This window comes from Ixodes scapularis, unplaced genomic scaffold (genome assembly GCF_016920785.2).
Source record: "Ixodes scapularis isolate PalLabHiFi unplaced genomic scaffold, ASM1692078v2 PGA_scaffold5__190_contigs__length_132052651, whole genome shotgun sequence".
Classification (NCBI taxonomy): Eukaryota; Metazoa; Arthropoda; class Arachnida; order Ixodida; family Ixodidae; genus Ixodes; species Ixodes scapularis.
This window is the reverse complement of record NW_024609880.1, coordinates 85298103-85370191: the sequence shown is the minus strand read 5'-3', so window position 1 is coordinate 85370191 and position 72089 is coordinate 85298103.

The window sequence follows — 72089 nt, the reverse complement described above, 5'->3', positions numbered from 1 at the left end:
ACCCACTGATCTCTATGAAAATTCATGGATCGCTCTTCCCCGCTCCGCGGATGCGGCCTCCGGGCAGCCTTTGTAGGGGTACCGGAACTCGACCTTTTCGAGCATTGCAGAGGCTGGGCGGCAGCGTGCTGAACACACGTTTTCTGCTCGTTCGCCGTCATTCGCCGAAGAAGAATTTTAAAACCTTGTGAAAACGGTCATAGTTGCCTTCGGGAACACGCGGAAAGTTTTTACAGCGAAGCTGTTGATGGCTAGGGTTCCATTGATTTTTCGTGTGCAGTGACTGAAAACTCCACGCTCGCACCGCCGCACGCGCCACACGCGCCGCATGCGCAAGCCCTTGCCGCATAAAAGATTCGAAGTAAAGAACCAAAATAAAGCGTTGACGAACGCCCGTGCAAGATGCCATCTGTTTTAGGCTTTTGCTTTAGAGCAGTTTCTGCTGCAGACGCCGGCACGTGCGGCGCGTGAAACACCGTTTCCTGCATTCTCCTGATGCTTGGGTAACATAGCAATAGGTCTATTCAGTAAATTAATTATCAATACGCACCATTTTCAAGATAAGTGAACTCTGAGGTACATAATAAGGGGTTCTGAAAGATTTGCCTCTGTGCGACCGGCGTCGGCCATGTCTACGCTCGCACCGCCTTCTCATTGTTGTCGTTCAATGCGCATGCGTGCTTAGTTTCCTTTCCTTCCGCTCTCCCGGGATGGCGGTCCCGTTGCGCTTGTCTGCTAACCGCCGGGAGGCGGTCTTGTCGCGCGTGTCTAGTTTCCTCCGGCTTCTCGGAGCGAGTATGTGTCGCGTTCTAAACAGCTTCGCTGGTAATCTGCCTTCACAGAGTGGAATGGCTTATGATTTTTTTTTCGAAAAGCGCGGCACAGCAGGAAAATGCAAAAGTCGTTGATCGCAAGTCTCGCGGTGTCATGAAAGCGTATGTGAGCACTGGAAGGCCTTTCTGATGCATCTCTGTCTTCGCACGCTTGGGTACAAATCAAGAATCGACGCTGTGTGGATGAGTTTGATGGGGTGTCGTGCGTCAAGGTGTATGCCTCGGAGCAGCGTTATACTTTACTATGACGACTGCACTTGTAACTTGCGGCACCTGTGGGCCAGAAACGAGTTTTATTCCGTGCTCACGCACCAGAGTGGTGACAGCGCAGCCTTAGAAACATTTCTAGCAATCAATTCTTCAGAAGGAAACGGAAATATATCTTTCTCAATCTCCCCATTTCCCGAACGCTGCCAACGCCACTGGTTCCACTGTTAAAAAAAAAAAAAAGGCGATGTGGTTTGTAACCCACGCTTAACTGCGGTGCTCTATCTGTGTATCAATGTGAGGTAAGCAATTCGGATCCATTCGAGTGGGTTTCGAACATTCTTAATATAATACATAATAGCAAGCACTGATCAGTGCAGCTTTTCGGAACAGGTGGACGATCCAGAACTCCGCGACTGATATGTACGTGGCAAGGACCTCTACGCGCGACGCACCGTCAAAACTTCCCCAAAAGGTTAACAAGTCCACACGGCGTCGATTTTTGAATTGTATCCAAGCGTGCGAAGGTAGGGACACAGAACTTAAGCGTGCCAAGGCACCTGCTTCGATGACGCCGCGAGACTTGCGTTCGACGGGGTAGTGCGTTTTTCCCTGCGGTGCTACGATTTCGTAAAAATACCCAGGTGTTCTCAAGGGCAACTATATACTACCGTTTTCAGAAGTTGAAAAAAAAAATGTTATTCGGCGAATAACGGCGAACAAGCAGATAACGTGTCTTCAGCACGCAACTGCCCAGCATCTGCACCGCTCAAAAAAGGTCGACTTCCGGTACCTCAAAAGTAGCCAGTACGGAACTTTCGGCGGCCGCATTCGCGATACGGCGACCAAGCGGATATGCGCGATACAACAAATTATCATAGAGATCAGTGGCCGAACCGGATTTTCCTTCTTTTCCATGCCTATTCTACTCCTGCGGGGAGCGCAGAGCGGACAACTCGAACGGTCATGCTGTAACGTTTTGGCGCCACCAAGTCGCGAACCTCACAACTACGCCAGACTCCCTGTAGCCCTGGCCGTGAAGGTAAACATGACGTAACGAACGCGCTGGAGGCGACGGATCTTCCGAGACGTATCGATCTCTCCGGTGTCTGCTCTTCGAGCTCTCGCTAGTATTGGCCGTTTGTAACGGAAAATATTGCCATCCGTTCAAAATACAAACGTGCAATTGTAATTAGCAGATTTCGTCAATCATATATAGCTCATTTCTGAACGTGAGAAGTATATTTCAGTTTTTATTTTAGTATCCCTTTAACGCTAGTGCTCACGACCGAGTGAATTCAGACCAGTTGTGATACATTATAGTAAAAAAAAGCACACTGGCAAATTGGCGCCATCTAGGAGGCCGCCTTAGAACTGCATTTCACTAGAGCGAAGATTTTACAGTATTTACGAGATTAAATGTACATACTTTCTATGAGAGCTGGTCGTTCATAAGATTCTCATACTTTTTTCACGCCTTAGTAAACAAATGATGCTCGAAAAAAAGAAAATTCATGAAAATTGCAAGTGTAATTCCCGGGCTAGCCGAAAGATAGCGATACTGCTAACTTCCTATAGTTTCAATCAATAAGCTCTTTTGTGTTAAGAGATTACAAGGGGTTCTAGCGCACTCGGTCGTAATCAGTCGCAAGTGGGTGAACGAGTCTTTTGTCGACATCAAACAAGCTCATAGAATGTACATGATACCGCGCACTTCCTGACTCAGTCAATAACGGCTTTAGAGCATTGGGTTTTTCTAAGTTTCTTTTTACTCTTTTTTTTTTGCAGCCGTTTTTAGAAGGGACACTGTGTAATCTATTTTCTCAATCGGTACTACAAATTTCTACGAAATATATATTTTTTGTTTTATTTTAGGTTCCAACCAGATATCTACAAAGAGATAGACATCTTTTTTTTTGTTTGTTTTTGTTCTAAACTGGTAGGGGAATATTCCTACAATAGTCAGAAAATGCAAAAAAATATATAAATATATATTTATATTTAGAAGATATTAAAACAATTGTTTTGCAAGGAACGTTGCCAAACAATAATTTAATTTGAGATTTTGTTTGTGCTCGTAAGCCCCGCTTTGTGGTCACCAGTATTATATTTGTTTATGCTTTCAATCTAAAATATATGTTTTTTTTTCAGGTTCTCATATAAAAAATTTTCACTGTGAGAGTTGATACTATTTCACTTCACTGAAAATGTTGATATTATTTCTAATCACTTTTTTCTTTAACGTTTGTACGAGTAGTGTTGTCAAGATGCACCAAGTGCGCGAAAGTGCATACGACAATGTACATAAATGTGCAGGAAAGAGTGAATATTTATTCCTTAGGGTTTAAATCTCATTTTGTGAGTCATAGAAACCTGGGAATTCCAGGCGCTCTCTGAGTGTTAAACGACTCAAAATAATCCAACACCTCCAAACCGAGACAAGAGTGGTCATCGTTCTGCATTACGTACGGACAGTACCTCTCTTCGGAGTACGGCAAAAGAGAAACTATGTTACTCTTCTTCGCGAAACGCGTTGTCCTGCACATCTCTAAAAGCACGCGTGACACGCCGTTCCAGCTCGTAAATCATTGTAACTATTTTCAAATCACAAATATGAACATATGATCTCTATCTGAGATAACAGAAAGAACGCAGAGTGCTTATAGTCGTCTTTCAATTTCTGAGCAAGGTACCCTGCGTCGTGAAACTCGGGCATCTGTTTTGAATTACTTTCTGCTGCTTTTGTGGACACGAACAAAAAGACAATGACATATAAGTCAGGGACGTGCACGTAGGCAGCGACTCGCAAGAATCGCTGCTCGCATTTACTTGGTGGATTTTTATTGTTTGCTTTTGTAATTCTTGCCGCGTAAGTTCACGTTTATCCACTTTTATATTTTTTAAGTAGGTATAGTTTGTACCATAATATAGTGTGCTCCACCGTTAAAATACTTAAGTTATTCAAGATTTCTTAGGAAACCATAGAAACAATATGTCTGTTTAGTCACAGAATATTGCTCAGTAATTTAATATGTTTATTGCTGCAACGTTCGAATGTATCTTCCGTATTTCCCGGGCTTTAGTTATCACTTGGGTCTGCACGTAACATTCAAGGCACCCCTTGGAAAATGCTTGCTTTATTAAAACACAAAAAAGTTTGCATCTTGCATAAATCACAATTATCATAATCTGTACTTTACATAATTTGTCACGCCTCGTCATATTTAACGATATTAAAAGACACAATTTCAAATAGTCCACACGTGTAGGTCGTCCGTAGCCTTTTAGTGGATTATCTTTTAAACATTTGTGGTCCTCGGTTTAGAGTCCAGAACATACGGCGTTTAAAAATTGTAATGAAGCGACAATTAACACAATTGACTAAATTTAGGTTGTTAAGTGACTAAAAATGCAGCGGCACATCAAGAAAGAAAAAAATGCGCCTACACAAGATACCCAAAAAAATAGGAACGCTAAACTGTCCAACCTCATCATGCAGCCACATGGTAAACCCTCCAACAGCGGAACCTTACTGCATAATGGAAAGTTTTAGGAAACCGCTTTTTTTGCACATCCGAGACGGTACGATGGGCCCTCCTGTACGCACTGCGCATGTCAGAGGAGTCTTCTGCGGTAGCACATGCGCAGTTTGTACCGGAGGGTCAATCGTACTGTATCGGGTGTGCAAAAACGATTCACTAAAAGTCCCTAATGTCATGACCACATTACCAACCTGTCACAAACCACAAAAAGTGCTTTTAATAAATTTGGTAAATTTGAAAGACACTCGATATAGCCCGATGAAGCGATAACTATACTCCGTTTTACTTCGCGTCCGACTGCCCACGAAGTTACCATCCGATGGAACGAGTCAAGCAGCGACAAAAATTATTTCTTCATGGCGTTCGTCTTTTTGGTACACTCTAAAAAATGTTTGTGCGTCTACTTTCACGCTCAACACTCGGAGAGCCAATCACCGCAACTTACGGAGGCAGCTCAGCGAATGATAATGCCGAAACATATGTTTAGACCAAAAAACGCAGTCTGAGCTGTGACATTAAGCAACGCATAACGTCACGCTTGCATTGCTTAATGTCACTACTCAGACTGCGTTTTTAGTTTGAACGTGTGTTTCAGCATCGTCATTCGCTGAGCTGCCTCCGTAAGTTGCGGTGGTTGGCTCTCCGAGTGTTGTGCAGGAAAGCAGACTCACGGGCTTTTTTTAAAGTGTAGGGTGTGCTATTACGTGCTAAACCAATCACGCATAAAATAGAGTGCATTATCGCGGCGCACTTACTGTCCGCGATTTGTTTAGTCCGTGATAAAAAAGCGCACAAATTGACAAGCGCCGTGACGATGCACTATTGGTGTGCATGATTGTGCAGCTGTAGCGTCGGCTATGGCAAGCGGTGAGGTGATAATAAATATATGTTAACCTTTTTTTTTTTGTTTCTTTTACATTGGACATATGGTGGAATCGTTGATCTCCACTAGGGGACTGGGTGGCGCATCGATCAAAGAGGTATGAAGCCACCCGAAATAAGCGGCTTGTACCAGAAGTGAGTGCTTGACAAGCTTTTCGACTCTTCGGGTGGTGGTTCAAACAACGTCCAGGGCGCTGTATATTTTTCTAGTCATCTCAAGAGAGACTGCTTGTTTGCACAGTAACAGTGCATGCAGATCCGAGAAGTCTCCTGGGAAGCCTTTCGATGTAAACATTTGGATATCCTAGCAGCTTATCAAGTGTGGATATGTACCACGTTCAGATGAGTTATTCTCGGCATTTAATTCAGGACGTGATGATCGGAACCCCCTCAAAGACATAACGAAACATGTACCAAAGCATGTACTGAACGCACTAGGAGTCCCAGCAGACACCCGACTTTCGGGACGCTCATCGAAATTCCGGTGGCTTCACTTGCGCCGCTTTCGGAAAGCAGCTATTCTCCGTCCATCTCCCTATACTAGAGATCAGTGGATGGCATTACTGCAGTGCTAACCCCTGCACTAGGAAAGCCAGAACCACATAACTATAATAGTAAGAATGCGCTTTTTTTAAAATCCCAAAGACTCTACCAATAATTATCACATACGTTCTATTCTTTGCCAGCTTTTGACTCTCTATAAAATGAAATAAAATGGGCATGAATTGCACCCAATATAAGGATGATTTACGAAGTAAGCATATGACTATGTGCAATACTATAGTAAGCAAACACGCATTTTTTAGAGCGCTATAGGTTGTCGGAGACCAAAGAAACCGTTTTGTGTGCCAAAGTCCTCATTGACACAAAGCACACACAGCTATACATAGTGTAAAAGCAATATCGATTCATGAACATGAACATTACTAACGCACACAGCTGAATATGAAACACGTAGTGAGCTCTTAATCTGGTCCCGGAGGATCAGGCCATGGGGACACGGTAATTCCTTGGTGGCGACAGATCGTTAATGCGCTTGAGTACTCGCTTGCGCAAATCCCCCCCCCCCCCCCTTACCCCAGTGAAGCATATGATTAGAAGATGCAAAGGAATTAAAATCTAGAAAATATAAAGTAAGCGAACGCAGTTTTGTTTTTTATTTGTGAGAACAGAGTAGCATGGTCTAGACCCTGGAAACCACTTCGTGTGTATAAGTTCGCGTTGACACAAAGCACACACAGCTATACAACGTTAACGAATGATATCGATCCATGGAAATGAAGTTTGCTAACGCACACAGCTGAATATGAAGCATAGGGGTAGAGGAAAAGAAGGGAATGAAATAAAATCTTGAAGACATGAATACATTGCCTCAGCAGGGGAATTCTCGAGTGCCAAAAGCTGTATCCCACCAAGGGTGAATTTCATTTATTCAACATGTGAGTGCTAACCGGCGAACTTTGCGCAACGTCAGAAGCAAAGTGCGCCTCGGTCACGTCGATGAATGTTGTTGCATGCATGTTCCTGGCATGCGACGAATGTATGGCGTTCTGTAGGTCCTTGCTCATATATGAGCTTTTGCAGGTCCTTGGCCACATATGAGGCTTTTGATGTTAGTTTCAGTGCGAAAGTACGTTTCGCTCACTACAGCGGAACGTGAACCTGGTCATTATAGCGGGTGAAAGACGGATCATCCATCACACTTTTGTGCGTGGCAGAGGAAGGTCCTCGCGCTAGAACCTGTTCTACGTGAAATAGACTCGTCATGACCGAAGACTCTCCAAGAACACCTGATGACGTCTACGAAACACTTAACGAACCTCGCATTTCCTTCAGTGTTCAATTTACGTTTGAGTTGAGACCTAGATTTTTTTGTCATAGACTTGACATCTCACTTCTCAATATTGGCGGAAACGCGTTACTAGTAACGGAATTACCGGTGATGCGTTGCTTTTCTCGATGACGTAGTGACCTACTTCTTCCGTTTTTTAATAAGAGTAAAGGATGACGTACCTATGTTACTTATTTGGAGTAGAGGGTTACGTAGTTACGTTACTCGCCACATCTTCTTCCTAATACTTGAAGAAGGTTACACATCAATTTTTTCCGTGTTTCTAGTCACCACGTTTTATTAATTCTTACGTTTTACGCGTTTTGCTTTGCGTTTTCTCTTGCGGGAATTTAGTTGGAACCGTAAAAAGCATAAAATATATTATGTTAAGCTTGAGCACGAACGAAATGGTTTTTGGAAGTGGACATGGTTAAAGACCCAGGCTAGCGGTTTTACTGCACTGGCTAAATTGCTGATCTACAGCGTGTGACTCATCGCAACTTTGAAGTGGCTGACCACCTATACGCTGTATAAATGTCCACACAACCTCCCCAATTAATTAATTGCAAATGGCGCTGATCCATTCCCGCTAAGTCGAAGCAGTTAAACATTTTTGTTCACGAACAAAAGTAACAAAAAATCACATCTGTTACTTATCGGTAATGGTATCGATTTGGCGTTCCTTTTATTTTAGGGTTACGCAGGTCGGCAATGCGTTTTTGTTTTATTCGCACGTAACGATTAACTTATTTCGTTATTTTTTTACTGTAATGCTGACAACACTGCTTTTTTCTAATCAATTACCCCTGCTCTTTATGATACACGTCAGTGGGATGGAAAAAAGATTAGAGCAGTGCCAGCTACGTTTGGACCTGACTTACGTGGAGGAAGGATATAAAGTAAATCAAGTATTGCCAGGGTTAATATATGCGGACGACATTGTACTCGAATCAGAAAGTCGTGAGATAATACAGAAACTGATTAGGATTTGCAGCAGGTAAGGAAACAGTTTAGGCCTAAACTGCAGTAGGAACATGTCGGGTATAATACTTTTCAAGGACGAGAAGTGGGAACCCCTGGAGATACAGGACACGGTGATGGAACACGTTGAAAAGTATAAATATCTGGGAGTATGGTTAAGTCAGGGAAAAAAGTATCTAAAACAGCATGAACAGATTGTAATAATGAAGGAGAAACGAGATTCAGCTATTATGAAACACAGGGCACTCTGGAACTATAATAAATATGACGTCGTTAGGGGTGTATAAAAGGGAGTCATGGTGCCAGGGCTGACATTTGAGAGTGCGGTATTGTGTTTGAGGTCAGAAATGTAGGCAGATTTAAAGATGCAGCAAAAAAGTGTGTGTAGGTTGGCATTGGGAGCCCATGGAAATACACAAAATGAGGGAGTACAGGGGGATATGGGTTGGACATTTTTCAAGAATAGAGAAGCGATCAGTAAAGTAAAATTAAAAAAAAAAAAAAACTAGCTGAAATCGAGGATGCTCGGTGGCCAGCGAAAGCGTCAAGTATCTATATATGAAAAGTCCAAACACTAAGTGGACAAACCGACCCCACAAGCTGAGATCTAAATATATTGAACGAGATGGGACCGATAAGAGCATATCAGTGGAAAAGGGAGTAAAGAAAACAGAGATAAAATTGTGGCCGGAAAGAATGCTAAGGAAATCAGCTTTAAGAATACACAGTGCACAAAAACAAGAAATAAAGAAGGAACAGTTGTTTGACAATTCTTTCAAGAGCTCATTACTCTTTGAAGGTACAACGGAGATGCTAAGAACGAAAATATACAGGGCTAAATTGAAGGAAATTGTATGCGACATATACAACCGCGAAAGGGAAACTATAGTGCATGTAATTTTAAGGTGCACGGTTTTTTTTTTTTTTTGTTTTTTTTTTTTTTGGGGGGGGGGGGGGGGGGGTTACAGCGGATTTGGAGGGGGCACTGGGATTTGGAGATGTGGATGGACGAATGAATAGGGAAAGAATTGCGTTAACTAAGAGAAGATTGTAAGATTGGTAGAAAGGATGTAGAATGGGTAGAAATACAGATAAAAATAAGCATTTAAAACGCTTTAAAAGGGGGGGGGGGGGCGAAGGGTTGTGTTAGAATACAAATCATACGAATTTGAAAAAAAGATGGGATGGTGAAATGTTAGGCTAGGTGGCGCAACCTGCCGCCCGTTACAAATGGTATCACCATCCATCTATCCATTCATTACGGGCGTGAAAAGACTATATGGCGGATATTTGGTATATAATCAGTTTCTTAGTGAAAACAAAGCTCGTAATAAATTACATCGCTGGAAAAAAGCGTAAAAACTGATGGACATTGGAAGAATGCGGGTTGTAATATTTAAGGGCATTTTGAGTTCTCTTGAGACGGTGTTGCTAACTTATCGAGTGTTGTACGGTTGGGGCATGTCAAGCACTTACCCTATCGTTCTAAGGAACTTGTTTGAATAACAAATGTTTCTTAGATGATCAGTCCACTAAGCCTTTGTTGCGTTCTATGTGGCTCGCTTGCTAGGCGTAAATACCTGATGGATTTCTTTTTTTTTCCTCCTATGTTATACTTTTGGCGTTGGATCTCCGAGCTGGACATTGATTCGTGCCAACTCCTATCGCGGTTAGTATCTAGTTGATTAAAATAAAGATTCACATTAATAGGGACAACTGCGCATATGTACCTGTACCACTAAAGTTAGGTTGGATTCACAATCCAATGATTCAACTATTTTCTCTATTCTTAGTGACTGCATCCGGTACGCCCTGAGCGTGACATCTCTTTCCTAATTTGAAATTTTTACTACAAACAATGTATATTTTAAATAGTACAAGAATCTGAAGTTTTGAGCTAACGGATCAGAAAGTTTTATTACCTCTGCGACCGAAACACTAACACCGATTGCTATATCTGTACGGGATTGAATAATAAAGACAGAGAAATGAGGCCACCTTTTTGGGGAACAAAAGAAGCGTGCAGTTTGCAGACCCAATCCGGCGATTAGTGTGCGTTTAATTTGTTATAGTCCTCCTAACTCGGCCCATCTATATTTCCGTAACTTTCCCCCTTTTCCAAATCCAATATATTGCAGTCTAGAAACAAGTGCCATTTGCCGATTCCCGGACAATACAAGAACAACAAAAGACGGTGATGAGGCCCGATGCCACCACAAGATAACCGTCGAGCCCACGTTCGAGTCCGTGGCGGCGGTCTGTTGACGACAGTTTCAATTTCCGGTCGTCGAGGGCGAGGAGTCGTTGCCCTCCTCAGCGTTAGTGGAAGCAGTGGACTCGCAATATGGATTTCCTGTGTCAACGTTATGTCGGCTTCCAAAGCGGTCTAAGCACACAGGTATGAGATGGAGAGCTATTGCTGAGAGCGCACCGCATTGATCTTGGTCTTTGTCGTTGTTCTCGGCAGACTGAAGACAGGTGGAGTGCTACTCTTTGTTTGTTTTTGTGTGTTTTATTACTGATATATTTAATTGAAAAAGTAAATAATTGTGCTCTTAAGAAACAATCCTGCCTTCGAATCTTTCTGTGGTACTTTTAATTTGTATAGTATCCGCGTTTCGGTTGCCTTGACCTCAAATACCAAGACCGCGACAATCGTGGCATTAGTTTCAACTACCTCAGGTTTCACCTGAGGTAGGTGACGTAGGTTGTAGGGGGTGCTAGTACTAAAGTATAATTAGGTTATTCAATTACAATTCAATATACTAGATAGTATATCTTAGATTCTGTAATCTCGTCTAATTTATTTTTGTATGGGTACGACTACTACCACGGACAGAAAAGCAATGCAATTTACGTTTCGACTAAAAAAATGATCAAACGACAAACAACCTTATATTTTGCAGTCTAGAATTTTTCGCGCGACACAAGGAACCGTGTATTTGCAAGATAAAAATGTAAAACGTGTAATTTCTCTTCTGCTTCAAGAGATCTGTGTATTCTACGGAACCTGCTTTAAGTGAACGCGACCGGTCTTGTACCAATGCCGCCAACATTATTTTTGTTTGTCAAGTGATTTTGATAATTTCCCGCCTGGTATTTTATACAAAAGCGGAAAATGAACCGTCCCGTACACGAATACGGACGGTTCATCGGACTGAATGATTACAAAGGTTTTCAAGTCTAGATTTTAATCCCAAGCGTCATGACCGGTGTTCGACTGGTTTTTCTTTCGAGAAGGCACCACATAAAAAAAGTTTCGGTTGCACGCCAAAAGATTGCCAAGTGGTCGGGACAAAACCGCAGTGCTTCGGTTGGGCGTGCCAGGTCTCCTTTGTTGGTTTGGTATTGTAAACTTCAAAACTTCTATTTACCAAATTCAACAATGAAGAATCAAATCAAGGAAGAAATTGAGGCACTAGGTGCCGAACGCATATTTACCTTTAGGATATGACAATATTTCGAGAATACTAAAATGACAGAAGAAGGACTATGCAGATAATAAAACAAGGTTGGGGAGAGTGGAGGGTAAAAAGAGGAAGGTGGTTGAAAATAGATTTCTGAAGTTCTGAAAACGAAGATAAACCAAAAGCTTTGATGAAAATAAGGTGTATGGACGTCGTTCTAAACATTGAGGCCGTGATCGATGGTTTGGACCAATGTATTACTCGTTCACGCTCCTTCTCCTATATATACAATATAAACAAGTCACGTACAAGGACTGGAGAGGTTCCGCAAAACGACATTGTATCGTGATAAAATTTTGAAGCAAAAACATTTGAAAGAATGTCGCAAGTTTGGGAAATCCTTGAGATCTTGAACAGGCTGAGTAAGAACTTGGAAGCTTCTCACGCTTCGCCAAGCGGCAAGCTTGCAGAGCGACCTTTTTATGATTTCTGTAAAGTCTTGGCCTTCGTCCTCTGCCAACATTGATAATGCGCCTCACAGCCCCAGGCGGATAAAAGTTTCTATACACCGTCTCATCCTACGATGGACTAGGCCCCAAAGGCCGGCGGGCGAAGCGCTGCATCAGAAAAGCTTGCATCCGCATTGCGAAAGAATGCGCGAGAGAAATTTCGATACGCAGAGTACAAAGGGCACCCATCTAACGCATATAGTTCTCTGTTATGATCGCGTACAATTTTATATTGGTTGAGCAAAGGTACATGGTATTTAATTTCATCAACGTTCTTGCCATATTTCGTACACCAGTTAACTATTTGGAAAAGTTGGGTGGCGCGCAGGCAACACTGACAAAAGTCGTTTCGCCTGAGCCATAACAATCCAATCGAATCTAACTTTCTTGTACATAAAACGTACCCTGACCCGCATCTTCCTTCCGCACGCAATCCTTACATGCGCCACCGTGTCGAACACTCTATTTGACTCATCTTTGATCCCGGGTTCTCTTCGCCCCATCGCGCTTCCAGACGGTGTTTAATTTCTTCAGTAGTCTTCAGTAGTAGCAAGCAGACGGAGCCGCCGTGAGGGCTGGATAAGCAGACAGAAAACTCGCCTCCGCCTGAAGCGTCTTGGTGCACTAATACGTACGGCGGATCAATATGCCCCGTGGTTTCGAACAGGCTCGTGATTGGTCCTGGTGGCCTGTAGCAGTGGGCTTCAGTCCATCATGGGATGAGATGGAGTACTGTCTGTCAGGGGGCGCCCGGTGACCCTCAAGCAATCGTTGAGTTTCACTTGTACTTGTCCTGTGTTTCGGCTAGCTTTTCTATCTGAGCTCTTTCAGTGACCGTGTGCTTGGAATAATGCGGCACTGTGAGTTTTTTGAGAAACGAGAACCGTGTTTTTTTGGTTCGGGTAAATAAACGAAGCATTGCAGAAAGCTCAAACTTTGTGAGAATGTGACGCTAGCGGTCCGGATAAAACGCGAAAATTTTAAAACATGGCGTCCCCTAAATCAAAACATAATTGAGAAACAGAAAATTTCTAAATGAGTTTCACGATAGCGTGGAACCCCACCCAAACATTTATAGACGGGCTATCATGAAGCTCACATCTTTTTCTTCCCCCAAAAAAGTTTTTTTTTTTATCGGATTGACTCATTTCTGTTTTTTTTTAAGGGTAACAAAACTAACGTTTGATGTAGGACATTTTAGTAACCTTGGGAAAATTCGCCCGAGCTTAGGCACCTCCTTGTGGGTTGCAGTTGCGTTTGATTCTCAGACTGCTATCTTTTATATAACAAAGCTACCGCGCTTTTAAGGGAATTTGGCCATAAAATTGTACGACCCGAACCTTCGCGCTGGAAATGCTCAACCGATATGTCAACCAGACATTTACGTTATATTCTTTTTCACTACCCTGAAAAGAACCAGAGAGATTTACTGCTTGGTCCTGCCTGTCTTATTGCACACTACACTGGAATAGCTTATCGTCTAATAAATATACAAGATATCGGACACATTATGAATGAATGGATAGTCGTCAGATAAAACAGTTATTTCAATATTTTACAATTTCTCGACATCTTTATTAGGTTCACACTTACTCGTATCACTATATTTAGGGTATTACTAAAAACAGTGATGGTAAATCTTCGTCGTACAAACAGCTACGCCTTTTTACTCTTCACACTAGCAGTAAGACTGCATGATATTTGTTTCTTTTTTATTCTGTTTCGTGTTCATAAAGGAGATTTCAACTTTCCATATTACAGCAATATCGTGACTGAATGTGCTAACTGTCGAGATTTAAATATTCACTCTCTGCGTGTCTGTGTGTGTGTGTGTCTTTTTTCTGTTTTCAGCACCTAGGTTGACGACGATGACAGCCAGCGGAAAACACATGAAGGAGAGATGCGGGGAGCAACAACCTGTTCAAGCGTGAAGCAATAACTGGAGCCATCTTTCGGTCAAGAAAAGAAACAGAGGAAGACTTTAATGACGTTCAATAAAAAAAAAAAACTCAATGTGTTTTTTTATAGTTACTGATGCCCCAGAAAAACAAAAATAGGGCGCGGCTTAGAGTGTTCACTCTCCTTGCGTCGCAATTAGTTCTTTGGGGATCTTATCGGCGACTGTTGCTATATAATTGGCTGCTATATCTTTGGATGTTTATCTGATCGTTTGAAGCGGACTTCATATGAAAATGCACCTCTGTAGCTCCTCTGCGTGAACTATTACGCAGGAATAAAATTTTGTCCTACTTCCCCTTGAGCTCGCAGATTAATTGAGGATGCTGAATGATGTAACCGCTGAAAGACACCAATTTGAGGTAATCGCGAGTGCAGAATGGAACAATAATGTAGCATTCGTCACTTTAGAATTTACTCAAATTCGATGGCGCGCCGCCGCATTACGGGCATGTCTTTCCTCTCAATAAATCGTGTCATAAAAAAGTGAGGGGGTTTTCTATCCGTCGTACAATTTGGGTTGCGAGGGTTTGTTCCAGGCCGATTTCGAAATACTTAATATTGACAACATCTGAAATGAACGTTTACATACCGTAACGTGTTCGCGTGCAATCGGTAATAAATACAAAGCATTTTCCTTTGAATAAAAAAACCTCGGAAAGGCCATCAGTCCTGCTTGTCATTTCAAGTACGTCGTGTCAAATTTGAATCTTCGCAAAACGGTTCCCATCTCTTTAGGCAATTTGCATTATTGCTCGTTGAATACTTCTATGATGATTTGTTTTAAATTACTTGTCAGGTTCGTGTTTTAAATGAAGCTTTTGTAATGGGCACCATAGTAAAAATGCAAACACGACCTGGAAATGGCACTGCCGCTCTGACATTTAACCATTCCCGCAAACTAAGTGGGGGTAATTGCTCAAGAAAGCTTATTTGAACTATTGGCCTAAATATTCGGAGGATTCGCAATCAATTTCAAAAGCATTTTTTTAAGTGAACCTTACAGCTTTAAATGCGCTATAACTGGTTTTTGTTTACAAGTTTCCCGTTCCCCAAGTTGGGCCTATTAACATCGTTCGAGTCAAGGATGAGATCCGCATCCTGTAAAGACGAGGTTCGAGTTTTTTTCCACGCATAATCGACTATCGCAATTTTCTCGCCGTCGCAACCCTCTGTCGCAATTACGAATCGCCTCCCTTTTTCCCCAAGCCCGCTCCAGAAGGAAGCCATTTCCCGGAAACTTATATGTGTTTCGCACTCCCCCCTTCGCAATTTCGAAATGTGTCCCGGTTTCGGGCCATTTTGCCAGTGCCGGCTCCCTACGACTTCCCCTTTCTCTCTCGCTTTCGATTTGTCGTTCTTTCTCTCTCGTTCTTTCTCTTTCTACAGTTTGCGTTTTCAGCCTCTTTTGCCTTATTGCTCTTCGGTAGCTATCTCCGATGACGCAGCGCCCTCTACTGGGGCGTTTTTTCTTTCCTCCGTCATCATCTCCCGTGTGCATCTAAAGTTTCACACTTTTCAAGAAAAAGAGACACGAGAAAATAAAAAAGAAAACTGTGTTTATTTAAGAAACGACGAAAAATAGGTACAGCGCATTTTTCGATAATTATGACCCGCTTGTCAGGGAGAACGGAAGGCTTTCATTTCGAGGTGAGGGGGGGAAGGGGGGGTTGAAACGTTAACAAACATGGCTGCCGCCGGCAGCCATGTTTGTTAACGTTTCAAACCAAAGCGGCAGCAGCAATCTCAGAATGCATTGGAAAACAATAATGACGCTATCTTGATTATTTTTTTCTTACCAAACTTAGCCAACTTATCATGACGAGTATATCCTTATCTAATGTACGCCGAGCTTGATGAATGCATGGTGAAAACGTCACTCGTCTAACTAGCTGTCAGCACGTTTTTTTCTGTCCATTCAAATTAAACTCGAACACACTGTATACTCTTACTGATATACTTTACTGTTATTTAAGATCTCATAAAATCAGCAAGGTGCACCGCATATTCAATACGGCTCTCGCACGTGATTGTATGTGATTGCTTACACAGGTTTGGAACTATATTGTATATTTCGTAAACAAGACGTAAGCTAGGCTTAACAAGAAAATAAAAAGGTTCATATGGCACTAATGACTTTGGCCTTTGCGATGGAGCGGTAATGTCGAAACATTTTGTCATGTTTGAAGAAAATGTATCTGTTCCGCTTGAAAATTTTCTTCGTGTTCATTTATTTCCCAAACCTATTGCTCTGTACCTCAACGCTCGTTTTCTACATAACTCGCGCCGGAACTTTTTTATATTTAACATTTTTATATATTTCCAGTATGCTGCTGTGTTATTATACTATATCAAATCTAACACGGAGTTCGCATTTTCAATGAATGTACCATTGCCGAATTTCCTAAGCGAGGAATCATGTTTCTTTCCTTCTTAATGAGGAAGTTCAAAAATGTTTTCTTTTTAGACTGACACAGAAACACATTTGCTCATGATTTGTTCTTGTGTCCAATGCTGTACTATTGAATGTAGCACAGTTTACAAATATTTAGCTTGTGTGCGAATCGAGTCCGTGCACATTATAAATTATTTCACAATATACTAATTCGGTACTTTAAATATTCGTTCGAAAAGCGATTCGTTCCTCGGGAAAATATGTGACAGTAACCTCAGATATGTTCGGTTACCGTACAGTAACTGTTCAATCTGTTGTGGTAACAGAACATCGCAGGAATCTCACCAAAACATTCGGATTTTTTGGTTAGATGACTGCAATGTTGAAGCTTTATTTTGGTGCGCGATATGTTTTCAATGGGAAATAAGGCATATATAGTGTACTTTGTAAACGGCGCCGATTCGGAGCGAGTTTTATCAACATATGTGCATTTTCTTAGTGCTTTTAATGAAGAGTGAAAAAGGGATTTATTACCCAACTAACTAATTTGTATAAATATTCACATCTATTTTCTTGCATTACTCAGCAGTCACTTAGTGGTTTTCTGTACTAAGCGTTATATAATTATGATGTTATTAAAGTACCAATAAAACAATGATGAATGTTAGCGCGTTGGTCTTCACTAGCTTATTACAGAGGGACCACAAAAAAAGGACGTATTACGTGTGACCAACTTCGACTAAAAACTTGAAGCCTGAAATGTCTCCTTGATGATGCTCTGCAGTCTGATTCCAGACAAAAACACTCAAGGTATATTTTCCGTCCGTCTTTTAGTAGAGATATAGATTTCTTTCAAATGGACGCAGCAAGCACGTAAACATACATAACTTATCTAAGCCCCATGTTCATCGATATCCTTCGCAGTCCAATAGTTTTAAAATTGACAGTACCGTCTATGCTATGCGAATGGTAGGGTTTGTGTCTCTGAGCCACAGTGGGTTCATTGTAGTATGTTTGATGTGACAGCATTCTTTAGCTACTTCACCCAATTTTTACGATACGGTATCTGGCCTCGAATGCCTCATGCGTATGCGCGGCGCTCGTCTGCGCCGTGCGGCGGTGCTGCGCCTTCACACACGCATTACGTTCGCATACGAAGGACGTCCGGATGCGCAGGACGTCCCCATATGCACTACGTCCGCATACGCAGGCGCCGAACGTATGCGGACGTTGTCATCGACGTCGTCCTAGAGGATGTCGTTGAGGTCGCGATCGTCCTAGAGGTCATCCTTGAGATCACCCTAAAGGTCGTTCTAGACGTCGAGTACAACGTCCTTTAGGACGTAGTAGTCGACGTCCTTTAGGACATTGTCCTGGACGTCGTCCTTGAGGTCGTCTTAGAGGTCGTCCTTAGGTCGTTATAGAGTTCGTCCTTAGGTCGTTATAGAGTTCGTCCTAATAGTCGTCCTTGAGATCACCCTTGAGATCGCCCTAGAGGTTGTTCTACAGGTCGCCCTAGACGTCGTCTTTGGTGACGTCTTCGTCGTCGTCCTAGCAAGTAAATAAACACGCGCGCGCATACACGGAGCGGCGGTACGCACACTCACATTTGCAGCCAAGCTACAAAGCGATTACTCATGGCTGCTGCGTGAGCAGATAAGCCCCTACCGCCCACACGGCGCGGCAGTGCGCACACATTCACATTTGTGTCCAAGCTACGAAGCAATTACCGGTTTGAGTTGAGCTAGTTGGTACATGGTCAATGATGGCGGTGAAAGAACCATAACATTAAACGATTACACAGAGACAAGACAAGAAACACACAGGAAGCTACAATGATGGTGGGGAATCAGTTTAAACATTAAACGATTACGAAGATAAAAAAGGTTAAACAATTACGCAAAGACGAAGCAATCACTCAATTTTGAAGTGACGCGCTGCAGTCGCTTTGACGTCAATGATTGAGTCGTAAAGCATTCCTAAACAAAATGTTTAGTCACACTCTAAAAAAAAGGGAGTAGTACCTCCCCCCTTATAGGAGGAACTGGCGTGTCCCTTATATTGCTCTATATTGGGAGGAAATTTCCTCCTACAAAACGGGGAGGAAATTTGCTCCCCTAAGAAGGGAAGAAAATTGCCACCTTTTTTTCTCCGAATGAAGGAAACTTCCTCCCCTCGTGTAAGTGATATAGCTGTCAACAGATGGCGCTCAAAACGGCAAAAAAAAAAAAAAAGTTAGAGAAGCGTTGTTTTTTTTCTTTCTTTAGGTTTTGCCGACTTTCGAACGCTACATGGTAAAGATGCACAACACCACTGAACATACAGAATACACGGAAAACACGCAGATCAACCACGCACACAACAGAAACAACGCGGCAACAACGGGCCCCCTCGTCTCTCTACGTACGCCAAGTTTCCACTAGCTCTATATATGGCAGTCTTATTTTTGAATCCGACTTTTTCGGTGACTGCTATCATTTGACACATAAACACGGAAAGGTGGAGTAAATGTTACTCTTACTTAATACATTTTATGAATTGTCTTGTGGAATAGCCCCCATCTCTTAATTGAACACCCCGAGCAAAGCAAATGTAGATCTTTAGGCTAATTAACTAAAATTTAATAATTTTCTTCTGAATAAGTTCGATGAATTATCTTGAAAATGCAGTGCTGAAATGCAGTAGACTGTGCTAAACATTGCAATCAAGGTATTGCTTGATTCCGGTGTTCAGTGCCAGTGTAATTATTTTCAGTTTTGGTGGGGTAATTAATAATTTTAATTGTTGCACAAGTTCAACGGATTTTCAAACAAACAAGATTACTGATTTTAACAAGACTTTTTGAAACAGCAGAGAAGATAGCTTGGTTCATGCTTTGTCACCGGTGTTACAGAAATTTAGAATTGTTTTAATTTACTAATCTGGAGTGTTTTTCCTATAAAAAGTAAGTGCCGGGCGTGATAAAGGCCCACGAACCATGACTTTGGTATCCTCAGCAGACAACTAAAATAAGACTGTCTTTGGTGATATAATGCAACCGCTCGAAAACATCACATTGCCCGAGTCAGAAAGTTAAAAAGCCCGTGTTGAGAGTGTTAATACATCGTTTAGTCACTCCCGCAACTCCATACGCAATTCGTTATGGCTTCCGCTATATATACCGCAGCGGAGTCGCGTTTTCGTGTTCCTTTAGAACGTTTGCAGCCCGGTGCAGAATATAGCGTTCCGAGAACTAACGCAACGGAACTCTTTCGGACACTAAAGCTAAAATAGAGGTTCGTAAAGCAATTGTTAGTAATCTTCTATTCATGTCTCTATCGAAATAGTATTTAAATTTATTATCGAGTGCTTATGTTCATGTTTGCTTCCTTTATAAGTACGTCCAGTACGTATGCGACGAGTTTGAGATCCAGGTTGTTGATGCCGGGTTAGCTGCGCTCGTTTCGCGACACAAAAGGGATCGCAGTCAGGCGAATAAAAAAAAAACGTAAAAAACGGAGTTTTTTTTTTTTTTTTTTTTTAGTACGAGTTTTGACATGTAGCAGGAGATGGGGGCGCAGCGCAAACAAAAAGAAGCAGCGGTGAACCGTTGGCTCCGTCGAATCACGCGTTTCTTCAAGCCCGCGGATCTGCCCTCCGCCCCCACTTTGCCCCGCAACGAGAATGGAATGTCTGTACTAGCCTTTCTTCCAAGTGGACTTTTCCCGAATGCATAGTTGACCTTGCTTTCCGGATCCGTTGCCTCGTCGCTTCCCCGAATCGTCATTGCAGTGTCGTTTCTTGTGCGGGGATATGGTTTTTGAAAAACGCGTGTTCCCGCAAGCCGGTCGTTTTTCCGATGTGGACGGACTACAGCGTGTGTCGGACGGAGTCGTTCGCCGCAACGCAGTGCTCGTTCCTATCGACTGGATATGCTGTTCTGTTTTATACGAAACTGAAATAAGCGTTTCACGGATCACCTTTCGCTGTATGGTACGTACGCTTTATTTCAAGAGTATACGTTTCTCGCGGAGGTAACGGCAACCAAGCTACCAAGCGCTCAAGTTGCCGTCACCGCCACTAAACAAGTTTGCGGTGGCAGCGGCGGTTCGAGCGCCGCTGCCGCCACGAATATAGAGGAGGAATTTTCGTCGCTTTTACAAGCGTCACTAGGTCGCGCTGCATGTGGATCGGTGAAAGGGAGGAACAAGGGCAATTTCCTCCCTTCCGTTGGCGACAAGGAGGAACATCGTTTTTTTCCTCCCTTTCTCCTCCTTTTTTTTTTAGAGTGCAGAATTTGCATCGTCGTATTCAGAGTAAGCTCCGTCGTGAACCTCATAAGGAATGCTATCGCAATTCATAGACAACCAGCAATTCTGATTTCTGCAGCCAATTTTTGTATTCGCCGAATCGAAAGGAATGAGAAAAAACTTGGGTACTATCTACGCGCTTCTGAGGCTTGTCTAAGAATGCTGTCTGAGAGCATATGCAGTTTGTGTACGCCTTCGTACGAGAAAACAAACAATTGATATATACCTTCGCTGTATATATATGTGAAAATATAGTAATTTCAAAAATACGCTATCTTTGGTATCTTTCATTGCTGAAAGTGACTTATGCAGAGTGCAACTTCGTTTGCTTCTCGGGCAGGGGATGCGGTGACGTCAGAACGCCGAGTTCTGATTCGCTTCTATTGGAAAGATAGTGGGTCCGCTTAAAGACAGCTAGCGTTGAGGTCTACGCGCTATCGTTCTAATCAGAGTCAATCAGAGCTTGGCGTTCTGATGTCACTGCAGCGCCTGTTGCGTAAGAAGCAGACAAATTTACGCTTCGCATAATCACTCGCATATTACTAGGGCACGCGGATCGAGACCTAATATTCAGGTGAACGAAACGTGTCTTGGACCTGTCTGTTACAGAGTCTAAAAAAAGTGTTCCCTCAATTTCCACACGATGACGTCATAGAGATGTCAAGCTGTCGCCAGCCGCGATCCTGGCGGCCGGTCAGAGCAGTGGAGGCGAATGTGGCAGACGCTATGCTGCTTTGCTGCAGGTCTCTCTTCAGCTTGAGATTTCACCAAAAATTCAGCTGCCAGGATTGGCAGCAAGCTGCGACTACGGCGACACAAGCGTTTGCTCTTCGTGCTCCTTGCCTAAACTTCTACGGCCAACCAGCAGGATGGAGACATACGACAGCATGACACTCCGGCTTTTGTGACGTCCTTTGTTGACACTCTGGGACCACTCTCGATGTATGGGCGGTATAGCTAAGACGCAAAAACACACAACTCGAAGACGCGTTTCAGGCGCCGTACTAATATCTTCAAGCGTCTTGCTGCGTAGTTCGTATTTTACAGTGACAGCCACTAGTGGCCCGTTCCGCGGTTGGGCGACGGCCTTGAGCGTATACGAAACAGTATCCTCGATACATTTTTTAAGGAAAATGAATGTCCCATGACATGACGTCACGGGATCCCCTACAGAAAATTTCAGGTTCTCCGCTAAATTTAGTTGACAAATATACGTCACGTGACCCATGCATCCAACTAGTTTTCCCGCTAAATTTGTCGGTAGAACACATCACGACCTTAAAGTCATTTACTCATCAACAAGGTATCGACGCTAAATAATCTCATTGTCATTTGAATATCAGATGACCGTATGACGCACGACATGTGCAATGTGAATCCATCGTCAAAATCATATCATTGAATGAGCCGCACAGCTGCCCGCTGTCTAAGCGCATCACATCATGTGATCATCGCGTAAGTTTTTCTGCGTTCTTATAAGCTAAGCCCGCAATCTTATTAGCTTCGAAACTAGATCTCCTTCTCTAAAAAAGCTTTTTTTATTGCAAAAGTAAATTGCGCAATTTCTGAACGCTCATTCTCCGCCCAAACGTAGCAATATCAATTCGAACCGGATACCAAAATTTCAGAACTAACTCTATCTTAGTCTAAGGTCTATTGTCTGAATTTTCAATGGGAAAATGGCGGTTCATGAACCTCTTATAATACATGCAGCTAAGTGGGGGCAAGTACCGAAAACTAGAAAAGAGGGCACAATTTTTCTATTAAAATTTTCGAAAAGTCACCTAAAACTTGTTACTAAGATAACGGTTGGTTCTGAAACGTTGACACCAGTTTCGGACCGCTAGGGCTATATTTGGGGAGAAAATGAGCGTTCAATAACTCTAAATTTATTTTTGCGCTATACCAAAAAAAAACAAAAAAAAAAAAAACAAGATTTTGTTGTTGTTGTTGTTGTTGTTGTCTTTTTTTTTTTGGGGGGGGGGGGGGGGAGGGCACTTTGTACAATATAACGCTTCTAACTCACCACACTTTGCAATTTTAAACATTTGAGTGACTGTAGTCAAAGCTCGGTTGAACGTAAAATCGAGCAACTTTCTTTTTGACGAAGCCATTGTTTAGTTGTTTTTTTTATCTTTTACATCATATCAGTGAAATTCCAGACTGAAATTGAGCTTACAAAAGTTTTTAAGACAAACTGCATTGAAATCAGAAATGGCAAAATTACTTTCAAAAAATAATTCAATTACATTACTTATTACTTTCTTGAAAACTGCAAAAATGTAATTGTGCTACATTACAAATTACTAAAGAATAAAAGTAAAGACATCACGTTACAATTACTTTCCAAAAACAATGGCGTTACTTTGATATCACTTTTCACTACCTTGAGGCGGTAATTCGTGCTCATATTATCCACAGCGTATACACCAAAAGTCAGACCTTTTTGTTTACGCAGAAACAGCCTCCTGCGCCTCACAGTGAACCATATCGAACAAGCGTTCCGCTGGCGCACATGAAAGAGGTGTTAAACATGAAGATTACATTTTTAAAATGTAACTCTAGGACAGTTTAGTCATCTCTTTTGTTGTTAGTTCAACGGTAGGGCCGTAGCTAATGGCGATATGATTCCGTCTTCACCAGATATGCTACTAGGTACACACTAACCGTAGGTAGCAACAGTCAATCTACTAACGATTACTAGGTCAAGAAGCTAGTAACGGTTACCACCCAACCCACTATCTTTCCTTACCTTTATCTAGTAACAGACACTAACTCTCATAAGACCCAGGTGGCGCTAGTAAATGTAATTTTCAAAATTGCCAAAAAAATATTATTCATGGTATAGATTTTTTTACGCTAATTACAGTCACACTTGCATATCACTTATTTTACATTTATACACGTATTAAACATTTAAAATAGACAAATAATTTGAACGAAGTCGGTGGGTCAGTGACCACCTCGTCCGTGAACGATGTTAAATACACGGTTCTGCTTTCGCGCCAATATTGTTGTCCAATATAGTTGCTAAACATTCTAGGGAACGTATCTCTTACTACGAAGTTACGGTAAACACAGTAATTATTTGCTACAGTCTTTAAAACAGCGTCCCCATAGGTTTTCATCAGCCATGTTCTCGCTTACCCGCATGGACTGGCCCCCTCTGCGCAGGCGCGTCCCTCTAGCAATCACATCACCTCTCGCGAAAGAGGAACATATGATTTAAAGAGTACAAGAATAGAAAAAAAAAAACTGACCCGTTCTTGTCTCTTTGAGCGTTTTTAGCACGTGCAACGTGGCTGTCTTTACCCCAGTTAAAACCAATGCCAATATATTTAACGCTTCCAAATAATACAAACGGGAAGGACGTCAGGATCACGGTCAGAAGCCGCATGGCCGTTGCATCAACGATGGCCACGTTCGCGGCACCGTTGGCTTCCACGACGTGATGGAACTGAAGCTGCGATTGTTATAGAGTCAGCTCCACCCCTTAAACATGCACCTTACTTCAATATTTGATGCTATATTTTGCGTGAATTCCTCCCCTTGTGTTGCGAAACGGTAGGGAGTTTTAGGGAACCGTTTTTGCACGTCCGATACGGTATGGTGGGCCCTCCGGTATGAACTGCGCATGCGCTACCGCGGAAGAGTCGCATATTCGCAGTTCGTACAGGAGGGCCCATTGTACCGCATCGGATGTGCAAAAACGTTTCCATAAACTCTCGAGTAATGGACCTTTTCCACATACCGACGGCACCAGGCCGTGGCTGCGCGAAATAAAAATCGAGGAAGTGACCTACCTGCGCTACCAATCGATAATAGGAGCTACGCTACCAGTTTCTTCGCTCTTTGAGCAGCGGCGCCTGCCCAAAGCGACTTTAAAGAGGGGCATCCGTGGCGTCCACCCAAACGTCGTGTTTTCCTTTCCGTCGTCGTTCTTTTTTTGTGTAACACAATTATATATATGCTGGAGTTACGTGTTCTACTCGCTGATATACAGCCTCCTTCCGAATTTCCTCGATTTTTCGTTCCCACTTCCGCCGCTTGGCATCGGGCGCTCGCGCGTGCGCAGAACGCTTCTCGGAAAAGGTCCATTGCGTCGGTAACGCTGGCCATCTGCGATGCACCAGACGCCGCCATCTTGTCCGCCCGTGTGTGGTAGTGAATACTTTGTAAAGGGGTGGTAACGATGAAGAAAAAGGTTCCTGAATTTTGAATCAGAGACCATATCAGAGATTTATGTTGGGCCATGGGAGCTTGTTCTTACAATTGGACGTCATGTGAAACGTTTTCCTCCCGACTCTGGCGCCGTCTAATTATTTTTGCTCAGGCTCAATAGGTGATAAATTTCCCGGTATTCCTCTCGAGAGGTACTGTTTCAAAACACCAGAAGGTCACAAGTTATTGCGTATTGCCACACAAGGGGACTGGGTATTTGCTGGGCAGACGCGTTGCCAGTTGAGGAAAGGGATGGCACAATCTTCTTAAAACGTGCCCGTTCCCAACAAACGGGTGGCGATATCTGCTCTTTTGGTTATTCCCGAATAAACTCTCCAAGGAAAGGTAGATAAGCTCACCGCCAGTGCCAGCTGAATTTACTCGCTTCCCGCCTTTACCGACTACAAAAAAAATCTTTACTTCCCAACGCCGAGGCTACACACGAAACGTTTTGGGTCCTTGACAATGCATTTGGGATTAACCATATATTCCGATCATTTTTGTTGACGATCGTAACAAAGCTTACAGTTTGACCTTTCCTGATGAAACAGCAAGAAGGCTGGAGATCTGCCTGTCGAGCCCTCTCACGCTTAAAAATGTGTTGACCTCACTGGTGACGTGCCCTTTGTATTGTAGCCTATAAACCGTTCATCCCCAAAGCTGAGAGGGCGGAGCTACGTGCTTGTTGGACCAAACGCACGAATATCTTTCTCCGCGTAAACCACGCTATTGTTCATACCCACGCACATGGAACAAAGAAAAAAAGGTGGTTGATTGGTTTCGGTGGGCTCGTAACTTCTACTGCACTGTCGGCTTAGGATGAACGAAGTATATACTCTGTTCTCCTCTAAGCTGAGATTTCCTGCGGTGGAAGCTAGGTCCTCGATGGACAAGGCGTACGTCTCTACGACGTGTTTTCTTAGGTCGTTGTGGCCTTCCTGCAACGCTCTCCGCAAACCGCCACGATACCCTGAACTCTACAGTCAAGGCTATCGGCGCGCATTCGCAGTAGCGGCGTCTTTGTTGAGGAGGGCTAAGTGGAGGGGGAAACGCGGTTTAGGAAAACTCCCTTCTCCTTCGCCGAGTCATAACGTTCCCGCTCCTACCCACGCGCAGAAAGCCGGATCAGGTGATGAAATGGAGGTGGCTGATTGATTCAGCGGGTATGCAGCTGCCATCGCGATCCCGGCTTAGGGTTGAACGGAGCATGGTGCCGCCATTGTGACCTGGTGCCGTGAATGTGTCTTGTTTGGAGCTCGTGAGCCGTCGTGGTATTCCAGCGATGTCTTCGCACGAAAGATTTTCTCCATCTCCATCGCATTTTAAGCCCGCCTTTTTATGTCTACCGCATTCTTTGTATGAGGCTTTACGCTAAGGTGGTCGTCGTTCATTTGCTCTGATGTCTCTTTTACAACATTTCACCATGCAACGAACGATCTCATTTGGGAAAGAAAAGAAATTTCATAACTAAGTATTCATTCTTCCAAAATTACAGCTCCAAAGTAATTATTACATGATGATTTACCAGCCTAGAAAAGTAATTAATACATTACTTAATTACCAGCCTAAAGGAATAGTTATTACATTCCTCATTACCGCAAGGAGAAATTTAAATGGTGTAATTTAATTACAGTCACGATATTCCTGCCATCTATATTTCAAAGTGTTCCTGGCAGAGGCATTGTCTGAACTTCATGCGGGCAGAAATTGAGGGAGAGGAGGAGACGACGACGCAGGGGGCGTGAGAACTCCAAGGACAAGCTAGAATGATTAGTTTCTTTTTTATTCACTGCGCTCGTCGAACGCGTTAGAACGCGAACGCCAAACTCCGGACGCCGGCGTGCCGCATTTTAACCCATTCTAAAGACGCAGCGAATACAAAATCAGCATTTGTTTTTACTGAACTCATCGAATCTGTTAGAACGCGGAACGCCAGTGTCCGAGGTTTGGCGTTCGCCTTCGATCGGGTTCTATGAGTGCAGTATAGACAAAGACGCATTTCAAACAAATCTCGATTTTCTGTCCTAGATGAACAAATTATAAGATGTTAGTAAAAAAACAGTATCGTTTCATACAATGTTTTTAGAGGAAAATAGGCCTTCGGCGTTGAAGATATGAAAAAACTGTGGCGCACTCATTTTGGGTAGTGCAAGCTCACCTGACTGGGCATCGCACTTCTCATAGCACTTGCGCTAAGCTTCATTCTCTCCGTGTAGTGCTGAAGGACAGAAAAACACCTCTAGACTTCCGAAATCGGCTAGATTCAACACCGCAAGGCAACCGAAAGTGCAAGATTCATCGCACAAGTGCTATTATTTTGAATATTCTGAATAATTCGTACGTTTATAGGTAGATTGGAACGTTTCTCAGTCTGCCAGACGAAATAATTGATCAATTACGACGTTTTCCTTTTTAATTATTTGCATTCAAGACGGTGCTGAAACGGCTTCGTACGTGAATTTATGCACACTGTCGGACGCTGTTACCAAGAACATGACGTCTGCGTGTTTCAGCAAGAACGGAGGACATCTGGAAAACTCAAAAAGGCAGCAAGAACTACGCAGTAACACTGGGTCAGTAACTCCCTGAGCATGTACAATCGAAATAAATGGAAGGCCGTGTAGTATATTCCAATTTTTAATAAGTCCTTCTTTATTCTTTCTGCTGTGTGCAAATAAGGTTGTTCTACGTTCGAAACATTCCCCGCACGCTCAGAATCTTTGATAACAAGTGCCCGTAAGGCTGCCTGGCAGAGAAAATATTATAACTTTTCATAGCCCACGTACTTTATTCTTTGCGTTTTGAATGTTTTTGACCGCTCGCAAAGATGCAAATTCGGGTCATTTTTATATAGTGACAAGACTGCCATATTGGCAATATTTAACCATCCCTGCAATGCTAGCGAACCTTGAACACTTTTCATATTCTTTTTCGATTGTTACACCGAAAAAGTAGACTGGTTACTGTGTGCTTCAATATACCTCCCGCTAGTGGCGTAGACATTAGCGCAAGTTGAATTTCTAGCGTACACTATAATAACTTACGGTTTGTACTACCCAAAACAAGTACTAACGAGTCCCTTTTCGCAGCGCATCCTGGTCAACACAGGACGCCTGTTGATATCAGTCTCACTGTTCATTATTTCCAGCTGCAGAATAAACAGACCTGATGCTTCGAGTCAAAACCAACAAAAGAATCGTCAGCTTTTTTATGTATTCTTTTTTATTTTTTAGATACTTTACGCCCTCGCTTTTTTGTAGGAGATTTGCGAAGATATGATATTTTGCCAGGAAGTCGGTAATCGCAAGAACAAATCTTGGACTTTAAGGATGCGATTTCATAACCCCTGTCCTTTCAAACGCAAAAAAAAGCTTTTTTTATAGGTGGAGAGCGTGGTTCGTTGGTTATAAAACAATATCAAATTGAATGCCTAATAATAACGGTGCAGTTTTTATGCACGTCAGCAACGACCATGTGAAGGTGGGCGGACAAAGCTCCATTTAGGATGCATATACCAACTTACTAAACAGAAAACTTCGGATTTCCAATGTATTTTTTTCATCTGATTCCGGAGTCAGTCAAACAAATTTTTCGCAGGCCTTACACGTCAAAGTTTTTCATATATGTGATCACTGTTACCTTACTGGGGTACTCGGGGAGTTCGTATAAGATAATCGGGGAGATAAGTATACTAGGCCTTGCTAGACATACTCAATATGTACTCATTATTTATTATTCCTCATTGAATTGACCAGGAAATGTTGGTGAATGGAAAGAAAACACCCCATTTCATGTGTATTGTTTATTGATCAGTGCATTTCTTTCTTCGGTGATGCAGAAATCACTCGAGCATTCCTTATTTGAGAATGTTTTCTAAGACTTATAATGAACACTTCACTTCAAAAGAACGAGACGCAAAAAAATAGCCGCAATTGCAGAGCAGATATTGTACTAGGGTGATTTCATCTCAACTCAGGTCGAATTTTCAATTTTGACAAAAAAATATATGTTTTAGGGCGATTCCTATAATAAAAGAAGACGCCAACGGTTATTTCGTCGGATTTTTTGTTTTCAAGTTATGGACCGTTGAAGCGGTCAAGGTGGAAATTGATGTTTTTCCAGCCTATCGGAGGTGCCATATTTCACTCCATCCCTTGTCCCTACTTTTTACGCTACATCAATATAACTTTTTGGGAACACTCTAGATATAGGCTTTTTCATGCTAATTAAGCGTCTAGGTCATAACATTCTTAATGATTTTTTTTTTATTTGTCAAACCGCCTCTCTGTGACGATATTTGACGAAGTTCAGCAAGCTGTGTTGTGTGACCTAATCAACATATTTTTATGATCTTTAAATCACCGTAAAGCACCAATTATGCTCTTTCTTTTGAGTATAATTTCAGTATTTTGCCATAAGTATATATTGCGCTACATGTGCCTGAAAAATGAATATTTCGAAAAACTAGCAAGTTTGGAGTAGATTTTCTAAAAAAAAAACACTTTTTATTTTTTTCATTTTTTATTCACAGTTATTCAATATAGTAGTCTACCAGGAACTACCTACAGAAATTGTAATATATTGTTTGTATGGCCGCTATTAAGACTCGAATCTCGTTCTATGAGCGTTTCGAACGGGACTTCGCACAGGCGCTCTGCTGAGCAGAATTTTGGCCTATTTAAGGTTTTCTATTTATCGTTAGCAGTTACCTAATATCCAACCATAAACATTAAAAAAAATTTTGATTAGTGCTCTTAAAAAAAAAAGTTACTTAGAAGTCCGTATTCACAAGTGCGAGCGCATCTTTTTCTCCCAATACGGGGGAATGCAGATCGTTAGAGAAGTCCTCTGAGGCCTTTTGCTTTCGGCTCCGAAATTTCACAGATGCCACCCCAGTCAGGCGGCGTGTATAGAATACTTTATCTTGAACATCACGGGGCTACCGCCCCTATCTTCGTCGGGGTCCTGGAGCCTCTAAAGGCCCGACCACACTAGCGTGAACGGCGCCACCGGGCGGCGCCGCCGGGCGGCACCGCCGTCCGGCGTCCCAACGCGAGCAGTCCACATTGGCCTCCGTTTTGCGGGCGTCACGTGACAGCACTGGATCTCTGCACTGGATCTCGCAATCGCGCCTCCCGTCGGATTTCCCGCTCTTTCGTCGTCTGCTCTTCGTTAGATCCTTCCGTTTCGGCTCCCATCGTTCGCATATATCAGCATCGAAACCGCACTCGCTACCTACATAGTGGGAGTCCACAATGACCTGGTGATCAGTGTGAATGTGAATAACCCAGCCTGCTCGTTGATCTTGCGACGTCGCCGCGCTCTGAAGGTTAGGAGACGCAGGTTTTGGGTCCGGCCGAGTTGGTTCTACCCAACGAGGTTACCTCCTTGGTTCTACCGAAACACCGAAGGGCAGGTCAGTGGATTGCTGCCTCGGTGGCGCGCCAGAGATGAAGGCTACTTTTGAAAGTGTCACGAAATCAACACGACATCCGTCACAACACAGACGACATGAACAAGTGCCACGGAGAAACTCACTTGCAATTCCGAATTCCTCTGCGATAATTTCTCAGGGGTTGTTCTTAGCGTCATTACCTAGGAAGTCTGGCTGCGTCTTATCATATAAAAAGGGAAACAGTACCACAGTTTCAAGGAACCGCTCCGTTGCGGAAGGCATCGGGGGGAAATAGGGATAGCAGACGACACGAAACACGTCCTTCGGAACGCGAAAGACGCGCCGAGGACCAGCTTGAGCGTTGCCATGGCATCGCGACGTCACTATCTACGCCACCTCCCATTGGCTCCTCTCTTCTGCGGCGTGCGGCGCCGAGTTCTGAACCGCGCACGGAGCGGTTGACTCTGCGGCGCCGTACGTCGCGCCGTTGAAGCCGAAAACTGGTTTCGGTCGGCAAACGGCAGCACCGCCCGTCGCGCCGCAGGCCTCCGCGACGCCAATGTGGTCGTGCCTTTAGGCTCCAGGACCCCGACGTTTGGATGCGACCGACACGGAAACCCTGATTGTCGGGAGAACAGGCGTTTCGAGGTTAGAGTATACGTCGCAAGTCCCCCTCTGTCTCTCCAAGCTCCCCTCCTCGTCCTTCTAACACAACCGTGCCACTAATCCGCGGGCACTAAAAGAGACGCCGCTGCTGCGTGGCACTCAGATTACGCGCGAGGCGGAGAGCGAATGTTTAAGTATGGATCGACGGGAAGATTGGGGACCCAAAGGAAGCCGAACTTTCGCACGTCGTCTAACTGATAATAGCCTTCTCGGTCCCTTTCTGGCTCTTTACTTGAATTCCTAAGCCACGGCGGAAAGCTGGTACTCATTCTACCTCCGTGCTGTCTGAGCTGGATGAACTTAAAACTGCTCCTGCTTTCAGAAAGCCAGAAGTGTTCGTTATTGCCACGGCTAACACATTATTCAGTTCAGACCGGAAAGTGTGCGCCGACTATTCAAGGAGACACAAGAGAAGAGTGTTTTACGGACGCCATTTTCGTCAAGTCTCGGAGATAAACCTAAGTTTTCTTAAGCAAGTTCTACCGGCAGAGGACGCCCAGCGCGTAAGCCCTGGAGATGTTCTGTGCAATAACTGCTACATAATGTTCTTGGGTCAGATTGAAGAACATAAGCAAGGACAGGAAATGTTGTCATCAAGCTCATCCTCATCATCCCTGAAACCAGCGGACAGATCATTCATTAACGAAGAAGCCCTGGTCCAAGGAGTGTTTGAAGCAATTGATGCTGCCGATGTAAGTGTGACACCACTTAAACTCCCTTCTAGCGTGACCCCACGAAGTCGTACCGGCTATGTTAAGCGAAAAAAATCCGAGATAACCGCGGACTTCAAAAGAAAAATTGGTCCTAAACTAAGTGACGTGTACGGAGAACCTACGGGCACAAACAAAGAAGATCCATGCTCCTTGTGCTCCGACTGGGTCAGCAATTTACGAGCACCCTACGTCAAGGTGGGCACGGCAACAGCAACAACGACACCCTGGCTCACATGCCCTGCTTTTGCATTTCGCAAGCATTCCTGGCGCTCCTCTTGCTGTGGTCATCGCCCTGCACGAACGCGTCAGCAAGCTACCCGGCGCTTTTTCTGCAATCACCAGATTGTGGTGGATACCAGTGCTCCGTCAGCGGTGCGTTTTCGGACTTGCCGCGTCTGGATCAGCCCCTTTTCACTGCGACGGCATCAACGACAGCGACATCAATTCTTGCAGCCAATTTAAACTGTCAGAAGACCGACCGTTTCTTCAGTGGGCACGGAAGCAGCAACAACGACAGCATGGCTCACATGCCCTGCTTTTGCATTTCGCAGGTTTGTAAATGCTTTCCACTCTTCGCTAAAAAAAACGACAACCGTTTTTTATTTCTGCTCCCGTGCCCACGGGTCATGTGTGAAACTCTTGGCGAATGTTACTCAATGATGTTATTGTTACTGTGCTCTGGGGACGTAGAGATGAACCCGGGACCCGTCACCCGTTCTGAGGCTTTGCTTGAGTTAGTTTCGTTGCCTGGTGAGCCCTCAGAACAAATGGCTGTTCTTTTTCACCTTCTGAAAGACCTTCACGCGCGGTCAGTGCAATCTGCAAAGAGTCAAGCTGAGTTGGTTGCGGACGTAAAGTCAATTAAGGCTGGGCAAAAAAATATTGAAACCAAAATTGGCTGCATTCAGAAACGACTAGATGCCGTTGAAGAAAAAACTAACGCCTTTGACGATTTTGGCCAAAATATGTCCAGCTTCCATGGTTCAGTGGAGACCATGACCACTCAGCAGAACCTTTTGCAATCACGCCTCGATGAGCTGGAGGACCAATCACGGCGAGACAACCTGCTTTTTTGGGGTATTCCTGATTCTCGTGAGTCATGGGAACAGTCCGAGGCGAAGATAAAAAGCGTTTTAACAGGCCTATTTGACGTCCTACCTGACGATGTAATCGAACGGGCTCATCGTCTCGGTACCCTCTCGCCGAGTAAATGCCGTCCTATTTTAGTCAAATTTTCAAGTTATAAAATAAAGGGGAATATACTTTCCGCGCGTACAAAATTGAAAGCAACAAACGTAACGGTCAGTGAAGACTTCTCGCCCGCCACGCAACACGCGCGTAAGAAGCTAATCGCGTTTGCGAAAAACCAACCGGGCGCACCCACCTTCCAGCTGCGTTACAACAAAGTTATCATCAACAACAAGCATTACGTCTACCATCTGCTGAGTGATAGCGGAATCGAGCATGCGCCACTACTGGCACAAGTGAACCGTCATCCAAGCACCGCGGCACGTGCCACCACGTAGGGAAACGCGAGGGGCAGTGGACAAAACTTAGCGTCTGTATCATTTCTTTTTCTAACGTTCGCAGCATTGTTAACAAGCACGATTCCTTAACCTCTGCCATAGACACGTGCAATGCTGAGGTAATAGTTTTAACCGAGACGTGGCTGCACTCGTATGTTCGGGATTGTGAACTTTTTTTCAGCGCTATTAATTTTTCCATTTATCGTTGCGACCGCACCTTTCGTCAGGGCGGTGGCGTCCTTCTGGCCATTTCCAAGGACTTCCCATCGCAATGCATTCATATTTCCAGTAACCTCGAAATTGTGTGGGCTCTCATTGAGCTAACTCATCAAAAATTAATTGTTGGTGCGTGTTATCGTCCCCCCCCCCCCTTATTCCTCCACATTTGTGAATGAGCTTCACGACGCAACAAACATTGTTTCATCACGCTTTCCCACGTTGCCTTTATTTTTGCTTGGCGATTTTAACATCCCGAACATAACATGGAACAGTGAACCACCCCTGATGCACCCTGTCTCCTCTCTAGCGAAGGAGTTTTTAGACTTTTGCTCTGTTTTTTCATTTACACAAGTTGTCAAGCAGCCTATGAGAATCACCCAGTCGGCAGCTAACACCCTTGACCTCGTATTGTCCTCTAGATCTGATTTCATTTCGGACATTACTTATTTGCCTGGTTTAAGCGACCATGCCCTCCTTTCATTTCACGTTAACCTGTCGAGACCTTTAGCTCCTAAAAAGTCGCAAACTTTTCGAAACTATAAAAAAGCTAATTTTGAAGCTATCAATAATAAACTATCAGCTTTTCTTGACATATTTTTGGAGGATTTCAATCTTCGTAGCGTACAAGCTAACTGGAATCTATATTTGGCGAAAGTTAACGAGCTAACCAATAAATACATCCCTACTTATACTGTTCGTCATAATCGTAACGCACCATGGTACAATCTTCACATCAAGCGTTTGTCAAACAAAAAAAGAACGACTTTTTAAATCAGCCAAACGATCTTCAAATGATGACCGCTGGATACCTTACAAACAGGCTGCCGACGAATATGTCTCAGCAGTAAAAAAAGCCAAGGAAGAATTTCAACAGCAAACGTTACCTTTAATGCTAAAAACCGACACTAAAAAGTTCTGGCGCGTTATAAATCCGAAAGATGATAATAAAATAATCCTCATCGACGATACTGATAATGTAATCCCATCTAACCTGTGCGCGTCCACTCTTAATGAATGTTTTATACGCAACTTTTCAGAATCTGCGCATCCCTCTCTACCCTTCGTTCATTCGTACGATTACGCAGTGATGTTTCCCATATTGATTGAGCCAGCTGGGGTAGAACACCTACTTAGATCATTAAAGCCTTCTTCTGCCCCTGGTTGCGATCTAGTTAATCCAAAATTCTTAAAAAGCACAAGTGTTTATTCCTCTATCATACTAACAAAGATCTTTCAGCAGTCACTCGACAATGGTTTTCTACCCGCGGAATGGAAAGTCGGGAAGGTGATTCCACTCCACAAATCAGGTAACAAGACCTCTGCACTCAACTACCGACCCATATCACTCACCAGTATTCCCTGTAAAATTCTTGAACATATTCTGTTTTCCAATCTTGCTAACTTTCTCGAATCGAATTCATTTTTTACATTCGCGCAACATGGTTTTCGAAAAACTTACTCCTGTGAAACACAACTGGTGTCCTTCATGCATAAAATGAATATCATTCTCGACCACTCATCATCAGCAGATTGCATATTTTTAGATTTTTTCAAAGCATTCGATAAGGTCTGTCGTAAGCTGCTGCTCTATAAACTGCGTCAACTAAACCTTGATCACAAACTTCTCACGTGGCTTGAATTCTTTCTTATTAACCGTTCACAATTTGTTAGAGCTAACGATCTAACATCCGAGCCGCGCAGTGTCCACTCTGGTGTACGCAAGGCTCGGTGCTTGGTCCTCTTCTTTTTCTTATTTACATTAATGATCTCGCGTCAACTGTTTCCTCCCACATTCACTTGTTTGCTGATGACTGCGTACTTTTTCGTGAAATAACTTGCGATAATGACATAATCTGCCTTCAATCTGACCTTAACGCTATCTCTGTCTGGTGCGAAGCATGGCGCATGGAATTAAATATTAACAAGTGTAAACTAATGCATGTGTCGAGAAAACCTTGCCAATTGCCAAAATACTGCCTTAATAACATACCCCTTGACCCTGTATCCTCATACAAGTATCTTGGCATTCATATTTCACATGATCTGAACTGGACTGCCCATACCACATACGTGATTAATAATGCTAACCGGATGTTGGGATACCATCGACGTAACTTTGCCCGAGCATCTTCGTCATTAAAACTACTGCTTTACACCACACTAATTCGCTCTAAATTGGAATACGCCGCGTCAGTTTGGGATCCCAGCCAAGAAAACCTAATCAACTCACTCGAAATGGTCCAAAATAATTCTGTTCGTTTTATACTTTCTAACTATAACCGAACCGCGAGCATAAGTTCAATGAAGTCTAGCCTCAGCCTGCCATCGCTCGCATCTCGCCGTAAAGCTTTTCGTCTCAGTCTCTTTCATAAATTGTTTTACCATTCACATCTGCACGACGAACTTATTTTACCTCCTCAGTACATCTCATCTCGGTTTGATCATTCTAATAAGATTGGAATTCCATCAGCCAGAACTAACGCTTTCTTTCAGTCATTTTTGCCACGCGTATCTGACGAGTGGAATCGCCTTCCTGCTTCAATAGCCACTATAGAAGACTCCCATCACTTCAAGGAACGCCTTAGCTAACATTGTATGATTATATGCCATTTTTTGTTCATTTGTATTACCATTTTTGCTGTACTCTGTTTGTTTAATTTCTTCTTGATTGTAACCACTCCCCTCTCTAATGCCTTTGGCCCTGAGGGTATACTAAATAAATAAATAAATAAATAAAAGAGCGCATCGCAGCTAGAACGCTACCGCCTCTTAACTCTCTTTCCATCTAACCTCAGAAAGAAAGATATCCTGAAAGCAATTCCTGAAGTGACGAAGCATGCTTTGGACCAATCAAGAAAGCTGAAAAAAAAATGGGGGTCTGGGCGTCACCGGACCCATACCAAGGACATGCTCTCAATGAAAACGATGTCGCTCTTGCGTTGACTTACTACACATCAGATGCGAAAGAATGCTCAAGCAAAGCCCGAACAAGAAGGATGTCGTAAGGCCTTTTATTGATGGTGAGGAAGTCTTCGTCACGAAGCGATTTATGACGAGATCTATTAGGGAAACCTACAAAGCATTCAAGGCGGCCAATCCCGAGTCTCAAAAATGGGCCTAACAAAATTTTATTCTCTTCGGCCCAAGTGGGTTAAGAAACACCCTGTACATGAAGAGTGTGTGTGTGTATGCTGCGCCAACTTCATACTCTGTCTGACATCTCTGTCAAATGCGGCGGGGAAGACCATGACCTTTGAAGACGTCCAGAAAATTTTTCTTTGTGAAAATCCTTCCCAAAATTGCTTCTTGCTGAGGTGTGAAGCCTGTTCGAACCGGAAGGACATATCCCTCGAGATGCTAGGGATGAGCGCTGAAGATGAAATGGAGTTGGCACTGTGGGAATCTGGTGGCGAGTTGGTGAAAAAACATTTGGAGGCCACTGCTTTTCTTAACGAACTCAACAAGTGGATGAAGAAATACATACCCCACTATTATATTCGGCGCGCACAACAGAGAGAAATATGGCTTGAAAAAGCAAATGTGAAGCCACGTGTCGTAGTCTTCCACTTTGATTTCGCCGAAAACTGGAGTATTGTGCTCCAACGTGCAGTGCAGGGATACCACTGGAAAACCAAGATGGTGACAATCTTCACCTGCGTTGCGACGACCACGAAGGGAATACTAAGTTTCGGCGTCGTGAGTGACGATACCTGTCATGATTCTGCACACACGCTCTTTGCGCTCACAATGATCGAAGACAGGCTCGAGGAACTCTTGCCCGTTTTTTTGGAGCTAATCTATGTTTCGGACGGCGCTCCAAGCCATTTCAAAAATCGGCACCAATTACACGAATTTCAGAAGAAGTTTGTTGTCAGCAGGTGGGTATACTCGGCGTCAGGGCACGGTAAAAGCGCGTGCGATGGAGTGGGTGGTGTGCTGAAGCATCATGCGTGACTGCATAACTTGAAAACAAGTGAGCTGAGCTCCATAACTAACGCGCGTACCTTCGTTGAAGCTCTCGGCCAGAAAATCAAGGGGATAACGCTTCTCTTCATCGACCAAGAGGAGCTGTCCAGTTATCGGGAGCTTAAAAGGAAGGGGTTGGAGAAGGTAACCCCATCGAAAGGCATCCAATCTTCTCATGTGTGGAGCAAAGCATTGTGGGAAGGGGGAGGTGATGTGGTCCTAGAAAGAGTTTACCAAACTCCAGAATAGACAGAGCTAAATGGTGGGACCGTGAAAAGGCCGGACCGTTTCAACAGTGCGTTCATCCTTGTCCCCCTGTGAGTGCGCGCTGTGTGATCAGACGACGCGCCATAGACTTTGACACTGAACTGACTGCAATTTGGACAAAGAGAAAACTGGCTCAGAATCGCATCAACCTATTGTCTCGAAATGTGCTACGTCGAAAGATGACTATCCCTATCCCAGGTGTTTATCACTTTTTTTGTGTGAGCAGCGCCGTGTAGTATTGAAAAGGTACTGCGTCGTCTATCCGTAAACCAGACGGAATTTGGCGGTGTTCAATTCGTTTTAAAGTTTATATTTGTAGTAGCTTTGAGTGTATTTTATGTTATTTAGGTGTATATGAGACATTTGGTCAACACATCTTGATATATTTTATGAAATGAACATGCTTAGGCTACAACATGAAATATTACTTCCCTTCTCTGGTTACGTATCGCATCTTGAGCTTAAAATTCCGAACTTTATATGTAATTGTCATATTTTCTTATGTCAAACAGATATGCAGTGCATATACATATGTGCGATTTAGTATCTGACGCTTAGGAAATGCGGTCTATTTTGTGCACATACGGGCTCTTTCGTAAAATAACGAGCATTTCGTGGCGTGTAAGGACGAGCATTTCGTGGCGTGTAAGGCTTCAAATGCGTTTGTCATGTGTTTAGGATTTGCAGTGATTCATGCCAGGTTACTTAGACTTTTCCCTCGTGACTTAAGTTTGTCCGTGAGTTTAGATGTTACGTACTTCTCCGTCAATACATAAGGCGAAGCTCACACACCTTTCAAATCACCCCAGTGCCAAGTAAATAAATATTGTAAGGATAAATATTGTTACTTCACTTGCTTTTACGCTCAGATATTGTGGTAAGTAGTAACATTAAATAGAAAACTTTACATTGGCCAAAATTCTGCTCAGCAAAGCGCCTGTGCGAAGTCCCGTTCAAAACGCTCATAGCACGAGATTCGAGTCTTAATAGCGGCCATGCAAACAATATATTACAATTTCTGTTGGTAGTTCCTGATACACTACTATACTAACTAACTGTGAATAAAAAATAAAAAAATAAATAAAAAGGTTTTTTTTTTTAGAAAATCTACTCCAAACTTGCTAGTTTTTCGAAATATTCGTTTTTCAGGCACATGTAACGCATTATATACTTTTGGCAAAATATTGAAATTATACTCAAAAAAAGAGCATAATTGGTGCTTTACGGTGATATAAAGATCATAAAAATATGTTTATTAGGTCACACAACACAGCTTGCTGAACTTCGTCAAATATCGTCACAGAGCGGCTGTTTGATAAATAAAAAAAAAATCATTAAGAATGTTATGGACTTGACGCCTAATTAGCATGAAAAAGCCTATGTCTAGGTGTTCCCAAAAAGTTATATTGATGTAGCGTAAAAAGTAGGGAAAAGGGATGGAGTGAAATATGGCACCTCCGATAGGCTGGAAAAACATCAATTTCCACCTTGACCGCTTCAACGGTCCACAACTTGAAAACAGAAAATCCGACGAAATAACCGTTTGCGTCTTCTTTTATTATAGGAATTGCCCCAAAACATATTTTTTTTTCGTCAAAATTAAAAATTCGACCCTAAATCCGTGCCTGAGTTGACATGAAATCACCCACTAAGATATTGAGGTGGGCTAGTTGGATATGCATGATATAAAAATAAATAGCGCAAAAGTTAGACAAAAGACAAAGGACAAAACATGTAGACAGGAGAAGCGATATTTATTTATTTAATTTAATTTATTTAAGAACTGAATTAGCGCTTGTCCTGTCTACATGTTCTGTCCTTTGTCCTTTGCCTAACCTTTGCGCTATTTAATTTTTATATCATGCAGAACAGATGCAGACCAAACCCAATTTGTTGAAAACACACACACACAAAAGTGATATAAAATATTTTTTGCCACCAAAGTGTAATGCACATCTTGTAAGCTTTTGTTTCTTTTTGCCACACAAATAAAACACAAGGTGGCCGGCCCGCCTTAATTACGTTGTCGCGATACGTACACCTCGTACTCTGTCCACAAAGAGCTGGTTCTTTGCCCAAGAACGGTGACCACACCCATGTGACTAAATCATTAGTAGCTACGTGGAGTGCTGCCGCTAATGGCTTCGTTTTCCTCCTGTGTCCTAACGTAATAAGTAGCGACGAGCCACATAATTTGTCGATGTCGAGTTACGGCTCCCACCGCATTCATTTTACGCAGAGTCACGTTATCTTTCACCACGAGCACTTAGTGCAAAGAGTTCGCCCCAATCTGGGTGCTCTCCTTTTTTACGCTATTTTACAGCTGTAGGCTCGTTCATGTTGATATCTTTTCTGAGGGCCACCTCCACTTTTGGGGACGTGAGCGATCGAAAGCGTCGCAGTGGTCGGCCTGCCATGATTGGCTGAAGGCTAACTATGACGTCAGAAAAGGATTTCTCATCAATGGTAAAAAGACTATCTAGTCTTTTTACCGTTCACCGTACACCATTCACTGCTGACTAACGCACCCGATATGGGAGCTACAACGACATATTCGTTCCAAAGCGAGCGGCGCTCACTCACCGGGGCACCGCCATGCTTCCCCGCATCCCTACTTAGCCCCAGTCACCTGATTTCAAAATCCCTCTCCTAGGTACTGCGGCCGGTTCTCACATGCAGCGAAGCGCTGGTGTAGCGCTACTCACGTGTAGTCGGCTACTTATCGTCTGCCATGAGCAACAGTTTTGACGGTGCGATCCAAAGCAGGTGAAAGCTACCATGAGCACGCGCTTAGCGCGAGGTCAGCGCTATGCTTGTAGCGCTCCGCTGCATGTGTGAACAAGCCTTTAGCCGCGGTTAGCGCTTCGAGCAAACGGGCCCTGTACATGCTACTAGGTAGGCACCGATGTAAATCCCGAACATTCCAGCTGTCAGTGTGACGAGAGTTGAAAGTTTTTATACGCCACGCATTTGAGGGTGTCATGTGCATTCTTGGAATTGTCACCTTCGGCACGACCCGGAGAGGTTTTAACAATAAAATCTGGTGACTTTTATGTACGTTTTAGTCAGCTAAGCGCCACGTAAAGAGTTATAGTTTTTCGTCACCATCGTAACGAAAACAAATATAGAAATAACTTTGCAACGAAGAACACCGTCACTTTCATACATCTGCTCTTGACAACCATCGATTCTAGATTTTCACTACCATTAGCATTCAACATTTAGACTGATATTTAAATCACTAGGTGGCATTCAATTTCTTGAAGTGTCGACTGCATGAAGAGTTCATGTTTCATGAGGAACTACGCTGCTTCACACAGCACCGTTCTGTTGCGTTACGTGAAAGTCACCGAAACATTCGTGTCTCAAAATGTTGAGTGCCAGACTATCGCTTTGAACTGGTAACCACGCTTAATATGAGGCATAGATGTCCCGGCAACTTGTGGCGTAAGCAGACGTAATGTTTTGTAACCTAGCGTAACATAACAAAACGGGGCTGTGATTCAGCCTTTACATGGATAGGCGACCGCAAGCCACCGGCAAAACCGTGTTTCGTATTGCGCGTGTCAAGCTGATCCTTGAACTGATCGCAACGCTCCGTACGAAGCACGGATGTGCCAGTGACTTGGGATCATATCTTGACGTAAGCGTACGTAAGCTTCGTAACGCAAGAAAATGGTGCTGCCTGAACCGTACTTTAAAGGGCAGTGTAACATTTTTTTTTTTGTACTTCGCGCGAATAGCGCTTAAAACGAATCCCAGGCGTTTATGACCAATGAAACACGTATTCGTTTTTCTCCCCAGGCACTAAAAGTCGCAGAAAAAATTAAAGAAAAACGAGCAGCATTCACGCCCTCAACTCGCAGCCAGAACAAGCGACCACGTGATCTGGAGCCGATTATATGCCAACAATGTTGATCATAGCGACGCGCTGCGATTAGCAAATCACAGGACACGCGCTGAGTTCAAGACATTATTAGGTACGAATACTTGAAAGGATAACACATCGATCTTTCTATTCAACAACACGCTCGTTTTCAATTATTACCTTCTTATGGTTTGGCTATTCTCTTCACTGCCGCGATTGGACACTATTGATTATCACGACCCGAAATAGGGTGCTCACGCAATGCTCGGGTCCAATCTATGACCCATATTCAAATACCATCACTGGGGGATAATGCGACCTAGCGTGGGGGACGCTACGTCATCAAGTTTTGCGAAGGAGAGATGCTTGAAAATTACACCGCAACAAATAGATTTCTCTGTTAATGGCGTTGCATGCGAGTAATTTTGAGTCCCACTAGTGACAGTAAAAGAATGTAAACTGCAAAAAAAAACAAAAAAAAAAATCATTCAAAATGAATATTGCTGCACCGCCCTCTTGACTCGATCTTAGCTTCACCGATTGGAGTATCGATGCAAGAAGGTATTCTTGTTATAACTTCTACGAACATACGGGCACAAATATTGTAAGAAAAGAGTTGTTTTCGTAAATAGCACCAGTACAACAACATAAAGTAGCCCTTTACATACGAACATCGAAAGTCGCCGATGCGTGATGCGGTCGAGCGTTAACTCTTTACTGTATGTGTAAAGTTTGTAAAGTGAAACAAAAACAACCTTTATTTATTAAAATAAAATAACAAAAATCATTCTTGAGACATTCGTAAGCATCAAATCACAAATGCAAGCGAGGGGACTAACTGACAGCTTAGAAAGGGCATGGCTTACTGAATCCCGGGAAAAAATCTGTCACTCAGCTAATCAGACTGTGGCGTCAGCCGATTTGTGCTCCGAAGAAATATCACAAAGCAGGAAGCTTTGTGACTGGTTGAGTTTTCTTTTACGGTTGTAGTGACCATCGAGGGACGTGTTAATGTTTCTTAAAAACTAAGTTTGGTGCCCGCGCATTGACCGTGAACAAGAGTGGCTGCGATAGACGTCTTGACATACTAACTTTTGACCAGTTGCGTTGGAGGCGAGATACTATATAATACTTAAAGTGTGTACACTTTACAATATTTAAAATATGACTATATTGCAAAAATATTTTATTCGTGTGATTTTGCGATTATTGGGGGGGTAACTAATTACACTGGTCGCACTTTTCGAGCTTGAAAAGAGGAATGGATGAAATGCATTGTCAGGGCACTAAAACATTAGGGGTCATGATACTATTATGGGTGCCATTATTGTTGTAACAGACGAGTATTGAGTCATTTTCTGATGTTTGTTATCTAAATAATGGACAGATGCGTGTGAACGAACGTAATTACACAACAAGGCAGAGCAGGGTCTTTTTTTCATTACTACGATGTACGCTGGTACGGGTTCTAATTTTACCGACACTTGCTATATTGCTTGAAAGAGGGTCGCTTGAATGTTTCATGCCTACACTTAAATATATGTATGAAGAGGCCGTTCGCCATCTGAATGTTGGATGCAATTTCTTTGCTTGAACGGAATGAAAGACCAACATATATATATATATATATATATATATATATATAAGACCCCCCTCCCCCCCCTTCTTGTTGTTTGCCACGATTCCCGCTTTCACTGCCCAGCTGCACACCGCTGCACCCGGGACGGTCTGCCCCCGGCCCTCTCTGGTGACGCCACTGCAATCTTCTCAATTTTAATGTCCTTAAAACTGCACCCCCCCCCCCCCCCCCAAGAAAAGAAAAAAAGGAGAAAGTTGTATTTGCTTATGTATTCATTCTTTATCACATTTCGTGGTGATTTTTATTTTAACCATCGCTATGAATATTGGCGTTTTGCCCCCGAGCTACGAACAGACAATGGAAACTTATTAATTTTCAGGCCATTGAAGAAACTCTCATAATGTCAACTTTTGTGACGCATAAACTTGACTTGCTAAGTTAGTCATCACATTTTGCGGTCACCTTTATTTAGGCAATCGCTATGAAAATTGGCGTTTTAACCTCGAGCTAAAAAGCGGAGTGAGAGAAGCATCGAAACGTGACAGTGAACCCTGTATTTATTAACGCAAATGTTTGACTGATTCATCTCTCCTGCCTTTTACTTTTCTTTTTGCAACTCCGGTGACTACAGGTGACAACCATTACGTCTTGTACAGACGTCAGCAGAGCTGTTAACGGGACGTGAGTCCTTATTCTGGCCGAAAACAGGAAGGCGGTTGCGCGTCCCTAAGGTGCGTAATTAGATTTGGCCTCCAAGCCCCACCAAATCTACAGAGTGACATTATTCTCGCTGCGCCTAACACAATCAAGTTTGTCGAGTCTTAACCATCACCCTGATTATATTTTGGAATCGGTTAATCTAGTTGCAGATAGGTATTCGTTTGTTTAAGAAGAAATTAATTTTAGAGCTCTGCTAAACAAGACATGTGTTGATAATCGATAATCTTTTTTCTCGCCATTACGTTCAAGATGCGAAAATGTTTCCAAGACGTGATGGCATTTCGTTGTAGCGAAGCATCCGTTCAAAAGGTGGGATTGCATTACATCCATCATGAGGTAAGTCAGCCTGGCTCCCAGAGTGCAAAAAACAGTTTATAACTTAACACCGTTTCACTGTTGCGAACAATCTGTCAGCTGTAATTCATTAAAGGTTGTGACGCGCGCCTTTTAAAGAGATCCAGTTTTCTCGACATTGAGCTGCTAAATAGCTGCCCCGGTTATTTGTCGTTTAAAAATTTAAATCGTAAATTATTGTCATTATAAATAGAGAGTTACGCAACGCAGAAAAGAACATTTGCTTTCTTTTCCTTTTCCCCTTGTGTAGGGAAGGAAATAATTGTAAATCACGACAAACACAGAGATATTTCGCTGGTTTTGGTTGTGTACGCGCTCGCCCTTATTTTTGTTTATATACAAAAGACCTGTATGTGCTTTTTGAGAAATCTCAATCGCTGTTAGATGGGTGATTTTAGTTTTAATACAATGCTATGCTTCTTTGGGCGAAATCTTAACCTGCAGTGTTTTTTTCCTTGTCCCCACTTCTGGGTGTTCACTTTGATCCCTACATTCGTATCTAGCTTTCAAGTTGCTAGGCAAGTGACAGAATAGAGAGCTGGTCTATTTGGTGAAAGTTGAACCTGATGTTGGTGTAACGGCGCGTAACAACAGAGGCAAATAAAAGGAAAACACAACACAGGACGAGCGCTGTAGGCAAGAGTAATAAGTGGCGTGGTGAGCTCGGTATCCTCTCTTTACGTCAAATGATATGTGTGTCCTTGTATATCTAACTCTATCTAACACCGTTGTTTGTCTAGTGAACTAAGTTTGTTTTGAGACTAGTTGTGCTGCCAACTTTTGTCCACCCAATCAGCCCACTTTTTCTTTCAGCCGAAGTTACAAATTCATCTCTTGCTCCAGAAGAATTCTAAACAATTAGCGTTACGCGTGTCGTATTCCAAGCCTTATAAAAATTTGGTTAACGTGTAATGAATAGAGAGATATGCACTACATTTAGGTATACCTCGGTTAGAAGACGAGGAGCTAGATAATGAAAAGACTGGGGCACCAGAGCTTGTGAACAGCATTCGAGTACATTTATTGTTTTATAACCGGGCAACCGAAACGGACGCGTCTCGGGTTTTTCAGTTAACGTTATGGTGCCGACAAAATTCCCGGACGCGTCCGTTTCGTTTTGCCGTTTAAGGACCACTGAACGTATGGTCTGCCTAAGTGCTCGTGTCCCACTTTCATACACGTCTGCTTCTTTGTCTTCTAAATGATATATACATATATATACCTAAAACAACTTTTCCACTTCCAATAAACGTAAGAGCTTAAAAAAAATTATAAATTTCTTTGCCAATGAAGAAACTCTCAGAATGTCAACTATTGTGTTTCATAAACTGGACTTGGTACGTAAGTCAAACAAATTACACCTTACGTCTTAATTACACAGCGTGGAGAGCAAGTCGTCTGCTTCTTGCTCAGGAATTGCGGCGACATCCGAACGGCGCCGAGCTCCGACTTGCTTCGATTGAAAGGCAAGTAGGTAGACCTACATGCTAGATGCCTTGAGGTCTATCCGCTATTTTGTTTCGTAATAAGCCAATAAAAGCTTGGCGTTCTGATATCATTGCAACCCTTGTGCAAGAACCAGACGGACTTGTGCGCTCCGCACTGGGAGACTCCAAATCAGCTGCTTCCTGCCGTTCGTTTTACCGCGACATACGTACGTCAGATCAAATTTCTCGTGCGAGAAGCTCAGTTTATTGAAAGGGAGCCTCCACAGTCGGGCCTTCTAAACTCGTTCATAGAGATAGCAAGTCACTATACATCGTTTCACCTTAGGTCCGAGAGCGGCCGATGTTATGAGCCAAAGCGCCAAGCAAACAGCGAAAAAAGCGCAACGTCATGGCGTGCTCCCTGCGCTTGATAGGACTAGCGCCACTGTATATGCTCCCGTAGGAGGCAGAGTAACGCCAAACGTAGTGCCCCCACTCGGCGACTAGCGGCGAATGCCAAAAAATGAAAGCCGCTTACAACTCCCTGTAACGCCGAATTAGAGCGCAGCTCTTGAGGAGGAGGAGGGAAGGGCACTGGGGGGGGGGGTTAAACTAACCAGGGGGGGGGGGTCACGTTACCTTGGGGGTCACGTGACCCCCAATGCCGATGATGTCATCACTGACGTCACTGATGACGTCATCAGTGACGATGACGATGCGGGTACCGATGACGTCATTAGTGACGTCACTGATGACTTCACCAGTGATGATAACGATGACGATGCGAATGTCGGTGACGTCATCAGTGACGTCGCTGATGACGTCATCAGTGATGATGACGATGACGATGCGGATGCCGGTGACGACATCAGTGACGTCACTGATGACGTCATCAGTGATGATGACGATGACAATGCGGATGTCGGTGACGTCATCAGTGATGATGACGATGACGATGTGGATACCGGTGACGTCATCAGTGATGATGACGATGACGATGTGGATGCCGGTGACGTCATCAGTGATGATGACGATGACGATGTGGATGCCGGTGACGTCATCAGTGATGATGACGATGACGATGCGGATGCCGGTGACGTCATCAGTGATGATGACGATGACGATGTGGATGCCGGTGACGTCATCAGTGATGATGACGATGACGATGTGGATGCCGGTGACGTCATCAGTGATGATGACGATGACGATGCGGATGCCGGTGACGTCATCAGTGATGACGATGACGATGTGGATGCCGGTGACGTCATCAGTGATGATGACGATGACGATGTGGATGCCGGTGACGTCATCAGTGATGATGACGATGACTGTGGATGCCGGTGACGTCATCAGTGACGATGACGTCATCGGGGGGGTCACGTGACCTCGAGGAGGGGGCCACGTGACCTCAGGGGAGTCACGTGACTTCGGGGGGTCACGTGACCCCCCACGAGGTCACGTGACCTTGGTGGGGGGCTCGCGCGGTGCATTATGGGACATTTCCCATGATGCACCGCGCGGTTACGCCGACGCCGACGGCGACGCCGCTCAAGCCGGAAACGGGCCCCTAAGAGCTGCGCTCTAAAAGCTTTCGATTCTTGCACGGTGGACGTATCGGGTATAAAAGAAAGCGGGTGTTTTGTAATATCTGGGCCTTTCATCGTGTGAAAACTATTTTAGAGCGCAGCTCTTAGGGGCCCGTTTCCGGCTTGAGCGGCGTCGCCGTCGGCGTCGGCGTCGGCGTAACCGCGCGGTGCATCATGGGAAATGTCCCATAATGCACCGCGCGAGCCCCCCCACCAAGGTCACGTGACCTCGTGGGGGGTCACGTGACCCCCCCGAAGTCACGTGACTCCCCTGAGGTCACGTGGCCCCCTCCTCGAGGTCACGTGACCCCCGCCGATGTCGCGTGACCCCCCCGATGACGTCATCGTCACTGATGACGTCACCGGCATCCACATCGTCATCGTCATCATCACTGATGACGTCACCGGCATCCACATCGTCATCGTCATCATCACTGATGACGTCACCGGCATCCACATCGTCATCGTCATCACTGATGACGTCACCGGCATCCGCATCGTCATCGTCATCATCACTGATGACGTCACCGGCATCCACATCGTCATCGCCATCATCACTGATGACGTCACCGGCATCCACATCGTCATCGTCATCATCACTGATGACGTCACCGGCATCCGCATCGTCATCGTCATCATCACTGATGACGTCACCGGCATCCACATCGTCATCGTCATCATCACTGATGACGTCACCGGCATCCACATCGTCATCGTCATCATCACTGATGACGTCACCGGCATCCACATCGTCATCGTCATCATCACTGATGACGTCACCGACATCCGCATTGTCATCGTCATCATCACTGATGACGTCATCAGTGACGTCACTGATGTCGTCACCGGCATCCGCATCGTCATCGTCATCATCACTGATGACGTCATCAGCGACGTCACTGATGACGTCACCGACATTCGCATCGTCATCGTCATCATCACTGGTGAAGTCATCAGTGACGTCACTAATGACGTCATCGGTACCCGCATCGTCATCGTCACTGATGACGTCATCAGTGACGTCAGTGATGACATCATCGGCATTGGGGGTCACGTGACCCCCAAGGTAACGTGACCCCCCCCTGGTTAGTTTACCCCCCCCCCCCCCCCCCCCAGTGCCCTTCCCTCCTCCTCCTCAAGAGCTGCGCTCTAATTCGGCGTTACAGGGAGTTGTAAGCGGCTTTCATTTTTTTAATGCCATAGGTAAGCACTCTAAAAGCATTTGCAGCACTTGCTAAGGTCTGAGCGAGAGAATACGTCTTGTTTTGAGCCCAAATCAACTTACGGTACCAGACGACGCAGCGGACTCTGCGGAGAGTAGGCGGCAGTTCTGAGGCTGTACCGCCAACTTTTCGAGGAGTTTCTCCAGTTCCCAAAGGAAACCGTGTCAATGCAAAGGCGGGTTTATTCAAAATGTCGACAATCCTGTTTATTAGCGCGTTTTTTTACTCCTTATTTCTAATAGAATCGTTATGTGTTGTCTCGCGGATTCGGTTATTTAATGTTGAAGTGCAAGTCGTGTTGATAGCACAAATTGTCAAAGTACCTTGCTACCGCTACCAGTATTTTTAGGTCCTCCTACGGTAGACTATAATTCTATTTTACTTGCAATCCGAAGTGAGAAGCTGGCAAAAATAACGTCGTAGCGTCGTCGACATTGGTCATAACGTACTTACGGCCGTGTCCTCGCCCAATTTTGACCCGAGGGATTCTACAAAACTTCTTAGCACTATTGAGCTCTGCTTGCTGAGTGGCTCTGCCTAATTTCCCAGACTTTTCAGGCCCGATATCAGTCAGGTCTACAAATTTTAAATTTTTTTTTTTTTTTTTTTTTTTAATTTATGTCCAAGAGCTCTTTGCGGCTCCTTATTCGGCTTGTGGGCAAAACTCAAACGCACGGCGTCTCGGCTTACGTTTGCCGTCGTTCCGGCGCCCAAAAAACTGGTCTTCGGCAAAATGATCCTACGAATGATCGCAGTTTGTGTTCATTCAGTTCTTCAAACTGTCGCATGAATTACCACAATAATATAACTTACCTCGCACAGCCGAGTACAAGAAATGGGAGTGAATCCCTTTCTGCTGATCCGCGTCAGCCACAAAAGTCGCCGTTTGCGATTTCTCTCGCCATCTGGGATACGAAACAGCTGTTTGCCAGCCCCATGCCCGTTACTGCACCCCAGAGCGCAGCACCGAGGCATCTGGGTCCCTTTCAGCCGCTCGAAATGCTGCTAAAAAAAAAAAAACGACTTTCTATACAGAAGCAATGCTCCCGCCGCGAAGACTAGAACCTTTTGCGAAAGCGCGAGAAACGTTTGCCCACGTGATTGCCATGAGCCAATAGGGAGTGTGGATTGTCGGCAAACTCGAACATCATTCAATGGCGCTGTTCTGGCTCCCTACGGGAGCCATACACAGTGGCGCTTGATAGGACTAGTTAGCCGGCGGAGGAGCACGCACAGAGAGACAGCGAATGCGGCTGGTCCTATCAACTGCAGAGAGGACACCATGACGTTTGCCTTGTTTGCTGTTCGATTGGCCCTTCGGCACATAACATCGGCCGCGCTCGGATTTAAGCTAAAATGAAGTTTATCATCTTCTGTCCGACGTGAGGCTGAGATGTAAAATAAAGAGGCCGTACTCCACCAAAACACGATTTTTCGCCTTCGCTAATGACTGGAATATGCGCATCTTTGCTGGATCTTGAAAATCTCAATATAAGAAGCACAACGAAGGCGGATATTTTTTTTTTTTTTTTTGAAGTTCGTGACTTTGAGCACGCGTAGTTTCTGGGCGTCCTTAAGACACTGATTTATGATGCTGCGGGAAAGTGAACAGTGACATCGCCTAAGCTTTTATCAAACTTCAGGCGATGCCTAAACTAAACTTTTATCCACATAATAAGAAGCTATACGCTTGAGCTTGCAAAATATATCTCGTTCAATTATCGTTTCATATTTTTTTTTACATTTATTTTGAACATAGTAGCTGTAGCCGCGAGGAAGGAATTTTACTCGCTTTTTTTTCTTTAATTTTGCTTTAAAATTTACATGCAAACGTCCCGTGAGTACCGAAAGGCTATGACTACTAGTAACTAACTTTTAATTTATCTTGCGCCCTTATTCCGGAAAGCCTGCGTCGGAGCTGCGTACGCTCCCAAGATCTGTGTTACATTTGCCACTGCACGCACTGGCAGCATTTTGTTTTAGATGCAGTATCATTCTTCTTTTTCTTAAATTCACATCCTTCAACATTTCCGGTCGACACAATGAAACACATCCGCGTACGAGGGAGAGCATTTAAGCCTGATTCTTGCCTGGAATTATTCAAAATAAATGTTCCCCACAGCACTCTTGTTTGCCTAAAACAGACTAATGGTACGCAATAAATAAAAGATATATATATATTCGGCTTATAGACATGTTGCAAACACTCGGTGGAATCACATCACTCCGGCTTTGCCCGTTTAAACACACACACAAAAAATAAAAGTCTGTAGGAAAGCATGGTCGACATTGAAATGGACACTTGGATTTTGAAAGAGGCGAACTTCAAAAGGTTTAGGTGCATCTCACACAGAGCATCACATATTCAAAAGGGTCTATGCCGGAGCTTTCTACGTGGCGAAACTCTGAAGAAACGGAATGCAGATTTCTTCCAACCGTTGAAAAGGAACTCCTCGCCGACCCAAGTACGACTGGGGATGGTATTAATATAGATCCGTGTTGCACAAAAGTGCTGGGTCTTCGTCTTGCACAGCAATTTGCAAATTTGCAGCTGTATTTTTGTTCTTTGTTAGGTGTTGCGCACAGTAAATAGGAATGTGAGGGACGTGTATTATAGGGAATCCAGTTGTGCGGTTGGGGGTAACGCACGCATTAAAAACAATGGATCTTTAAAGAGTTCGGAAGCTCACTATAATTATTCACCAGACAACACGGGACATAAAAATATTGACACAGGCCATTTGTCTAACATATAACATGCTGAAAATACCAAACCAAAAATATTTGTTACAGCAGCATTTTTTTTCTTTGTCTATATGTTATGCCCAGGTTTTGAGTGGCCAGTCTTGCCTCTTAACATTGCAAATAATTCAACGAGAATTTAATTTTATCCATCTCTAAAATTGTGCGAAAGATGAGGTTAGGTTTGGGATAAAGTAGTACATGTTTACTGTGCTTGTCTCCCACGTTAGAATGCAAGTCCTCGACACTTGCAGAGCCCGAAAATTAATCAACGAAGAGCGCGGTGGTCCATTCAAGAAAGAACAAACATGTAGGACGTAGACGACTAACAGACTAGTTGAAAAATGTGGTTGTGTTGTCTTGGTCCTACATGTTTATTATGTTTTCAATCTTGGCCTCAAAACGGTTTCAAAGGCGATGACCCCTAAATGCAAAACAAGTACCATGAAGATGGTTCAGCGATGTATCTCGAAACCAGTGCAGTCCTCATATTTATTTTACAGGAAGTTAACTTGATAAAAACGGGTATTCGCCAAATAAATTTGTAAATATTAGCTGCCCCAAAATCATTTTAAAAAGTTGATTCAGAAAGCTTACATTGTATTGACGATCCCTACTTGGTTCGAAGTTCCTACGAGGTCTTCAGCTTTCTAGAAGAACATCGTCAGGAAGAGCTGAATATATTTTCCATCGATATCAAGGACCTATAATATTCCTTACCCCAAGAACGTCCCCTAAAATGTGTGGAAGAAAGCATTGACACCTTTGGCGTCATACCCTTCATGAACGCGGCGGGTCTGTCCCAAAGTCAGTTTCTGGACTTACTGAAGATCTATTTGAAGTCCTCCTTCGCGGCTTGGGATGGAAATGCTTACGTACAAAAGAAGGGAGTATGCATAGGATCCAGCATTGCTCCAGTCCTTAGTGACATCTTTCTTGCACATCAAGGCAGGAGTCTACATCGAATATTGGGTACATCAAAAGCAGTGAAAGTATGTAGATATGTAGATGATTTTTTAATCTTCCTTGCTACAGATGATACAAACTTCACAGCCATGGTGAAAGAGGTCCTTAACAATTTAAAAACATAATGAATCCTCTGGAACTCACCTACGAACTGCCGGTCGAAAGATCATTACGATTCCTGGATCTTCGACTGTATGTACTACCATATCACATCTACTGGTCCTATCAGCCCAGGGGAAAGAAACCTCCTCTACCATTCAATTCTGCACATTCCAAGCTTGTAAAAATAGGTATAGTGAGGTCATGCCTTAAGAACTCTATTAGCAAGTCATGCTTACATTCAATGCAGACGAGCTTCGACGTACAAGTATCACGGCTAAGGTACGCTGGATATCCTCTACCCATATTGACGTCGGTAACCGATGTTCTCCTCAGAGAAATCAAGCTCGTTAGCGCCGCAAAAATACCCAGAGACAGGAAAACCAGACCGGTAGTCGTGTCATATATGCATAATCTATCTCATGGTCTAAAGAAAATAGCAAACAGAGTAAATGTGAATGTAGTGTTCTCAGCACCACACAAACTTCACAGCCTCTGCAAAAAAGTAAACACCTCCTCAATCAGCACCGTCAGCTGCGCAAAGTAACAGAGATCCAACTTTGTCCCATGTGTTGAAGAAGTAGTATATTCGTTTCCTCTTTCCTGTGGAAAAGAGTACATTGGGCAGACGGGGCGTTGTTTAAACGACCGCCTACGAGAGCACAACAACAATATTGCCAATGCCAACTCTGGTCACCTAGGTATTCACTGTAGGGACTGTGGCTGTTTTGCGCGACTCGACAACTGTGCTGTGTTAGGCAGGAGTAAAAACCAGCTCACCCGAGAAATTATAGAAGCGGAGAACATTGCAAGACGGGAAGCCCAGTGCGTTAGCACTCCGTCCTTAGCTTTATCGGAGAAAGAACTGCATTCTTTAGACAGAAGGTGTTTAAGACAGTAAGCCAGTATAACCACTGGATCTGGTTTACATCTGATATTATTTAACAACTAATTTTTGTAACTCTTGGACTTTTTGCATTACTGAAACTATTTACGCCGAGAGTGTAGTCGACAGCACGCCAGCATATCACCTGGTTTATACCTGTTCGTGATTAATATTTGGAATTATTTTTGTAATTTTTGTGACTCTTGGACTCTGTTGTATTAGTATTATTCTCCTTTATTTTCCTTTTCTTTCTCTTCTATTTTTCCTTTTCTATTCATCTGTTTTCCTTTTCTTTTTTTCTTTCGCCTCCTTCCCCCCCCCCCCCCCCCCCCCCCTTGCCTTGTCTTTCCCCTTTTCTTCCTTGGCAGCCTATTCCTTGGGGTCGAAAAAGAAGAAGTTTGAAATACAAATCTGTTGATAGTTCAGCGCTGTGTGAGTGAATATTGGTGTGTTTGGATTTTGAATAACTGTCTACTTGTGCGCTGGTTCGTAATGATGCCTTACCAACTCGCCCGATTTGCAGTATTAACAAGTTAGTTTAAGAAGACATCCACAGCGAGGTTCTTCTACAGAGACCAGACATCCGAGCAGCCTCTTCTTCAGGTTTTTTTTTGTTTTCTTCGAGTACTATTTTTCTAGTGCTAATTACAAACAAACAAACATATCTCTCGGTGTTTGCGTAGTAACTATACTAAATATTTTTAACGCAGAAACCCTGCATTTTTAGAGGTAGCGGGAGGGAGTGTGTAAAGGTACATCGCTGAACATCTTCGCGGTATTTATTTTATGTGCAAGGTTTTCTATATTTTACCGCCGCACCTTTTTCATGGTTCCGCGTACCTAAAAAAAAAACTAGCCTTAGGGTGTGTTTTTACTCCAACGTAAAGTCGACAAGCGCGCGCGTCCGACTACATTGCGCGACGTTGCTGCGAACGGAGTGTCTGTGCTCCGACGACAGGTTGAACGTAACGTAGCGTACCGCACCTCGGCGACCGTCGGCGTAATTCACGACGGATTCCTGCATGCTCTATTCCCGGCGTTGATGAGCGCGGTCCGACGACAATGACTCTCGCAGAAGCCCTCGCTCGAGTGCCTCGTTCGGGAATCCGGTTTTCGGGGCGTCGGGGTCGTCGGGTTCCAGTCGGAGCGTGCGAGATGTTCATGTTTGGGATCTGAACCTGTGATTCTTGCCGTATGTCGTGTGCTGTTGTCGTGTTCCCGTGTTGTTTTGCGCACTTTACGTTCGTACGCTCGACTGGGCGAGTTTGTGCGTGGAGGTGGACCGCCCCAACGATGCGCTGCCCTTGATTCTCATTAGGCCTATCAACCCAACAAGCCGGTGGTGTTGGGGTGCCGGCAAATGCTGACGCTTTATGACGCGCCAAAGGTAGGGTTAATTAGAGTTAAAGATGACATAATGTGTGTGCTATATATGATCATGTACTAGTCTCACGCACCGGAAGCCGTTTCCATTCGAAAAACGGCCGTCGAATGAACGAGAAAGGCGGACCGAATAAAAGCTCTGATCTATTCAGCCTGTCAGAAATTTTCAACTGGGGTGTCGATGAAAATTGGACTGAATCCCGTATTGTTTGCGTAGGTTCTGTAAAGCGCGCTACCATTTCGAACGCGTACATTGCGTAATTTAGGCATCGTACCCTCTCTTCGGTGTCCGTTTGTTGAGTCAGCGTAAAAGCCTATTATGATGAAAACACACCGACTATCTGTCAGAAAGAGGTATCTGTAGAATATCGAGTAAATTGATTTTATCGAAGTATTTCGGCGGAATCACCGGAGTGGCTTAGCACGACTCCGGCGAAACCGCGAAGGAGCTAATTTCAACGAACGCGATATCGGCCTCTTTTTTCTTTGTTGAAATTTGCGACATTTTGGAGAAAATAAAGGCTGGTTTGCACTCGTTATCATCATGATTTACTTCTTTTCTAACTGCTAACCACTACACCGAACGGTTGTTTTGAAGCCTGAGAACACGACGAAGACGAACCACAGTCAACGATTGCATCTAGGCTATAGGTGGCGCAAGATACCACCCGTAGACTTGATGCGGTTGCTATCGAGACGCGCATGCGCGAAGTGGAATAGTTCGTCGTGGCGCGCTGGACCGCGCTGGGCTACGCTGGACTGTAAACATCATCGTACGGACGCTTCTCGGCGTGGCGTAACGTGGCGCTGTGACCGACGAACGTCGGTCTGCGCCGGCGCACGTTGCGTTTGTCGACGTTGGAGTACAAACAGCCCTTTACTCCCGAAGAGAAGAATCTCGCGGAGTGGGAGGTGTTCTAGCTGCTGCCTACTCTGTAGTTGCTTCGGAACCTACTAAAACTAAAAAAAAATATAACACAAAGATGTCTCAAAATATTGAAAGATGAGTCGAACTTACTACTTGGCCAAACTTGTTAGTAAAGCGACCAAAATATCGGAAAAGCTCGCTGTCGGTTTGGGAGTGAACGGGCTTAATAAAATATTTTTGATTTTCGCTTTCACTTTTACATTTTTCAATACCTCAAACTGTAGTTAAAATGAAAGATGCTCCAGTTGCGCGTCTTGTGCTTCGCAGATGATTAAAACGTACAGCACAAACCGACGGAATAGAAGAGAGAAGACACAATCGCTGAGCTTCTAACTGAAATTGAATCGTCAATGCGGAAACCTATATACGATTACCAAATGAAAACAAAAAAAAAGACCACACGTACTCAAAGACACACGCCGAGATTCCAGCACCATTGTCATCACGAATGCTATCGTCGTGCAAGGAATTATAAATCTTTACCTGATAGGGAAGCAGACGGGGTCGCTTAAATAATCTTCGTTTAGGCGCGCAATCGTCTCCGCTCCGATAATATTGCTCTGGTCACGTCATTGCCGCCTCTTCCAATAAATAAGCTCTTTCTTTTTTTTTTTTAAATTCTGCATTATAACCCACAGTCACGACAATGGATGCCCAAGTGTCCTGATACTACCTATCGTGGAATTTGCTCGTCTGTCCTACGTGTTGCTTACCACAGGAACGCGGAATGGAGTAAACAACTTTTTCAGTACATTCAACAAACCGTTTGTGATGCTTCTTGGTGCAACCCAGAGACCTTCCGGTTGTATGATTGACATTTCGGTAAAGCTTAGTTAACTTGTTAGGGGCAGAAAAAACAACAATGGCGACTACTCACTTTCCCATTTTCTTTAAGCCATAGGAAACTCTATGCAAATACAAATCTACAGTAAAATGATTTATTGTTTGGGGGGAACATCCACTTCATCTGCGCATTCTTCTATTTTAATTTTATTCAGTAGAGTGCCTTCGACCTACGTCAATAGGTGTTCCGGATACTCCGCTATCCGAAGGCGAGAAACTTGAGCACCATCACTAACCTGTGGTCGATGAGAACATGATTTCTTTAAAGGGTTCGTGAAGCACAGATCAGCGATGCCCCTTTTTACCTATTTGGAATGTGCAGATTGGTAAAATAAAAGTGGCTTTAGTCCACTGGGTTCATACGAACAACAAACACGTTCAGCTAAAAAGTGAAGACTGAGGTCGAGGAAAACTATGGACCTATTAACAGCCAACTCTTGAGTTAAAACCACTGGGGCCAGACAGTCACTAAACACAGACGAAAACATTTGACACCGGATAGTTTGCGTCTTGATTTGTACTATCTAAAAATAGAAGAAAGTCGTAAACATATCTAAAGCCTTTTACCAAATTTGTATCGGCTGAAATGTTAAAAAGGCCTCTTCTGGTGGGCAAGGTATACGTCGCTGAGAATGGGTGCAATGGGAGAACCTATGCATATTCCCTTTGCTCGTAGAAAGGTGCTCTGTTCTGATGTGGCGAAAGTTCATTTAAAATAAAAGGAGAGTAATTCGAGTAAGCCACTGGCCGACACGCATGTCGCGTTCTGAAAGGCGACTGACCCAAACTTGTCTATGCATTCCTCGACAAGGCACACACATTTCCCGTGGGGTCACGAATAAAACAAGTCTTTGATGTCCATGGAACAGGCATTGCAGCTTTTTTTTGTTATGGTTATTAAAAAACCCAATTTAAAAAAAGGGGTCGTCAATAGTCGACATACTTAGCTTTTAGAGCGCATCTCTTAGGCGCCCGTTTCCGGCTTGAGAGGTGTCGGCGTCGGCGTAACCGCGCTGCGCATTATGGGACGCGTGACGTCAAAGTGACGTCATCGGCATCGTCATCGTCACTGATGACGTCATCGCCATCCGCATCGGCATGTCATCGTCATCGTCACGTGACCTCATAGGGGTCACGTGACCCCCGTGAGGTCACGTGACCCTCGTGAGACGACGGCGACGACGCTCGGAGGGAGGAGTAGCAGACAGGATGCGGAGGTGAGGAGAAGGGAGGAAGGATATACCGTCCCCTCTCTACCCTTCCCCTCCACCTCCTCAAGAGCTGCGCTCTAATCTGGCGTTACAGGAAGTTGTAGACGGCTTTCATTTTTTTTTTTTTTTTTGCAAAAACAGCACAACCGATTTTGCCAGGTCCCTTTTTCGAAAACTATGACCTGTAAAGGGCGCTCAATCTTGCCCAAACTCTGCTTCGCAGACTTTAGGAAACATTTACGAAATAAAGTGCACTTGTTTGTGTTTTAGATAATATATTCTTTATCTACTCGAATTCAAACTATCTTGAAGAAATAGATTCAGCTAGTGGAGTTCAGTCCCTTCCTCATCTTGGTGAGCACGACTGTCTTATCCCGGAGGAGCTGCCCTTTCAATGTTTTGTTTTGTGCTTTGGAGGGGAAAACGCGAGTTTTCTTATAGGTGTTCTGTTTGTTTCTTTCTCTCAGTATTTTGGAAGGGCGAACGCGCTTTTCCTCCAGTCGAATTTATTTTTCGTTCATTTTTTTTTGTTTTTGTTTTGGGAAAGGAATGACTAATGCATTTTAGTCAGTGCTTATATTTGCCATGCGATGTTGGCCAGATTGTACCCTAGCTCTACCCTACTTTACTGAAATGTATTCATCTGAATACTAGGCCTTTAAAGAACGAAGTGATTTGTTTAGAGGAATTATTTCGTGAATTTTTATTTCAGTTCTTGATTATTACATTAACTGAGACTTGGAGCACAAGTGAATCTGATTTATTCTGGTTGCCAAACTATAACACCGACCATTTAAATCAATTGCATGAACGAGGCGGTGGAATTGCACTGCTGCACTGAGTCAATGCTGAATGACAGCTACATTATGGTTAGTGTAATTACGCCAGTCTGTGAAACAATTTCTTCGTGTTCAGACAAGACAGTGCTCTACGTTTGTTACCGACCACTTAACGGAGATATTCTTAGAATTCCACAATAAATTAAATTCGCAGTCGTAAGTAACAAAAAAACAATACTTTATTGCATGAGGAGGTTCTAGCATCAACACGAGTAACAACGACCAATCCGCCAGAAAGTTTAACAGTGTTATATTATCTAACGGTTTTGTCAACATGATTCATGCGCGACTAGGGTCACAACTGAATGTCAATTCATCCTTGATCTGTTCATTACAAATTCTGTACAGACATATGCCGAGGCGGGAGTTATATCCTGCCGTGTTAGTGGCCATCTGCCTTTGTTCCTTTATGTGGAGAGAGTCCAGCTAGCAGCAAACAAGCGCCCTAAAGTTTTATGCCAATTCATTTCCGAGATGAGCTGCTGCAGGGAAATAGGCACAAATAGTTGTATGCAATAAAGGAATGATGCTTACAATTGCTTTATTGATATTTAAAATTAAAATTATATTCTGAGCATATCCCTGCGAAAGAGAATAGACAGAGTCGAAAAATACGTAAGCCGTGGATTACGTCTGAGTTGTGCAAAGAAATAATAGAGATAAGCTTTACGGTTTGATTTCTAAATTCTCTTGCACCCAATGAGTTGAACGTCTCTTAAATAGTAGCGAAATAAAGTGACGAAGAAGCTGCATGTGACAAGTTAGTGGCGCCCCCCTCCAGTCCGCCCGTCTGCGGCCGCCTGGCACGGCGGGCAACATTGATCACCGCGCCCAATAAACGCTGTTGGGCGCACGCCGCTCCAGTCAGTCATCGTCCACCCTCACAACCAGGCTGCGTGTCGTCTCTCCTCGGCGGGTGCTTCGGCCCCCTTCGTCCACGTTCGAGAAAGATCGTGACACTGCACTCTGCGTCTAAAGAGTACCACTCATCTCCTGTATAGACGCTTTCAGTGAGTCAGTTACTCCAGCTGCCACCAGTCGGCGCACCCTTCGCGCGCTTTGCGGGCCGCCATAGCCGACCTTCAGTTCCTCGCCGTTGCTCCGCGTTGTGTGCTGCACAGGCCACTACCGGAGCTTCGTTTTCGTGTTCATTTACATTCCGCGTTGAAATCTTGCACTTTCTTTGGGTCTTTTCGCAATTTAGAACTTTCATTTAATCATTTGATATTTATATTTCGACATAGCTCTTGTATTTTCTTATTTATGGAATGGAATCGGACAGCGAATGGGTCGACGATACTTATGAGGCTTCAACGACCATGTAAGTTCATCCCATTCTTACGTTTTTGTCGCTAATAAAGGGCAGTCAACACTATTGCGACATATGCAAATTGCGACTGACGCAGTAAGGCTATCGCAGTCGTGCTTCTCGCTGCATGTGCGCGCTCGTGTCCGTAAAGCCGACCCGCATGTCAGCGATTTAGCGTGCGACGAGACGAGCGACGGAGATTTTTTTTATTTTTTTTTTTTATTTACAAATACTGTCGCCTGTTGCATCGCTCGTTTTTTTTTTGGGGGGGGGGGGGGGGTTTAGAAAACGTCGGTCATCGTCTTGGTCGCTTGCTCCGTCACTTCCATGCGGTTTGCCTCGTCGCGCGACTGATTGAGCGACAGCAAAGCGGGTCGCCGTCGCTTATCTGGTCGCTCGCCAAAATGCTTACATGCGGTTTATACTCAATTAATTTCCATGCACACAGTAATGAACCATTGGCGCCTCGATGTTAAGTATAAACCGCGTGCAAGCGATTCGGCGAGCAACGAGACAAGCGACGGTGACCCCCTCGCTGTCGCTCGGTCAGTCGCGCGACGAGGCAAACCGCATTGAAGCGACGGGAGAAAGCGACCAAGACGGTGAACGACGTTTTTAAAAACCCAAAAAACCGAGCGGTGCAACAGACGACAGTGAGAAATCTTCGTCGCTGACTCTCGTCGTTGTCGCCGTCGCTCGTCTCGTCGCACGCTAAATCGCTTACATGCGGGTCGGCTTTACGGAAACAAGCGCGCACATGCTGCGAGAAGCACGACTGGATAGCCTTACTGCGTCAGTTGAAATTTTAATATGTCGCGATGGTGTTGACTGCCTTTATTAGCGAGAAAAACATTAGAATGGGATGAACTTACATGGTCTCTGAAGCCATAATCGTGTATCGTCGATCCGTTCGCTGTCCGATTCCATTTCATAAATAAGAAAATACAAGAGATATGTTGAAATATAGATATCAAATGATTAAATGAAAGCCCGAAATATCGAAAAGACCTAAAGAAAACGCACGATTTGAACGCGGAATCGTAAAAGAACGCGGAAAACAAAGCTCCGGTAGGGGCCGGTGCAGCAGACAACGCGGAGGAACGGCGAGAAACTGAAGGTTGGATATGGCGGCAGGGTCACGTGACGCCAAGATGGCGGCGCCCATGAAATGTTGCCTGAAAGGGTCTACACTACGAAAAACCGACATGACGTGTTATGGTCCAAAATAAACAAACCCCTACATCGTGGTCTTTCGCACAAACCTTTCTGAAGACTTCAACTGAATGGGAAGAAATTATCTGGCACCAAGTTGGCTGACAGAGTCAACAATTTTTTTCCAAAGTCCACTGCACCTGGTGATTCGTGAATTGCTTGACAATATTATCGCATTCGAAATAATAAATCAATGGTTCTGCGGGCTGGTTATCGTGCATGAAGTAATATCTGTAATAACAACTCAATAATAAAAGTATCTCTCATAATGATGGCTTCCAGATACAATCTGTGAAGCATCTAGATAATATTATCGTACCTTATTACACTGTTAAATTTAACTCCTGTTTGGTCACAGCCGTAGGGGAGGTGTTACATTTCAAGTGTCTCTGTGTTGTATTTTCCACCGAAATGTCGTGGGAATATAACGTTAACCACTTACTAACCAAAATAGCTCAAATTACTAGCGTAGTTGGACGTACTAGACACCTTCTTTCCAAGAAAATTAAGTTGCTTCTTTGTGCTTTTTTTACTCCCATTTATACTATTGGCCGATGGTGCGGAAAACAACTATATTTTTAACCTACAGCGTGTTGGCGTAGCTGAAAAGAAGTATATATGACACATATATAAACGCGCTGAAAGGTACACCAAGTGGAATTCGCGTTCATGGTTCCCACGTGGTCACACCCTGTTTCACTGTCAGCTATAAAGGAGAAACACATGATCGTATAAAATAATATATGTTATCTGGCCCAATTTCAAATAAAAAAGTATTAGTCATTCTACGAGACATAAAGAGAACTGGACGGTACCTACAACTCGACTCAACTCTGGAAAACAGTTTATCTGTTATTCATTGGCATCCTTATTAAATAGCAATCATCTTGTTAATTTTGATGAATACGCTTGCAGGTACACTGAACTTCGTTTCATATACGAAAGCATGGAACGTTATTTTTTCTTTATATATACTACTGAGATATGCTAAATATATATTTTGTTGAATTTTCTGTTTGTGTGTGTGTTCAGCTTTCCAATCACTTTGTCTTAGTGTAGGCAAACGCCCCTGTTCTCATTTATTTCTTTCATGGTTTTTGTTGCTTTTCGATGGAAGTACCTTGTATTATTTATATATCTTTGTGTTCTCTTTATTTATCTTCTTATCCCTGCTTTGTACTTGAGGGGAATGAGGACGTGTCAAGCTGATCTGGCAGCTTTTTATCCTTAGCTCCCACCATACTCACATGGCAAATAAAACATTATTATTATTATTATTATTAAGGATGCACGTCTGATTTGCTCTCGCTGCTTTTACAGACGACAAGTATTTCTTCGCTGCACTGAGTGCCAACTTTGCGCGCATACGAAGTGCGTATGCTTTCCGGAGACCGAACGCACATTTCTTCAGCGTGAGGTGAGCTCATTTTTCTGCCAAAGCTGTGCCAAGATCAAGGGTGGAGCTAGGCCAGTTCCCCGCTCTCCCCCTCCGCCATCGGCCTCCCCTACTCGTCCGGTGACGCTACCTGCCTCCTCTCCCGATGGCCTCGACGCACGTGTTGACGGCAGCCTTCAATCCCTTCGGTTCCTTCTCCTGGACGCGCTGGAAGGTATTTCTTTCCTCACCAAGGAGGTTGCTTCCCTCGGTGAAGACAACGCGCGTCTCCGTCGTGAGCAGAGACAGTAGGCGGAACTCCAGGCAGGCTCCACCGCCTGCCTGCGAGCGGAAGTTCGCAGGTTGCGCGACGTGCTTGGTAAGCGTGCAAGAATCGATGCTAAGTTCAGGCAGGGCCCTGTGGAGGAAAAACATTTGCTGCGGCCCTGCGGTTCCCTCTTGCCTCGGCTCTTTCTGCAAAGTCTGCAGGTGCACCAGCGAACGGGACGACGAAAGATGATGCGCTGCCTGGTAAGCCCAACCCCATGAGCCCGCAGGCACCGGTCTCTGCGCTGGTGAGCGAGGCGTCGGAGAATGATCCATTGCTTGCTAAGCCCAATCCGATCAGCCCGAAGACTCGAATCCCCGCGCAAGCCGGAGCGTCCGTGGCGTGCAAGCTGAGCGTTGCCCCCTCATCTTCCCGCCGGAGGGCATTGTTTGTGACCAAGCTGGATCCGGTCACCACCTCTACTGACATCGTTGGGCATCTGTGTTCACTCGATGTGGAAAACTTGAAGTGCCACCGACTGAAGACTCGCTACAATACCTACGCCTCTTTTCACGTCTCTGTAGCTGCCCAAGACTTCGAGAAACTTTCCGACCCTGCTTTGTGGCCGAAGGATTGTCTTTTTAAATCTTTCAGAGGCACTCTTTGTCAAGAACTCCTTCACTCGTCTGAAGAAGCCCACAAGCCCAACACTAAGTACAAAGATGAGTAACGTCGATTTGTTTTACCAGAATGTCCGTGGCCTGCGGACGAAAGCTGAATGTTTCTTTGCCAACATTACTCTCTCTAATTACTCAATTGTTTGCTTAACGGAAACTTGGTTATGTCCTAATGTTAGTTCCTCCGACTACTTTCCGCCTTGTTTTGATGTCTACCATCACGATCGTGATTTCTCTTCCCTGGGCCGAGTAGGAGGCGGTGTATTGGTCGCGGTGAACAAACAATATCGTTCACAAAGACGTGAGGATCTGGAGAGATTTCCCGAGTCTCTGTGGGTGGAAATTCAGTGTTCTAGGAGAGAACGTGTTTTAATAGGTGTGTTTTACCTTCCTCCTCAGACGACACCAGATGATTTTCAAAGATGTCTCGCTGACATTGAAAATACAGTTAATGATTCACAGGGGAGCAATATCTTAATCTTGGGGGATTTTAACGCTCCAGGTATTAACTGGACACAGTTCAATGTCCTTATTGGCAACTTTTATTGTAAACAAAAGTGCAACTATCTCCTCAACCTTACTTCCTTTTTAGATCATAGACAGCACAATAACATTCTAAACGACCATCGTAATGCTCTAGATTTATGCTTTTCAAACACGGACAGTATACGTGTGGCTCGAAGTGAATATTCCATGGCTCCTAAGGATAGCTATCACCCTGCTCTTGATGTAGTTTTTTCTGTTTTTGATCCTCCGGTCCTCAGTCCCTTTAATGGTCCTCCCCGCACACATCGTATAAGTATTCAGCGGGGAACTACACTGGAATGTATCACCATTCTTCAGGTGTTGACTGGGCTTCTATCTTAAAGTCGTCTGATATCAACGACCAAGTGTACCTCCTCACAACTGTTGTTCAGGAGGCCATGACATATATATCCCTCTTAAAACGTCTAAAAAATCTCGCTTCCCTATCTGGTTCTCTCGTAAACTCAGAACGCTTTTAAAATAAAAAAAAAATATTTTTGCACAGGAGATTTAAGAAATGTTGTCTTCCAAAGTGGGAAGTTGAATTTAAAACTCTCAGAAAGCGGTGTAAGAAAATTTTAAACCGTGATCGCCGGGCGCATTCTGACTCGGTAGAATCAGATCTAGTTAAAAATCCCAAGAAATTTTGGAGGTACGCTAAATCGCGCTTGGGGAAGAATATTGAGTACGAAATCATCTTGAATCAGCATAGCGACAGTGCGAAGGGCATGTCTCAGTTGTTTGCGGATCACTTTGCGTCAGTTTACATTAATAATAATAACTGCTCCTCAACTATTTTGCCTCACTCGGACGTGTTTGGTGACTCATTAGGTTCTGTGGTTGTCGATGAGGAATGTGTTAGACTATGTATTAAGAAAATGAAACCCACATTGTCTGCAGGTTATGACGGGATACCCGCTGCAATTGTTAAGGGTTATCATGAATTACTTACACTTATACTGTGCACAATTTTCAATAAGTCCTTGACGTCAGGAATATTCCCTGACGACTGGAAACTGGCAGTGGTTGTTCCGGTCCTGAAATCTGGAAATAGTGGTGATGTTCTTAATTACAGACCAATTTCTCTTCTGTCTTCTTTTTTCAAACTCTTTGAAATGGTAATCACTCAATTCCACTCCTTCAAGTTTCGTAGTATAGTCATTCCTAATCACCATGGTTTCATGTCCGGCAGATAGACATCCACTAATCTCGCATCTTTTACGTCTGCTGCCTCTGAAGTTTGTAATACAGGTCAGCTTGACGTTTTTTTATTTCGACCTGAGTAAGGCATTCGACGTAGTCAACCGCAACATCCTCTTATACAAGCTTTCCTCCTACGGAGTATGTGGTTCGGTATACAATTTCTTAAAAAGCTATTTGTCTGATAGGCAAGCCTACGTCCTCGTCAACAATACTACCTCGTCGGTGTACAAGGCAAGCTCTGGAGTGCATCAGGGATCTGTCTTTGGCCCCCTCCTTTTTAATATTTTTGTAAATGATGTCTTTCGAGTTATATTAAATTCTTCATTTCTGCAGTACGCTGATAATATAAACCTTTACGAAAAAAATATCGACCTTAGAGGATTGCATCGCGCTTCAGAATGACGCATATTCCTTCGGTCGTTGGTGTTTAGACAATGACCTCCGTTTGAATCATTCTAAAACAAAAGTAATGACATATTCTCGCAAGACCCATGATATATTCTTTCCATATAGTTATCATGGCGAACTGCTGTCACGTGTAAGTGAACTGAGGGACCTTGGAGTTGTGATTCAACCCTGAAATTTTACACTCACGTCATCAGAGTGGTTCAATCGGCCTTGCGCACGTTAGGTACCGTGTCTCGCATAACGAAGGAATTCAAAAGCCCGTCCGCTTTTTTGACGCTGTATTGTTCCTTATTTAGATCACAGCTAGAGTACACCTCGGTTGTTTGGAACGGCATTTCCAAAACTAACAGTTTATCTGTCGAGCGAGTCCAAAGCAAATTTATTTCTATCTTTAAGTATCGTTACCTTGAGAAAGGCGGTCCTTGTCTGAAAGGTGGGTGTAACTCGCAACTCTTCAACATGTTGAGCCTGCAACAGCGTCGGGCGAAGGAATATTTTTTTTTGTTTTTGTTTAAGACCCTGCACGGCTCGATTAACTCTCCCAGCCTTCTATCCGAAGTGAGCCTTAGGGTTGCACGTGTGCCTACACGGCTTCAATCATCTTTTTATATAGCTGGACATTTTAGCCACTTAATCTCGATCCAAAGATCGGCTGAGTGTTTTAATAGCTACTCTCACTCAATTGATATTTTAACTCATGCGGGAGCAAGTTCGGAAATACTGTTCGAATCTTCCTCTCGCAGGAAAAGGGCTGATCAGTCGAAGCGTTGATGTAGTACTTGCTTTTTACTCTCACACATGGTGATGTCTCTGTTTTGTGCTCTTGATTTCCCTTATTAATTTGAGTGTCTTTCATACTTGTTAATATTTTTATTGTCAGACTGGTGAACTACGTTTTCCTTCTGCACTCGTGTGTATGCGTGTTTGTATGTGTGTTTTTGCTCTTTTTTTAGTGTGCGAGCACTAAGACCGATTGGTTGTTCCTGTAAACTTTAATAAACACTGATTGATTGATTGATTATTATTTTAAGGGCCAAGTTTTTGACTGTGCTTTGTATGTGCATGTGTTTGTGTTACCATCATCGTTTATATTGCGATGTATGTGGAGCTTGGAAGTTTACTTCTGTGGGGACGCTTTTTTATCACAAACTGTAGGGTCTTGTCCAACAAGCCTTTAGTCTGGATTTGACAGGCCCGCCTCACTATCAAGTGAACCACACGCGTAAATAAACATTATTATTATTATTATTATTATTATGTCAATGATGATGTTTTGTGCTTTCTTTTTTAAATCACCACTTTTCATTTCATCCAATGTTTTCCACGATGTTTTCAAGGTACTTTTGCTCGCGTTATACCCTGTCGTGGTGCAGTCCTTCTCGAGGGCGACATACATTTATATATCACGTGGTCCAGAGAGGCGGTGTGTATTTGTTCTAATGGGCGCAATGTATACGTTTTAGTGATCGAAAACAAGCTCTTTTTATGGGGCATGATATTTACCTTTTCGTAGTCGAAATATCATATAATGCCAGGTTCCGAGACCGAGCACTGGGAAAGCTACATTCTCAATATCGTATTTTTCTGCTCTATGTTGTTGGCGTTTTCTTAAGATAGAATTGTCTTGTGCTCAAAAAAGTCTACCCGCTTCAGCTCGACTATCTGCAGCAATCACACCTATACCGAGGACACTATATCACGTTTGACAATCAGCCACCTGCGCACACCGCCACCCCATAAACTGAAGGTGTATATACGACTTCCAAAATAGTCTGTAAATTATCTGGGGCTGGACGGTTAAACAAATAGGCCGTCACATGTGGATCATTGCGCAAGCAGATAGCAATAACGGGTCACCACCCGGCTGACCAAATTGCTGCGGCGTCCCTGTTCCCGCTGCGATGCCGGCCTCGACCGTGTTGCCTCCCATGTTCCAGCGATTCTATTCAACACATCGTCATGGAGGCGTTGTTAGGCTTCCGCCAGGAAAGACTACCATGATATAATTAAGGCAGAGTTCGCGTGTTTAGCCTCAGTTTGGTAAGCACTGTATATAAATACGTAGTAAATTGTATTACAGAAACGGAGATAAGGCCTTCTCCACGGACCCCACAAACATAGCCGCGGCACTTGCCGTCCCTTGCATTCATCTCCATACAAACTACCTAGTATAAACGGATCAACAGTGCCGCCGGTCTGACATTTGCTGCACAACGGGACCTTCTTTTCTCGGTGACAACACAGACTCATAGAAACACGCCTCAAAGGAATATACTTTTTTGGTAGATGTGGAGTCCTTTGTTCAGGAAGGTATTCAAGAAGGGAGGATATGCGAGCTATATTGTGAGAATGTTTGTGTTTGTCGAAGCACACTGCGCAAGAAGAGCAGAACGCGAACATCCCGCGTTGTTGTGGCAAGAACGTCTCCACACAACATTGTGTCCGGTGAAAGCTTCCAGCATTGACGAAGATAGGACAAGGTGGCAGCGGCCTCTAAAGAACGAAAGCGGAAACGGAGGAGTCGCCAGGCGTTCAGAAATTTAATTATGTGCTCAACACTGCAATTTCTTCACAGCCGACACTGGGAAACAAAGGAAACGAGAGAAGCAATGCGGAAAAAAAAGCCCCAAAACACGGTCGTGTTGCGCTTGGGCCCTTTAACTAGCCAACGGAAACACTGAGGGAGCAACGGGTTTGAAACTGCAAGATCAAATAAAGCAGTAAGATTAGAAAAACTGGCAAAAGGAACTAAAAAAAAGCCTTCTGGAAAGTCTCAGTTTGGCTGCCGAAATTTGCTAAGAGACTTGTGGCCATAAGGCGTATGTTCATTGCGAAGTGTTGACTGCAAATTTTATTCTTGTGAAACACGCCTAGACAATTCTTTACGCACCCATGTTCTAGTTAGTACAGGCTCTTCCAGAGTAGCAGATGTGAGAAATAAGGAATGCGTTTAAAGTTACCTGCCTTTGTAACCGTCAAGGCTGATACACAAATATGATTCAGCGGTATTGATTACGTAAAATTGAAATGGCGGCCATTTTACGTAACTGAAATTGCTGCCAGCCGTGGGAGTGTAAATGCATCGTCACTGTCATGAACAACCGATCTTTTGCGTGGAAAGTTCTCTCAGCAGCGAGCGAAAAATCTTACGGCATGAAACCTGGCAGCAAGTATATGTGAACTTTCTACAAAACGAACGTTCGCATCCTCTATTCAGGACGATTTATGGAACGCGTTCAACGAATGACGCGGCACAAAACACAAATTAACTTAAAGCCGCGATTGCACTGGGACAACAGGCATAACGCTCCGCTTGCTGATCTTGTTTGCGTAGATGGCGTATTACAATGAAATGGTCTTTAGAACTCGTGATTTGTCGTAGTCGCTTTACAGATCACAGTGATTAGTCCACCCCATGTTTTCTCTTGAAGTTGAATTGAGGGACAAATTTAAAGCGTACCTGCAAAAGACGACGTGAAACATAATTTCTTGCCACTTAGAAAATGAAGTATGGTGCATTAAATATTGCATTCTAACCTGCGGTGCTGTTTATTAAGAAGTAGCAACCAGACATGCCGTTGTCATCTAATTGTCTGTGATTATGAGTACAACAGCAGGAAACGCAGGTAGTCGAGAAGTGACAAATAATTTCACATTAGAACGCTTATTTTCTATTTGCACTGCTTCACTAACCTTAAGTAGTTAAAATGAACAGACGCCAATCCGCCGATGAGTTCAAACGTGATTTTGGCTCTGGAGCAGCGCACAACGGCCGTTCTTGACAAATATTTATTTTACTCTTCTCGTCTCAAACGGATTGCGCTGCGCTCAGCCTTCTTCGTGTTGCCCAACGATGCAATGGTTTACAGCACCACGTATTGCGGGAATAGCCTTATAAAAGAAAAAGTGCTAGGATCCCTGTTGACTCTATATATCTTTGTTTGTTTTTCTAAAGCAGCGGAAGAGCAATTTAGTGCGTAAAATTCAATTACAGTCAAGCCAATTGTTTTCGTTTCTACTTGGAGATATATCGTCAGAGAAAAAACAAAGCTATGAATCCGCTCGAAGTCTGCCACTCTCACTTAGTACCTGTACCTGAAAAAAATATTTCATATGTATCTTGAATTTTGAAAAATGCTTTGAATAAAACTTGCAAAACGAACCCACCAATGGTGCTGCAATTGACGGCGGCAGCTGTTGCATCGTTGGGAGATGTTCTTTAGGAGTTTAAGTTTTCAGCGATGGGCTTTCGAGTATTATATTTTAGTTGGTATGTTTTAGAATATTTTCTTAATAATCGTTTTTTATCGCAATAGTGCAGTAGATACCCCTTAAAGGATGTGTTCCTTTGCGGAATGCATTTACGAGATGCGCTTTTGGTGAAAACATACTCTCAGAGGGGCTTTTTTGTTTAAAATCTTCTTATAAACCGGGATTTTGCTTAAATGCTTTTTTCCGGCCATTGCGATAACGGTATTGTGACCCGTGTATTAAGCCGGAACGTGTGTACAGTGTCAAATTCTCCCCCTCCCACTCCCCTCGCAAAGACGAGATTGATTCCCGTTCCGCCCCAGGGGGTGGGTTGACGGACGCCAGGGGCGAGTGTGAGATCAGAGTTGTCGGCGACGAAAGACGCTAACCAACACTCGTGCTTCGAGGTGCCTACGTTAAAGTTGACGACCACGATGGAAAGGAATCGTACGAATCCAAAATGTGAACACACAGTCCCGCACGTCATCTGGAAAATTATTTTCAAGCCATGCTAAAGAAGTGTTTAGATGCCCGAAATGACGGCGGCGGAGCTACGGTTTCAGAACTGCTGCTCTCTAAGGGTCGGGAAAAAAAAAGGGGGGGAGGACAAGAGAAGGGGTGAACCATACCACTTCTTGCCATAAACGACGGGGTTTTGCGAGGAGCGATGGCGATGGGTAGAGAGCGCTAGCATTGTCGCAGTACGGTGGTACGTGCCCCATGATCAGGTGGGTTCTTGCATACGGGCGCCTCCGGAATTCGCCACCGAAGGTGATCTAACAGAGCTGTTCTAAAACAAACCAGCAATTGGAGGCTTTTGTTAACTCTGTCGTGCTCTTTGAAAACATGACTATTCTAAATAAGGATTCATGTTTACTCTCCGCAAGTATAAGTTTTATAATGTCCCGCATTCTAACTAAAGTGTATGAAACAAAGAATATCATTTGTAAGTCGCACCTGCTTTGTCCGTAAATCATGTGGCGCTCATGTCAGCTCCGTCAAACGCTCCCGCAATGTGGGACCCAGAGCAATACAGGTGGGAAATAAATTTTTGCACAAAAGCAGCAACGAATCTTCCGTGCTACTTATAGAATCCACCCTTAAGATTTGAAGAGCATGCCCTGCTATTCAAAAGGGGCTGGCATTCCAAATGAATGCGCCAGAGGCTCAAAAATTTACACGCCACAATGCCAAGTCAGTAAGCACCCGACGCGCTAAAAAAAATGTTTTTCTTAAACCATCCCAAAAGCACGCTTAGTGAACACTCGAACAGAGAACAAAGAAGGAACGTCGTGTAAAAAAAAGCTTCTTAAACACAGCTATTCCAAATCGATCGCAAAAGAGAACGAGGAGTGTTTGAAAACTGTGAACACGAAGAATGAGATCGCTGCCAACAAAGGTCGACCCGAGCTTTCAGGCTAGCTGTGAGTGCTCGTTAAGCGAGAGGCTGTAATTTGTCAGCCCTATCTGCTTATTAATCGGAAGGAGATGGAGGTTCTGTCTTTCTGACCCTTCACGATTTCATGATGAGAAGTGCCAATGATAGGGGAGGGGGGGTGGGGGGCGTTCACTACGCGTCCTTCAGTCGCTTTGTGCTCTGATTTTAATAGCGGTGCCTTTGAATGCCGTCTAAGCTGTATAAAAAAACACTTCATTATTCAAATTATACCTTGATATTTTCGCTGCTTTTATGCAAAGTTGTGTCCTGGGCTTCCGGTGTGTCTTCCCGCTTAAAAGTCTCGCGGAACATAAAAAAAAAGATAATTATTATTTTAAGCCGAGCAGTAATTGTCATTTATAATACTTTCGTTCGGTGAATTCTGAAGAAGTGTAAACATTTTCATTTCAAAAGCAAAATACAAGTTAGTTTCGGGAATCGAAGAAAACATTTCTGCAGTTTGCTTTTCAGAATTTAAAAGCGATAGTGGTATGTATTGACGCAGGTATATAAGCCTTCTTTCCCTCTGAAAGCGTCAAGAGCACAGAAACATGGTTCGAGTTGAAGGAGTAAACATGTTTAATTGCATCCACATTGTTACCCGTAAGCCAGGATTTGAGAGCAACACGGACAGGTGTGGAAAATAACACAGCACGGGAAAATTAGTGCAAATTCTCGAAATGGTCAATTTGGATTTTATGTAATATGTGCGGTGTAGGCCTAACGTATTCAGCTACCTAAACTGCGTGACTCCCCGTGAACTACCTACATTTAAATATTTATTAAAACTGCTTCATAACCTGATGCGAGGCCAGCGAGACAAACGCGGTAATACTTATGGTTTCGCGTTTAATCTCAAATTGAGAATATCACAATTGTTTCTCCATGCACTCTACTTCTAAGGAAGATCGCAGCGCCGCGAATATTTATAATCTATTTTTGTACTTTGTGTGCTTCAAATAAA